The 72,089-nt window shown below is 46.3% G+C and overlaps 1 long non-coding RNA gene across 1 annotated transcript; it reads right to left on the reverse strand.

Annotated features, from left to right (window-relative positions):
• Positions 1-47: 47 nt before the first annotated feature.
• LOC149428678 (uncharacterized) lies at positions 48-44,998 on the reverse strand. The gene is made up of 3 exons (XR_016310696.1): positions 44,027-44,998; positions 41,687-41,841; positions 48-115 (listed from the first exon to the last, which is right to left on the reverse strand). It is a non-coding gene; the product is annotated as an uncharacterized LOC149428678 (long non-coding RNA).
• Between the last annotated feature and the right edge of the window lie 27,091 nt (positions 44,999-72,089).

Raw genomic sequence — 72,089 nt, forward strand, 5'->3', positions numbered from 1 at the left:
CACTGACGTTTGTTACATATTTAATAGTTTTTCAGAATGGAAATGACTTACTGTGGGCACCTCAGCAATGATTGGCAGGCTTTCCTCCATACAGGGATCTGAACAGGCTCCTCCCCTGGAAAACAAGAACGACGTCTGTGAAAGATGCCAACCACTGATGTAGGTGATAATAAAACCTGTTACACCACAAAAGGAATACATATCAATGGGGCAGCGATGGGTGGAAAGAAGAAAGGATGATTGGATGAAAGAAGAGAAAAAGGGGAGAAGAGATGGACTTAAGGTTAGGGATACTCTGAAAGTGATAAAATCCCTCCGACACAATAGATGGAGTGTGGGGGGTGTGACAGTAGAGGAGTGTGGGGGGTGTGACAGTAGAGGAGTGTGGGGGGTGTGACAGTAGAGGAGTGTGGGGGGTGTGACAGTGATCGGTATGTACAGGAGAGGAGTGTGGGGGGTGTGACAATGATTGGTATGTACAGGAGAGGAGTGTGGGGGGTGTGACAGTGATCAGTATGTACAGGAGAGGAGTGTGGGGGGTGTGACAGTGATCAGTATGTACAGGAGAGGAGTGTGGGGGGTGTGACAATGATTGGTATGTACAGGAGAGGAGTGTGGGGGTGTGACAGTGATCAGTATGTACAGGAGAGGAGTGTGGGGGGTGTGACAGTGATCGGTATGTACAGGAGAGGAGTGTGGGGGGTGTGACAGTGATCAGTATGTACAGGAGAGGAGTGTGGGGGGTGTGACAATGATTGGTATGTACAGGAGAGGAGTGTGGGGGTGTGACAGTGATCAGTATGTACAGGAGAGGAGTGTGGAGGTATGACAGTGATCGGTATGTACAGGAGAGGAGTGTGGAGGTATGACAGTGATCGGTATGTACAGGAGAGGAGTGTGGGGGGTATGACAGTGATCGGTATGTACAGGAGAGGAGTGTGGGGGGTGTGACAGTGATCGGTATGTACAGGAGAGGAGTGTGGGGGGGTGTGACAGTGATCGGTATGTACAGGAGAGGAGTGTGGAGGTATGACAGTGATCGGTATGTACAGCAGAGGAGTGTGGGGGGTGTGACAGTGACCGGGATGTACAGGAGAGGAGTGTGGGGGGTGTGACAGTGATCGGTATGTACAGGAGAGGAGTGTGGGGGGTGTGACAGTGATCGGTATGTACAGGAGAGGAGTGTGGAGGTATGACAGTGATCGGTATGTACAGCAGAGGAGTGTGGGGGGTGTGACAGTGACCGGGATGTACAGGAGAGGAGTGTGGGGGGTGTGACAGTGATCGGTATGTACAGGAGAGGAGTGTGGGGGGTGTGACAGTGATCGGTATGTACAGGAGAGGAGTGTGGAGGTATGACAGTGATCGGTATGTACAGGAGAGGAGTGTGGGGGGTGTGACAGTGATCAGTATGTACAGGAGAGGAGTGTGGGGGTGTGACAGTGATCGGTATGTACAGGAGAGGAGTGTGGGGGGTGTGACAGTGATCGGTATGTACAGGAGAGGAGTGTGGGGGGTGTGACAGTGATCGGTATGTACAGGAGAGGAGTGTGGGGGGTGTGACAGTGATCGGTATGTACAGGAGAGGAGTGTGGGGGGTGTGACAGTGATCGGTATGTACAGCAGAGGAGTGTGGGGGTATGACAGTGATCGGTATGTACAGGAGAGGAGTGTGGGGGGTGTGACAGTGATCGGTATGTACAGCAGAGGAGTATGGGGGGTATGACAGTGATCGGTATGTACAGGAGAGGAGTGTGGGGGGTGTGACAGTGACTGGTATGTACAGGAGAGGAGTGTGGGGGGTGTGACAGTGATCGGTATGTACAGGAGAGGAGTGTGGGGGGTGTGACAGTGATCGGTATGTACAGCAGAGGAGTGTGGGGGTATGACAGTGATCGGTATGTACAGGAGAGGAGTGTGGAGGTATGACAGTGATCGGTATGTACAGGAGAGGAGTGTGGAGGGTATGACAGTGATCGGTATGTACAGCAGAGGAGTGGGGGGTGTGACAGTGATCGGTATGTACAGCAGAGGAGTGTGGAGGTATGACAGTGATCGGTATGTACAGGAGAGGAGTGTGGGGGGTATGACAGTGATCGGTATGTACAGGAGAGGAGTGTGGAGGTATGACAGTGATCGGTATGTACAGCAGAGGAGTGGGGGGTATGACAGTGATCGGTACGTACAGGAGAGGAGTGTGGAGGGTATGACAGTGATCGGTATGTACAGGAGAGGAGTGTGGGGTGTGTGACACTGATCGGTATGTACAAGAGAGGAGTGTGGGAGGTGTGACAGTGATCGGTACGTACAGGAGAGGAGTGTGGAGGTGTGACAGTGATCGGTATGTACAGGAGAGGAGTGTGGAGGTGTGACAGTGATCGGTATGTACAGGAGAGGAGTGTGAAGGTATGACAGTGATCGGTATGTACAGGAGAGGAGTGTGAAGGTATGACAGTGATCGGTATGTACAGGAGAGGAGTGTGGAGGTGTGACAGTGATCGGTGTGTACAGGAGAGGAGTGTGGAGGGTGTGACAGTGATTGGTATGTACAGGAGAGGAGTGTGGAGGGTGTGACAGTGATCAGTATGTACAGGAGAGGAGTGTGGGGTGTGTGACATTAATCGGTATGTACAGGAGAGGAGTGTGGGAGGTGTGACAGTGATCGGTATGTACAGGAGAGGAGTGTGGAGGTGTGACAGTGATCGGTGTGTACAGGAGAGGAGTGTGGAGGGTGTGACAGTGATCGGTATGTACAGGAGAGGAGTGTGGGGTGTGTGACATTGATCGGTATGTACAGGAGAGGAGTGTGGGAGGTGTGACAGTGATCGGTATGTACAGGAGAGGAGTGTGGAGGTATGACAGTGATCGGTATGTACAGGAGAGGAGTGTGGAGGTATAACAGTGATCTGTATGTACAGGAGAGGAGTGTGGGGGGTGTGACAGTGATCGGTATGTACAGGAGAGGAGTGTGGAGGCATGACAGTGATCGGTATGTACAGGAGAGGAGTGTGGAGGTATAACAGTGATCGGTATGTACAGGAGAGGAGTGTGGGGGGTGTGACAGTGATCGGTATGTACAGGAGAGGAGTGTGGAGGTATGACAGTGATCGGTATGTACAGGAGAGGAGTGTGGAGGTATAACAGTGATCGGAATGTACAGGAGAGGAGTGTGGGGGGTAAGACAGTGATCGGTATGTACAGGAGAGGAGTGTGGAGGTATGACAGTGATCGGTATGTACAGGAGAGGAGTGTAGGGGGTGTGACAGTGATCGTTATGTACAGGAGAGGAGTGTGGGGGGTGTGACAGTGATTGGTATGTACAGGAGAGGAGTGTGGGGGGTGTGACAGTGATCGGTATGTACAAGAGAGGAGTGTGGTCGGTGTGACAGTGATCGGTATGTACAGGAGAGGAGTGTGGGGGGTATGACAGTGATCGGTATGTACAGGAGAGGAGTGTGGGGGGTGTGACAGTGATCAGTATGTACAGGAGAGGAGTGTGGGGGGTATGACAGTGATCAGTATGTACAGGAGAGGAGTGTGAGGGGTATGACAGTGATCAGTATGTACAGGAGAGGAGTGTGGGGGGTATGACAGTGATCAGTATGTACAGGAGAGGAGTGTGGGGGGTGTGACAGTGGTCATTAGTTACAGGAGAGGAGTGTGGAGGTATGACAGTGATCGGTATGTACAGGAGAGGAGTGTGGGGGGTGTGACAGTGATCGGTATGTACAGGAGAGGAGTGTGGGGGGTATGACAGTGATCGGTATGTACAGGAGAGGAGTGTGGGGGGTGTGACAGTGGTCAGTATGTACAGGAGAAGAGTGTGGGGGGTGTGACAGTGATCAGTATGTACAGGAGAGGAGTGTGGGGGGTATGACAGTGATCAATATGTACAGGAGAGGAGTGTGGGGGGTGTGACAGTGGTCAGTAGTTACAGGAGAGGAGTGTGGAGGTATGACAGTGATCGGTATGTACAGGAGAGGAGTGTGGGGTATGTGACAGTGATCGGTATGTACAGGAGAGGAGTGTGGGGGGTATGACAGTGATTGGTATGTACAGGAGAGGAGTGTGGGGGGTGTGACAGTGGTCAGTATGTACAGGAGAAGAGTGTGGGGGGTGTGACAGTGGTCAGTATGTACAGGAGAGGAGTGTGTGGGGGGTGACAGTGGTCAGTATGTACAGGAGAAGAGTGTGGGGGGTGTGACAGTGGTCAGTATGTACAGGAGAAGAGTGTGGGGGGTGTGACAGTGGTCAGTATGTACAGGAGAGGAGTGTGGGGGGTGTGACAGTGGTCAGTATGTACAGGAGAGGAGTGTGGGGGGGGGTGAAAGTGGTCAGTATGTACAGGAGAAGAGTGTGGGGGGTGTGACAGTGGTCAGTATGTACAGGAGAGGAGTGTGGGGGGTGTGACAGTGGTCAGTATGTACAGGAGAGGAGTGTGGGGGACATCCCAAGGAGCAAGATAACAGCTGGAGAGCACAATAATCTGTCAATCAGGAATTGCAGAGACATGGCTTAAATCAGGAAGTTCATAAGAGGAGTGAAGAGTTGAAGGGTCACCAGAAACAAGATCCATGTGGCACCATGCGAAGAGCCCCACTCAGACACCACAGAGCTCACAGGTTCAGGTCCTGACAGATCATGTGATCAATCTCAAGCGTATAATTCCCGTAAAGCGGTGGCAGTGTGGGGGTGAGGAGACGGATTAATTGAATTCACCTTTTCAGATACAGTCTAAAAATTTGAATTGAAATGAGAAAGCAGTTTATGAGCTTAAAGACACGATTGCGGCTCTGTGACAGTTATATGGACTCCCCTGAAGTACTACATAGAATCCTTTGGTAACGTCATTAATATTCCGATATTACTCAGCTTCCTCTAACGAGCTCCTTATTCACAGCCCCACCATTGCAGTCATTTGCAGCATTCTGGACATAAAACATCTCACAGTGGGAGGGGAGTGAATACTGAGGGGGAGGGCAGGCAGGGGGATGGGAGTATACACACTGAGGGTGTCATGGAGGGGGGGTGGGAGTATACCCACTGAGGGTGTCATGGAGAGGGATGGGAGTATACTCACTGAGGGTGTCATGGAGGGGGGGTGGGAGTATACCCACTGAGGGTGTCATGGAGAGGGATGGGAGTATACTCACTGAGGGTGTCATGGAGGGGGGGTGGGAGTATACCCACTGAGGGTGTCATGGAGAGGGATGGGAGTATACTCACTGTGGGTGTCATGGAGGGGGGGTGGGAGTATACCCACTGAGGGTGTCATGGAGAGGGATGGGAGTATACTCACTGAGGGTGTCATGGAGGGGGGGTGGGAGTATACCCACTGAGGGTGTCATGGAGAGGGATGGGAGTATACTCACTGAGGGTGTCATGGAGGGGGGGTGGGAGTATACCCACTGAGGGTGTCATGGAGAGGGATGGGAGTATACTCACTGAGGGTGTCATGGAGGGGGACGGGAGTATACTCACTGAGGGTGTCATGGAGGGGGGGGCAGGAGTATACACACTGAGGGTGTCATGGAGGGGGGGCGGGAGTATACTCACTGAGGGTGTCATGGAGAGGGATGGGAGTATACTCACTGAGGGTGTCATGGAGGGGGGGCGGGAGTATACTCACTGTGGGTGTCAAGGGTGGGGGGACGGGAATATACTCACTGAGGGTGTCATGGAGGGGGACGGGAGTATACTCACTGAGGGTGTCATGGAGGGGGATGGGAGTATACACACTGAGGGTGTCATGGAGGGGGGACGGGAGTATACTCACTGAGGGTGTCATGAAGGGGGACAAGAGTATTCTCACTGAGGGTGTCATGGAGGGGGACAAGAGTATTCTCACTGAGGGTGTCATGGAGGGGGGACGGGAGTATTCTCACTGAGGGTGTCATGGAGGGGGACAAGAGTATTCTCACTGAGGGTGTCATGGAGGGGGACGGGAGCACACTCACTGCGGGTGTCATGGAGGGGGATGGGAGTATACACACTGAGGGTGTCATGGAGGGGGACGGGAGTATACACACTGAGGGTGTCATGGAGAGGGACGGGAGTATACTCACTGAGGGTGTCATGGAGGGGGATGGGAGTATACACACTGAGGGTGTCATGGAGGGGGGACGGGAGTACTCTCACTGAGGGTGTCATGGAGGGGGACGGGTGTCACCCTCAGTAAGTCATATATATATATAAAGGCTCAGAGGCAGTACTATAATCTGTAGCCACACCCCCAGTGACAGACAACATCCAGGAACTTTCCCACGCTGTCAGACCCACTCTGGTGTTACTTTCTATGCTGCTGGTGGATTTGCACTGCATGACCCCGAATAGCTGCTCTATGACTTCCGGAGGTTCCGGAGACGCCTTCCTTTACTCCACTACATGTGAGCGCATTTCCTGCTGTTCTGTCAACAAATTCCTCAACTTGCTGCACTTAGATGCATCTTCTGCTGTTCACTGACATTCAAAGAATATTTCAGGAGCTTACATACACGATATTACCCCAAGTATTGCCCCCCCCCGTATATACACGATATTGCCCCAAGTATTGCCCCCCCCCCCCCGTATATACACGATATTGCCCCAAGTATTGCCCCCCCCCCCCCGTATATACACGATATTGCCCCAAGTATTGCCCCCCCCGTATATACACGATATTGCCCCAAGTATTGCCCCCCCCGTATATACACGATATTGCCCCAAGTATTGCCCCCCCCCCGTATATACACGATATTGCCCCAAGTATTGCCCCCCCCGTATATACACGATATTGCCCCAAGTATTGCCCCCCCCGTATATACACGATATTGCCCCAAGTATTGCCCCCCCGTATATACACGATATTGCCCCAAGTATTGTCCCCGCCCCCCGTATATACACGATATTGCCCCAAGTATTGCCCCCCCCCGTATATACACTATATTGCCCCAAGTATTGCCCCCCCCGTATATACACGATATTGCCCCAAGTATTGCCCCCCCCCCGTATATACACGATATTGCCCCAAGTATTGCCCCCCCCGTATATACACGATATTGCCCCAAGTATTGCCCCCCCCGTATATACACGATATTGCCCCAAGTATTGCCCCCCCGTATATACACGATATTGCCCCAAGTATTGTCCCCGCCCCCCGTATATACACGATATTGCCCCAAGTATTGCCCCCCCCCCGTATATACACGATATTGCCCCAAGTATTGCTCCCCCCCGTATATACATGATATTGCCCCAAGTATTGCCCCCCCCCGTATATACACGATATTGCCCCAAGTATTGCCCCCCCGTATATACACGATATTGCCCCAAGTATTGCCCCCCCGTATATACACGATATTGCCCCAAGTATTGTCCCCCCCGTATATACACGATAGTGCCCCAAGTATTGTCCCCCCCGTATATACACGATATTGCCCCAAGTATTGTCCCCCCCCCGTATATACACGATATTGCCCCAAGTATTGTCTTCCCCCGTATATACACTATATTGCCCCAAGTATTGTCCCCGCCCCGTATATACACAATATTGCCCCAAGTATTGTCCCCCCCGTATATACACGATATTGCCCCAAGTATTGTCCCCCCCGTATATACACGATATTGCCCCAAGTATTGCCCCCCCGTATATACACGATATTGCCCCAAGTATTGCCCCCCCGTATATACACGATATTGCCCCAAGTATCGGGCTGCAGGCCTTTCCACGCACATGACCTTTAATGGCCCCCCAGTCTTAGTCCGTGGGGTTCAATATTGAGTTGGCCCCGCCCTTTCCCCGCACATGACCTTTAATGGCCCCCCAGTCTTAGTCCGTAGGGTTCAGTATTGAGTTGGCCCCGCCCTTCCCACACACATGACCTTTAATGGCCCCCCAGTCTTAGTCCGTAGGGTTCAATATTGAGTTGGCCCCGCCCTTTGCCTCTTCTGGGAAGGCCGTCCACAAGGTTTAGGAGGGTGTCTATGGGAAGGTTGGACCATTCTTCCAGAAGCACATTTGTCAGGTCAGGCACTGATGTCGGGGGAGGGGCACTGATGTCGGGGGAGGAGGCACTGATGTCGGGGGAGGGGCCTGGCTCACAGTCTCCGCTCTAATTCATCCCAAAGGTGTTCTATGGGGTTGAGGTCAGGACTCTGTGCAGGACAGTCAAGTTCCTCCACCCCAAACTGGCTCCTCCATGTCTTTATGGACCTTGCTTTGTGCACTGGGGGGCAGTCATGTTGGAACAGGAAGGGGTCATCCCCAAACTCCTCCCACAAAGTTGGGGGCATGAAATTGTCCAAAATGGTGCCTTAAGAGTTCCCTTCACTGGAACTAGAGGGCCAAGCCCAACCCCTGAGGAACACCCCCACACCATAATCCCCCCTCCACCAAACTTTACACTTGGCACAATGCAGTCAGGCAAGTACCGTTCTCCTGGCCACCACCAAACCCAGACACGTCCATCGGATTGCCAGACAGAGAAGCGTGATTGGTCACTCCAGAGAACACTCCTCCACTGCTCTAGAGTCCAGTGGCGGCGTGCTTTACACCACGGCATCTGACGCTTTGCATTGCACTTGGTGATGGAAGGCTTGGATGCAGCTGCTCGGCCATGGAAACCCATTCCATGAAGCTCTCTACACACTGTTGTTGGGCTCATCTGAAGGCCACACCAAGTTTGGAGGTCTTTAGCTATTGACTCTGCAGACAGTTGGTGACTTCTGCGCACTGTGCGCTTCAGCATGCGCTGACCCCGCCCTGTCATGTGACGTGGCCTACCACTTGGTGGCTGAGTGGCTGTTGTTCCCAGTTGCTTCCACTTTGTTATAATCCCACTAACAGTTGAGCGTGGAATATTTAGTAGCCAGGAAATGTCACGGATGGACTTATTGCCCAGGTGGCCACCTATCACGGGACCACGCTTGGAGTCACTGAGCTCCTGAGAGCGACCCATTCTTTCACCAATGTTTGTAGAAGCCGTCTGCATGCCTAGGGGCTTGATTGTATACACCTGTGTCCATGGAGGGGATTGGAGCACCTGAATCACATGATATGGAGGGGATTGGAGCACCTGAATCACATGATATGGAGGGGATTGGAACACCTGAATCACATGATATGGATGAGATTGGAACACCTGAATCACATGATATGGAGGGGATTGGAACACCTGAATCACATGATATGGAGGGGATTGGAACACCTGAATCACATGATATGGAGGGGATTGGAACACCTGAATCACATGATATGGAGGGGATTGGAACACCTGAATCACATGATATGGAGGGGATTGGAACACTGAATCACATGATTGGGAGGGGATTGGAACACCTGAATCACATGATATGGAGGGGATTGGAACACCTGAATCACATGATATGGAGGGGATTGGAACACCTGAAGCACATGATTGGGAGGGGATTGGAACACCTGAATCACATGATTGGGAGGGGATTGGAACACCTGAATCACATGATATGGAGGGGATTGGAACACCTGAATCACATGATATGGAGGGGATTGGAACACCTGAATCACATGATATGGAGGGGATTGGAACACCTGAATCACATGATATGGATGAGATTGGAACACCTGAATCACATGATATGGAGGGGATTGGAACACCTGAATCACATGATATGGAGGGGATTGGAACACCTGAATCACATGATATGGAGGGGATTGGAACACCTGAATCACATGATATGGAGGGGATTGGAACACTGAATCACATGATTGGGAGGGGATTGGAACACCTGAATCACATGATATGGAGGGGATTGGAACACCTGAATCACATGATATGGAGGGGATTGGAACACCTGAAGCACATGATTGGGAGGGGATTGGAACACCTGAATCACATGATATGGAGGGGATTGGAACACCTGAATCACATGATATGGAGGGGATTGGAGCACCTGAATCACATGATTTGGAAGGGCGTCCCAATACTTTTGGCAATATAGTGTATAAAGAACACCTGAGAAGCTGACATATGAAGAACACCAGAGAAGCTGACATATGAAGAACACCAGAGAAGCTGACATATGAAGAACACCAGAGAAGCTGACATATGAAGAACACCAGAGAAGCTGACATATGAAGAACACCAGAGAAGCTGACATATGAAGAACACCAGAGAACATGACGTATGAAGAACACCTGAGAAGCTGACATATGAAGAACACCAGAGAAGCTGACATATGAAGAACACCAGAGAAGCTGACATATGAAGAACACCTGAGAACATGACGTATGAAGAACACCTGAGAAGCTGACATATGAAGAACACCTGAGAAGCTGACATATGAAGAACACCTGAGAAGCTGACATATGAAGAACACCAGAGAAGCTGACATATGAAGAACACCTGAGAACATGACGTATGAAGAACACCTGAGAAGCTGACATATGAAGAACACCTGAGAAGCTGACATATGAAGAACACCTGAGAAGCTGACATATGAAGAACACCAGAGAAGCTGACATATGAAGAACACCAGAGAAGCTGACATATGAAGAACACCTGAGAACATGACGTATGAAGAACACCTGAGAACATGACGTATGAAGAACACCTGAGAAGCTGACGTATGAAGAACACTAGAGAAGCTGACATATGAAGAACACCAGAGAAGCTGACATATGAAGAACACCAGAGAAGCTGACATATGAAGAACACCAGAGAAGCTGACATATGAAGAACACCAGAGAAGCTGACATATGAAGAACACCTGAGAAGCTGACATATGAAGAACACCAGAGAAGCTGACATATGAAGAACACCTGAGAAGCTGACATATGAAGAACACCAGAGAAGCTGACATATGAAGAACACCAGAGAAGCTGACATATGAAGAACACCTGAGAAGCTGACATATGAAGAACACCTGAGAACATGACGTATGAAGAACACCAGAGAACATGACGTATGAAGAACACCAGAGAAGCTGACATATGAAGAACACCAGAGAAGCTGACATATGAAGAACACCAGAGAAGCTGACATATGAAGAACACCAGAGAAGCTGACATATGAAGAACACCAGAGAAGCTGACATATGAAGAACACCAGAGAACATGACGTATGAAGAACACCTGAGAAGCTGACATATGAAGAACACCAGAGAACATGACATATGAAGAACACCAGAAAAGCTGACATATGAAGAACACCAGAGAACATGACGTATGAAGAACACCAGAGAAGCTGACATATGAAGAACACCAGAGAAGCTGACATATGAAGAACACCAGAGAAGCTGACATATGAAGAACACCAGAGAAGCTGACATATGAAGAACACCAGAGAAGCTGACATATGAAGAACACCAGAGAAGCTGACATATGAAGAACACCAGAGAGCATACTTTTGTTTCATCCGAGTCGGAATCATTCATCAATGCTGAACCAGCAGATTTCACGTCAGGCAGACGTAGTAATGCAGCAATCAAGTGAAATGGTGCTGAAAAGATATTGCTGGGATGTGAACGGAGCCGAGATTCACGTGACATCACGGAGGAAGCAGAGAATGATGTTCTCAGTTGCCATGGCAATCTCCATAGATACAAGCATGTTCTGCATCCCTGCAGGATGTCTTTTCAATAGGATTCTGCTTAAAAATGCGTCTAGAAGGAGAGAGGAGGAGTGTGGGTGGCGAGCAAATATATCCAGAGAGGCGCTTGTCCTCGGCTCCGCCTTTCATGGAAGGAATTAAAGACAAATCTCTCTAATGTGGAGCAAAGTCAACCCATCGCCATCTTGGTCCATGAAAAGAATGTTTCAGCAGTTTGAGCTCCCTGGAGCCGGAGCTTCTACCGGTAATTCTTCATAAAGGCCGTGTGCAGAGCGTGGGACCCGGACAGAGGATGCATGTGACTCCCGTATGTCCAAGAGGTCCATTGTGGGTGGAACACCCGCCGTACACATATACACAGAGTAGCCAGAACATTATGACCACCCTCCATGACATTATGACCACCCACCATGACATTATGACCACCCACCATGACATTATGACCACCCACCATGACATTATGACCACCCTCCATGAAGTTATGACCACCCTCCATGACATTATGACCACCCTCCATGAAGTTATGACCACCCTCCATGACATTATGACCACCCTCCATGACATTATGACCACCCACCATGACATTATGACCACCCACCATGACATTATGACCACCCTCCATGACATTATGACCACCCACCATGACATTATGACCACCCTCCATGACATTATGACCACCCTCCATGACATTATGACCACCCTTCATGAAGTTATGACCACCCTCCATGACATTATGACCACCCTTCATGAAGTTATGACCACCCACCATGACATTATGACCACCCTCCATGACATTATGACCACCCTTCATGAAGTTATGACCACCCTCCATGACATTATGACCACCCTCCATGACATTATGACCACCCTCCATGACATTATGACCACCCTCCATGACATTATGACCACCCACCATGACATTATGACCACCCTCCATGAAGTTATGACCACCCTCCATGACATTATGACCACCCTCCATGACATTATGACCACCCTCCATGACATTATGACCACCCACCATGACATTATGACCACCCTCCATGACATTATGACCACCCTGCAGGACATTATGACCACCCTCCATGACATTATGACCACCCTCCATGACATTATGACCACCCTGCAGGACATTATGACCACCCTCCATGAAGTTATGACCACCCTCCATAACATTATGACCACCCTCCATGACATTATGACCACCCTTCATGAAGTTATGACCACCCACCATGACATTATGACCACCCACCATGACATTATGACCACCCTTCATGAAGTTATGACCACCCACCATGACATTATGACCACCCTCCATGAAGTTATGACCACCCTCCATGACATTATGACCACCCTCCATGACATTATGACCACCCTCCATGACATTATGACCACCCACCATGACATTATGACCACCCTCCATGACATTATGACCACCCACCATGACATTATGACCACCCTCCATGACATTATGACCACCCTCCATGAAGTTATGACCACCCTCCATGACATTATGACCACCCTCCATGAAGTTATGACCACCCACCATGAAGTTATGACCACCCTCCATGACATTATGACCACCCTCCATGAAGTTATGACCACCCACCATGAAGTTATGACCACCCTCCATGACATTATGACCACCCTCCATGACATTATGACCACCCACCATGACATTATGACCACCCACCTAATATTGAGTAGGTCCCCTTTTTACCACCAGAACAGCCCCGATCCATCCATGCACAGACTCCATTAGACAACAAGCTGCAATGCTCTGTGTTCTGACATCTTTCTATCACAACCAGCATTCGATTTTTCAGCCATTTGAGCTCCAGCAGCTCTTCTATTTGATTGGACTATACAGGCCAACCTGCCCTCCCCAGCTCTGTCAATGAGCCTTCCCTCCCCACCTCCATCAAAGAGCCTTCCCTCCCCACATCCATAAATGAGCCTCCCCCCCCACCTCAATCAATGAGCCTCCCCTCCACCACCATCAATGATCCTTCCCTCCCCATCTCCATCATTGATTTTTACCTCCCCACCTCCATCAATGAGCCTCCCCTCCCCCCACCTCCATCAATTAGCCTCCCCTCCCCCCACCTCCATCAATGAGCCTCCCCTCCCCCCACCTCCATCAATTAGCCTCCCCTCCCCCCACCTCCATCAATGAGCCTTCCCTTCACCTCCATTAATGAGCCTTCCCCCACTTCCATCAATAAGCCTTCCCTCATCCACCTCCATCAATGAGCCTCCCCCCCACCTCCATCAATGAGCCTTCCCCCACCTCCATCAATGAGCCTCCCCCCCACCTCCATCAATGAGCCTTCCCCCACCTCCATCAATGAGCCTTCCCTACACCACCTCCATCAATAAGCCTTCCCCCCACCTCCATCAATAAGCCTTCCCCCCCACCTCCATCAATGAGCCTCCCCCCCACCTCCATCAATGAGCCTTCCCCCACCTCCATCAATGAGCCTTCCCTACACCACCTCCATCAATAAGCCTTCCCTCCCCACCTCCATCAATAAGCCTTCCCCCCCAACTCCATCAATGAGCCTTCCCTCCCCACCTCCATCAATAAGCCTTCCCCCCCAACTCCATCAATGAGCCTTCCCTACACCACCTCCATCAATAAGCCTTCCCTCCCCACCTCCATCAATAAGCCTTCCCTCCCCACCTCCATCAATAAGCCTTCCCCCCACTTCCATCAATGAGTCTCCCCCCCCCTCCATCAATGAGTCTCCCCTACACCACCTCCATCAATAAGCCTTCCCTCCCCACCTCCATCAATAAGCCTTCCCCCCCAACTCCATCAATGAGCCTTCCCTACACCACCTCCATCAATAAGCCTTCCCTCCCCACCTCCATCAATAAGCCTTCCCTCCCCACCTCCATCAATAAGCCTTCCCCCCACTTCCATCAATGAGTCTCCCCCCCCCTCCATCAATGAGTCTCCCCTACACCACCTCCATCAATGAGCCTTCCCTTCCCACCTCCATCAATAAGCCTCCCCCCCCACCTCCATCAATGAGCCCCCCCCCCCTCCATCAATGAGCTCCCCCTCTCCATCAATGAGCTCCCCCCACCTCCATCAATGAGCCTCCCCCCCACTTACATCAATAAGCCTTCCCCCCACTTCCATCAATGAGCCTCCCCCCCACTTACATCAATGAGCCTTGTACGACCAGGACCCTGTCTTCAGTTCACCAGTTTTCCTTCCCTGAACCACTTTTGGTGGGTCCTGACCACTGCAGACTGGGAACATTCCACAAGAGCTGCAGTTTTGGAGTTGCTCTGAACCAGTCATCTAGACATTACAATTTGGCCCTTGTTAAAACCACCAGAGTACAGGGGCAGACTGACAACTCATGGGGCCCCCAGGCAATAGGGGATCATGGGGCCCATGTGTCCTTGCCCAAACTCAAAAAAGCCTATGAAAAAGATACCAGGGGCATCTCATGGGGCCCCCTACTGACCCTGGGCCCTCGGGTAGTGCCCGAGTTTCCAAATGGTCAGTCCGCCCCTGCCAGAGTATGAATATAATCACAAGATCACTAGATTATAGACAGGATCACAGGGCCACAAGACTATAGACATAATCATATGCCCAACAGAGTGTGAATATAATCACAGAGTCAAAAGGGTGCAGGTACCAGAGTATCATAGGTCCACCAGACTAGGAACATGATCACATTGCCACCAGAGTATAGACATGATCATAGGTCCACCAGACTAGGAACATAATCACATTGCCACCAGAGTCTGAACATGATCATAGGTCCACCAGACTAGGAACATAATCACATTGCCACCAGAGTATAGACATGATCATAGGTCCACCAGACTAGGAACATGATCACATTGCCACCAGAGTATAGACATGATCATAGGTCCACCAGACTAGGAACATAATCACATTGCCACCAGAGTCTGAACATGATCATAGGTCCACCAGACTAGGAACATAATCACATTGCCACCAGAGTCTGAACATGATCATAGGTCCACCAGACTAGGAACATAATCACATTGCCACCAGAGTATAGACATGATCATAGGTCCACCAGACTAGGAACATAATCACATTGCCACCAGAGTATAGACATGATCATAGGTCCACCAGACTAGGAACATGATCACATTGCCACCAGAGTATAGACATGATCATAGGTCCACCAGACTAGGAACATAATCACATTGCCACCAGAGTATAGACATGATCATACTGTAGGTCCACCAGACTAGGAACATAATCACATTGCCACCAGAGTATAGACATGATCATAGGTCCACCAGACTAGGAACATAATCACATTGCCACCAGAGTATAGACATGATCATAGGTCAACCAGACTAGGAACATAATCACATTGCCACCAGAGTATAGACATGATCATAGGTCCACCAGACTAGGAACATAATCACATTGCCACCAGAGTCTGAACATGATCATAGGTCCACCAGACTAGGAACATAATCACATTGCCACCAGAGTATAGACATGATCATAGGTCCACCAGACTAGGAACATAATCACATTGCCACCAGAGTATAGACATGATCATACTGTAGGTCCACCAGACTAGGAACATAATCACATTGCCACCAGAGTATAGACATGATCATAGGTCCACCAGACTAGGAACATGATCACATTGCCACCAGAGTCTGAACATGATCATAGGTCCACCAGACTAGGAACATAATCACATTGCCACCAGAGTATAGACATGATCATACTGTAGGTCCACCAGACTAAAAACATAATCACATTGCCACCAGAGTATAGACATGATCATAGGTCCACCAGACTAGGAACATAATCACATTGCCACCAGAGTATAGACATGATCACAGGACAACCTGAGTTTACACTTAATTGTGGGAGCACCAGAGTATGAATATGATCACCAGGCCATTATAGTAACAACATAATCCATAATCCAGACCATGGACTTAACCTCGGGTTTACCATAGTTGTTGGCTTTGCTGTAGTCAGTTAAGCAACAATTTATTTTTCAGGTCTGGTCAGGTCTCCCTAAGCTCAGTGGTTGATTGCTCCTGCCTGCCTCTGGAAGAAGCTTTCAGAGAGAATAGGAGGGCCTAGAGGTAACTGAATGGAAAGACGATTTCTAGAGAACACTACCTTAGACAGCTGCCCTGAAGAAGGACCCCTTATACCTTGTTCGCATGGAAGCTGGTTTGGTCGTTGGAGAGTCCTTGGTCGTTGAGAGAAGGACCTTTTTGCTTAGGACTCAACGTGCGCCTCTTTGGGGGTTAGATGCCAGAAGTTGCTACAAGGACTGTGACTGCTTTTACAGAGTCTCAGATGAACTAACTGTCCCCTCTACCTCCAGCAATATTTAAGGCTGCTGCTAAATGTTTTTTTGCTGGAGAATTTGTCCTCCTGTATCTGCCCCTGTTTTTGGAGTATTCTGCACCCTCATCCCTATCTCCTGTTCATTTACTGCAATTTAAATCAACAAAAGGCATCCCCTAGTCTGAGCCTGTGTTTGTTGGTGTGCTCTGGAATTGTGACCTGGGCCTCGCAGCCCCTGAACAGCCAAGGGAGACCTGGGTCATTTCCAGGGGACCCTTCATGAGTAAGAGGTACAAATATAATTACAGGACAGCCCAGTATAGATATAATCACGGAGCCAACAGACTGGACATGATCACAGGGCCACCAGATCATGAACGTATAACAGGGCCACCAGTGTATAGACACAATTACGGGGCCGTCAGAGCATAAACATAATCACAGGGCCATGAGAGTAAAAAAACATCAAAGGGCCATAAGAATATGGACATCGCAGGGCCACCAAAGTATGGAAATAATCACATTGCCATGAGACTATGGACATAATCAAAGGGCCAGCAAAGTATGGATATAATAACAGGGTCACCACACTGTAGCCGTAATCACAGCATCACCAGAGTATAAAGATAATCATAGGACCACCAGAGTATGAACATAATTACTGAGTCAACAGAGTATGGACAAAATAACAGGGCCACTGGAGAATGGACATAATAAAATGACCATCAGAGTACAAATCTATTACCAGGGCAATCAAACTATGGACATAATAACAGGGCCAAAAGACTGTAGACATGATCAGAGGGCCACCAGAGTATGCTCATCATCATGGAACCATCAGATTACTAACATAATCACAAGGCCACCAAAGTATGGACATAATCCAGGGCTACTAAAGTGTGATCATAATTATAGGACCAGCAGAGTATAGACATTATCACAGGCCAGCAGGGTATGGACATAATCCAGGGCCACCAGAGTATGGTCACAATCTAGGGCCACCAGAGTATGGTCATAATCCAGGGCCACCAGAGTATGGTCACAATCTAGGGCCACCAGAGTATGGTCATAATCCAGGGCCACCAGAGTATGGTCACAATCCAGGGCCACCAGAGTATGGTCACAATCTAGGGCCATCAGAGTATGGTCACAATCCAGGGCCACCAGAGTATGGTCACAATCCAGGGCCACCAGAGTATGGCCACAATCCAGGGCCACCAGAGTATGGTCACAATCCAGGGCCACCAGAGTATGGTCTCAATCCAGGGCCACCAAAATATGGTCACAATCTAGGGCCACCAGAGTATGGTCACAATCCAGGGCCACCAGAGTATGGTCACAATCTAGGGCCACCAGAGTATGGCCACAATCCAGGGCCACCAGAGTATGGTCACAATCCAGGGCCACCAGAGTATGGTCTCAATCCAGGGCCACCAGAATATGATCACAATCTAGGGCCACCAGAGTATGGTCATAATCCAGGGCCACCAGAGTATGGTCACAATCTAGGGCCACCAGAGTATGGCCACAATCCAGGGCCACCAGAGTATGGTCACAATCTAGGGCCACCAGAGTATGGTCACAATCCAGGGCCACCAGAGTATGGTCACAATCTAGGGCCACCAGAGTATGGTCACAATCTAGGGCCACCAGAGTATGGTCACAATCTAGGGCCACCAGAATATGGTCACAATCTAGGGCCACCAGAGTATGGTCACAATCTAGGGCCCCAGAGTATGGTCACAATCCAGGGCCACCAGAGTATGGTCACAATCTATGGCCACCAGAGTATGGTCACAATCCAGGGACACCAGAGTATGGTCACAATCTAGGGCCACCAGAGTATGGTCACAATCTAGGGCCACCAGAGTATGGTCACAATCCAGGGCCACCAGAGTATGGTCACAATCTAGGGCCACCAGAGTATGGTCACAATCCAGGGCCACCAGAGTATGGTCACAATCCAGGGCCACCAGAGTATGGCCACAATCCAGGGCCACCAGAGTATGGCCACAATCCAGGGCCACCAGAGTATGGCCACAATCCAGGGCCACCAGAGTATGGTCACAATCCAGGGCCACCAGAGTATGGTCTCAATCCAGGGCCACCAGAATATGGTCACAATCTAGGGCCACCAGAGTATGGTCACAATCCAGGGCCACCAGAGTATGGTCACAATCTAGGGCCACCAGAGTATGGCCACAATCCAGGGCCACCAGAGTATGGTCTCAATCCAGGGCCACCAGAATATGATCACAATCTAGGGCCACCAGAGTATGGTCACAACCCAGGGCCACCAGAGTATGGTCACAATCTAGGGTCACCAGAGTATGGTCACAATCCAGGGCCACCAGAATATGGTCACAATCCAGGGACAGCAGGTTATGGACACAATCCAGGGACAGCAGGTTATGGACACAATCCAGGGACAGCATGTTATGGTCACAATCCAGGGCCACCAGAGTATGGTCACAATCTAGGGCCACCAGAGTATGGTCACAATCCAGGGCCACCAGAGTATGGTCACAATCCAGGGCCACCAGAGTATGTTCACAATCCAGGGCCACCAGAATATGGTCACAATCTAGGGCCACCAGAGTATGGTCACAATCCAGGGCCACCAGAGTATGGTCACAATCTAGGGCCACCAGAGTATGGTCACAATCCAGGGCCACCAGAGTATGGTCATAATCCAGGGCCACCAGAGTATGGTCACAATCCAGGGACAGCAGGTTATGGACACAATCCAGGGACAGCAGGTTATGGACACAATCCAGGGACAGCAGGGTATGGACACAATCCAGGGACAGCAGGTTATGGACACAATCCAGGGACAGCAGGTTATGGACACAATCCAGGGACAGCAGGTTATGGACACAATCCAGGGACAGCAGGGTATGGACACAATCCAGGGACAGCAGGTTATGGACACAATCCAGGGACAGCAGGGTATGGACACAATCCAGGGACAGCAGGGTATGGACATCATCACGGGGTCAGGGCAGCAGGAAATTTCTAAGTAGGACAATTAGGTAGCATGCAGCAGTGCAAGGCTGCAGACACACATTTGTATTAATGTGCATTATGTGTCTAGCATTGCAATTAAATAATGAACCCTAAAGCTTCTGTGACAGTAAAGTGTGAATCTGAATGTTGCAGGTATTTGGATAGGGAGGGGGGATAGATCTTATGTTAAAAGAGAAGTAGGGCTTTTTTTCTGCCATTATACCTACCTAGGTGGATGCAGCATTGGTCCCCCACTGGCTCTAAGTTTGAGAACTCAGCGTTCACACGACCGAGTTCTCACAGCTTCTCTGAGCAGAGAGCGGGACTGTCAGTCCCCACTGTCCGCTCTGTCCCCCACCAGCACTCACTGGAGCACTGGGCTGTGGAGGGGGAAGGAGGGACTGGCTCAGGCTTTCAGCGCTTTGCCACTCCAGACTCTGGGATGGAACCTGGACCGGCTAAGTGAAATCAGCCGACAGCGAACTTCTGCCCGCTGTCAGCTGAGAATGGGTCACAAGTAGAGGCGGACTGACAACTCATGGGGTCCCCGGGCAATAGGGGATCATGGGGCCCCTGTGTCCTTGCCCAAAATCAAAAAAGTCTATGAAAAAGGTACCAGGGACATTTCATTGGGCCCCTACGTACCCCGGGCCCTCGGGCAGTGCCTGAGTTTCCAAATTGTCAGTCCGCCCCTGGTCACAGGAGAAATACAGCCAAAAGCCTTTGAATAGCTGTCTGGGTTCCTGTTGGGGAGACTCACCCACTTTATCTGCCCTGGTGACCACTATCAGTGAAACTTTTCCATTTATTTCTCTTGCACAGGAAGTGAAGGGAAATCTCCCCAGCAGGACAACGGCAGCAACTAATGAGCTTATACGATTTGTATCCCTTTCTTGCTCCATCCAGAAAATGTTTGGCTTTACATACACTGTAAGTTTGCTATTTTCTCTATCTTTCTCTACAATGCATTTTTGACACCCATTGATGGAAAACCAATGACCTCAATATAAATAAGAGTCAGGGAGGTGGCTCTCTCAGCTTTCTAACCATTCATTCATTTGTTTGGGTCGATAGACTTCTGGTAGCTGAGTTTTCATGTTGGTAGCATGAAGCTTCGATAAAAGCACCTGGAAGCTGATTGGTTTCTATGGAGAGCTGCACCAGATTTTGCACTCTCCAGTTTCAGTAAAGCAATCCCTATGTGTCAAGGATAGGTAGGTACACTGGTCTGTCCAGCTCTGGTTGATGTATATGTCAGCCTCTTTCTCTGACTGGTCATGTAGGACAATCTTGTGAGCTTGGTAATGACAATGCCACTCACTGCACTAAACATTTTCTTTAGAATGATACCAAAAGGTGGCCATATGAGCCAATTGAACTAACTATTGGTCCAATGTGCAGACCCAGTAATCCATGGCACCATTGTATAGTCAGACCAGGAGCAATCTACCTGCAGATCAGCCATCACAACCATTTCCAGTTGTTTCTGCCATGCAAACAATACTGCAATTTCAGTAAGCCTGTCCCTGCCCCTGTCCCTGCCCCTGTCCGTGTCCCTGCCCCTGTCCCTGCCCCTGTCCCTGCCCCTGTCCACTCCCTGTAGACTCACCAATCAAATATTGTGAACTTCTCACTGCTTTCATCAACATGTAGATTGCAGATATATTCTTCACACCCATTGGATCATTTTGATAAACTAAAGCGATGACCAGTGTATGTGGTGGCGGTGAATGGACGACTCTCTTCACTTCTTCCTGATCAAAAGGCTACTCATCATCCCCAAACCACAGAGTACCGACTTTCGTCTTAATAGAATAAATAGAAAGCGAAGAGCAGCTTTTCATGTTGCATCTGCTGATATGGGACGAGGAAGGCAATATGGTGGGAGAGCCGTGGACACGTTTCCACCAGTATATCAGTCACCGAGTTCCCTCTTTTATTTTGTATGTGATAATGTTGCTGTCTTGCACTTGTGGATCTTCAGGCGCACCTTCTGCTTTGTTCACATGCCAAATATTTGTCATGCAGAAACTCCTGAAAAAGTATCCAGGTCTATAAAAATTTTTGGGCAAGGCCAGCAAAGTTTGCTCCTACTTTCACAGATTCTACATCGAAACAAACATGAGAGAAGAATTACAACAGGGAAAGTCCACTCAGTCATTGGTTTATCTGTGAGCTTCCTACCTAAAGAAAGTCTTGGCTCACTTTTAGGTCCAGTCTGGATTATTATTATTACATGGAGTTTATATCGTGCCAAAGGGTTTACTCAGCGCTGGAACTCATTTAAGCCACTCAGTAGAATGTTGGTCTCTGCCTTAGCACCCTACCAGTTTTCGGTGGACAGTGCCAGAGAGGAAAGTGTCCCCCACTGTAAAAGAGCGGTGGCCATTCTAGGGAGACCAAGGCTGGAAAAGGACTGCCATTGGCCGCAATAATAGCTGGACTGTGAGCCTGCCCTCGGTAACAGGGAAAGCAGAACCACCGTTGGGCTGCAACCACAGCCAGGAAAGGAAACTGTCCACAAGACCTGAGAGAAGAGCAGCCTGCATACTGTGTAGAGAGTGAAGGTAGTCACATGGAGGCTAGTACTGGGAGAAGTTGGACTGCTGGGCTGCCACATAGGGCCAGCACCCTGGATGATCCTGCTACCCCAGATGCCCAATGCTGTTGTATGGCACTGAGGGAAACCTACGGGGATGTGGGACCTGTGGGCAGAGACTTCTATCTATGATTAGTGCTGCTGTCCTGTTCCCACCACAGACTGGGTTGCTGTTCTTGTACTGCTGTAAGGAGAGTTACCATACCGTGCTGGCATGAGAAGGACCTACTGCAAGTCCTGTGCGGTGCAGCCACTGAGAGGACAGCCGCTGAGAACACATCTGGACCATAATAAACAGAATAAATGAATAAAAGGAAAACTCTCCAATCCACAGTTGGTCCAGAGGAAGGCATTGTCTCCTCTTACTGCTGTTTGTTGCTAGTGGTGAGTTGGCTTTGGACTGTCTAGAAGAGCGCTTGAAACATGCAATAGCCACTTGTTTACCACCAACGTTTCTAAAAGGCAACTGGTAGCAAAAGCTTTGAAACACAAAGGGGTTCATTTGCTAAAAGAGAGAAAACTGCCTTTTGCAAAGTACAATTGTTGACGAGCTTAGTAAATGAGCAGAAGCTAAGCTATCATCCAGTCATGAGCAAGAAAAATGCTGCATTTTTAAATGATTCCTTGCATGTGATTGGGAATTCTGTGCACAGTGAACATTTACCTCATTTACTAAGCTCTAGAGCAACTAAACTTGCAGCGCTCCGTCTATTTGCCTTTAGTAAATCAACTCCACAGTGTTTATAATTGTCAAGTCCATTGCATATTATCTGAGAGAAATGATCTGGGTGGTGGAAAGTACATGACCCCCTGCCCCCCACCCTCAGTATCACCGACCACTTGGCACCAACATAATAAAATTCTAACACACTCTATACATAGACCACTAGACCGCCAAGATGACCAACCACTGGACACCATCATAATACACTCTATACATAGACCACTACACCCCCAACATGGCCGACCACTGGACACCATCATAATACACTCTATACATAGAACACTACACCCCCAACATGGCCGACCACTGGACACCATCATAATACACTCCATACATAGACCACTACACCCCAACATGGCCGACCACTGGACACCATCATAATACACTCTATACATAGAACACTACACCCCCAACATGGCCGACCACTGGACACCATCATAATACACTCTATACATAGACCACTACACCCCCAACATGGCCGACCACTGGACACCATCATAATACACTCTATACATAGACCACTACACCCCCAACATGGCCGACCACTGGACACCATCATAATACACTCCATACATAGACCACTACAACCCCAACATGGCCGACCACTGGACACCATCATAATACACTCTATACATAGAACACTACACCCCCAACATGGCCGACCACTGGACACCATCATAATACAATTCTACTACACTCTATACATAGAACACTACACCCCCAACATGGCCGACCACTGGACACCATCATAATACACTCTATACATAGAACACTACACCCCCAACATGGCCGACCACTGGACACCATCATAACACAATTCTACTACACTCTATACATAGAACACTACACCCCCAACATGGCCGACCACTGGACACCATCATAATACACTCTATACATAGAACACTACACCCCCAACATGGCCGACCACTGGACACCATCATAATACAATTCTATTACACTCTATACATAGACCACTACACCCCCAACATGGCTGACCACTGGACACCATCATAATACACTCTATACATAGACCACTACACCCCCAACATGGCCGACCACTGGACACCATCATAATACACTCTATACATAGAACACTACACCCCCAACATGGCTGACTACTGGACACCATCATAATACACTCTATACATAGACCACTACACCCCCAAGATGACCGACCACTGGACACCATCATAATACACTCTATACATAGAACACTATACCCCCAACATGGCCGACCACTGGACACCATCATAATACACTCTATACATAGACCACTACACCCCCAACATGGCCAACCACTGGACACCATCATAATACACTCTATACATAGACCACTACACCCCCAACATGGCCGACCACTGGACACCATCATAATACACTCTATACATAGAACACTACACCCCCAACATGGCCGACCACTGGACACCATCATAATACACTCTATACATAGACCACTACACCCCCAACATGGCCGACCACTGGACACCATCATAATACAATTCTACTACACTCTATACATAGAACACTACACCCCCAACATGGCCGACCACTGGACACCATCATAATACACTCTATACATAGAACACTACACCCCCAACATGGCTGACCACTGGACACCATCATAATACACTCTATACATAGAACACTACACCGCCAAGATGACCGACCACTGGACACCATCATAATACACTCTATACATAGAACACTACACCCCCAACATGGCTGACCACTGGACACCATCATAATACAATTCTACTACACTCTATACATAGAACACTACACCCCCAACATGGCCGACCACTGGACACCATCATAATACACTCTATACATAGAACACTATACCTCCAACATGGCCGACCACTGGACACCATCATAATACAATTCTATTACACTCTATACATAGAACACTACACCCCCCAACATGGCCAACCACTGGATACCATCATAATACACTCTATACATAGAACACTATACCTCCAACATGGCCGACCACTGGACACCATCATAATACACTCTATACATAGAACACTACACCCCCAACATGGCCGACCACTGGACACAATCATAATACAATTCTACTACACTCTATACATAGAACACTACACCCCCAACATGGCCGACCACTGGACACCATCATAATACAATTCTACTACACTCTATACATAGAACACTACACCCCCAACATGGCCAACCACTGAGCACCATCATAATACAATTCTATTACACTCTATACGTAGAACACTACACCCCCAACATGGCCGACCACTGGACACCATCATAATACAACTCTATTACACTCTATACATAGAACACTACACCCCCAACATGGCCGACCACTGGACACCATCATAATACAATTCTATTACACTCTATACATAGAACACTACACCCCCAACATGGCTGATCACTGGACACCATCATAATACACTCTATACATAGAACACTACACCCCCCAACATGGCCGACCACTGGACACCATCATAATACACTCTATACATAGAACACTACACCCCCCAACATGGCCGACCACTGGACACCATCATAATACAATTCTATTACACTCTATACATAGAACACTACACCCCCAACATGACCGACCACTGAGCACCATCATAATACACTCTATACATAGAACACTACACCCCCCAACATGGCCAACCACTGGACACCATCATAATACAATTCTGTTACACTCTATACATAGACCACTACATTCCCCAACATGGCCGACCACTGGACACCATCATAATACACTCTATACATAGAACACTACACCCCCCAACATGGCCGACCACTGGACACCATCATAATACAATTCTATTACACTCTATACATAGAACACTACACCCCCAACATGGCTGACCACTGGACACCATCATAATACAATTCTATTACACTCTATACATAGAACACTACACCCCCAACATGGCTGATCACTGGACACCATCATAATACACTCTATACATAGAACACTACACCCCCCAACATGGCCAACCACTGGACACCATCATAATACAATTCTGTTACACTCTATACATAGACCACTACATTCCCCAACATGGCCGACCACTGGACACCATCATAATACAATTCTATTACACTCTATACATAGAACACTACACCCCCAACATGGCCGACCACTGGACACCATCATAATACATTTCTATTACACTCTATACATAGAACACTACACCCCCCAACATGGCCGACCACTGGACACCATCATAATACAATTCTATTACATTCTATATATAGAACACTACACCCCCCAACATGGCCGACCACTGGACACCATCATAATACAATTCTATTACATTCTATATATAGAACACTACACCCCCCAACATGGCCGACCACTGAGCACCATCATAATATAATTCTACTACACTCTATACATAGAACACTACACCCCCCAACATGGCCGACCACTGGACACCATCATAATACAATTCTACTACACTCTATACATAGAACACTACACCCCCAACATGGCCGACCACTGGACACCATCATAATACAATTCTATTACTCTCTATACATAGAACACTACACCCCCAACATGGCCGACCACTGGACACCATCATAATACAATTCTAGTACACTCTATACATAGAACACTACATCCCCAACATGGCTGATTACTGGACACCATCATAATACACTCTATACATAGAACACTACACCCCCAACAGGCCCGACCACTGGACACCATCATAATACAATTCTACTACACTCTATACATAGAACACTACACCCCCAACATGGCTGACCACTGGACATTATCATAATACACTCTATACACGGAACACTACACCCCCAACATGGCCGACCACTGGACACCATCATAATACAATTCTATTACACTCTATACATAGAACACTACACCCCCAACATGGCTGACCACTGGACACCATCATAATACACTCTATACATAGAACACTACACCCCCAACATGGCCGACCACTGGACACCATCATAATACACTCTATACATAGAACACTACACCCCCAACATGGCCGACCACTGGACACCATCATAATACACTCTATACATAGAACACTACACCCCCAACATGGCCGACCACTGGACACCATCATAATACACTCTATACATAGAACACTACACCCCCAACATGGCCGACCACTGGACACCATCATAATACACTCTATACATAGAACACTAAACCCCCAACATGGCCGACCACTGGACACCAACATAATACACTCTATACATAGAACACTACACCCCCAACATGGCTGACCACTGGACACCATCATAATACACTCTATACACGGAACACTACACCCCCAACATGGCCGACCACTGGACACCATCATAATACACTCTATACATAGAACACTACACCCCCAACATGGCCGACCACTGGACACCATCATAATACACTCTATACATAGAACACTACACCCCCAACATGGCCGACCACTGGACACCATCATAATACACTCTATACATAGAACACTACACCCCCAACATGGCTGACCACTGAGCACCATCATAATACACTCTATACATAGAACACTATACCCCCAACATGGCCGACCACTGGACACCATGATAATACACTCTATACATAGAACACTACACCCCCAACATGGCCGACCACTGGACACCATCATAATACACTCTATACATAGAACACTACACCCCCAACATGGCCGACCACTGGACACCATCATAATACACTCTATACATAGAACACTACACCCCCAACATGGCCGACCACTGGACACCAACATAATACACTCTATACATAGAACACTACACCCCCAACATGGCCGACCACTGGACACCATCATAATACACTCTATACATAGAACACTACACCACCAACATGGCCGACCACTGGACACCATCATAATACACTCTATACATAGAACACTACACCCCCAACATGGCTGACCACTGGACACCATCATAATACACTCTATACATAGAACACTACACCCCCAACATGGCCGACCACTGGACACCATGATAATACACTTTATACATAGAACACTACACCCCCAACATGGCCGACCACTGGACACCATCATAATACACTCTATACATAGAACACTACACCCCCAACATGGCTGACCACTGGACACCATCATAATACACTCTATACATAGAACACTACACCGCCAAGATGACCGACCACTGAGCACCATCATAATACACTCTATACATAGAACACTACACCCCCAACATGGCCGACCACTGGACACCATCATAATACACTCTATACATAGAACACTACACCCCCAACATGGCCGACCACTGGACACCATCATAATACACTCTATACATAGAACACTACACCCCCAACATGGCCGACCACTGAGCACCATCATAATACACTCTATACATAGAACACTACACCCCCCAACATGGCCGACCACTGGACACCATCATAATACACTCTATACATAGAACACTACACCCCTAACATGGCCGACCACTGGACACCATCATAATACACTCTATACATAGAACACTACACCCCCAACATGGCCGACCACTGGACACCATCATAATACACTCTATACATAGAACACTACACCCCCAACATGGCCGACCACTGAGCACCATCATAATACACTCTATACATAGAACACTACACCCCCAACATGGCCGACCACTGGACACCATCATAATACACTCTATACATAGAACACTACACCCCCAACATGGCCGACCACTGGACACCATCATAATACACTCTATACATAGAACACTACACCCCCAACATGGCCGACCACTGAGCACCATCATAATACACTCTATACATAGAACACTACACCCCCCAACATGGCCGACCACTGGACACCATCATAATACACTCTATACATAGAACACTACACCCCTAACATGGCCGACCACTGGACACCATCATAATACACTCTATACATAGAACACTACACCCCCAACATGGCCGACCACTGGACACCATCATAATACACTCTATACATAGAACACTACACCCCCAACATGGCCGACCACTGGATACCATCATAATACACTCTATACATAGAACACTAAACCCCCAACATGGCCGACCACTGGACACCATCATAATACACTCTATACATAGAACACTACACCGCCAACATGGCTGACCACTGGACACCATCATAATACACTCTATACATAGAACACTACACCCCCAACATGGCCGACCACTGAGCACCATCATAATACACTCTATACATAGAACACTACACCACCCCAATGTATTCACCAGGTCATCCTATCTTACCCTAGAGTATGGACCCCTCACAACATGGATCAATGATATTAGGACCATCACACAAGGTAGGCATATATTTTATAATCATTATTTTTCAGCAGTCAGTTTATTATCCTCATTATTCCTTTTGTAACCTGTGATGTTTTTCTGCATGGGTTACGCATTGTTCTCATACAAAGCAGTGATATTTTATAGATTGTACATTAAGAAAGACATCTTTCTATCCAACATCTCCATCACTCTCCTTATCAACCTTCCCCAAACAAGACTGGACTCAATAAGGCCAATCATAATGGACTTCCATTGACAAATGCAGCGTGATGACGTCCTTCACAATTCAATACAGGTGAAGCTGACCTGCATGTTACCTACTTTGCTGCTTTCGCATTCCTATAGACTTGTATAGGGGAGGAAGTAGTTCTGCAGGAAACAAAAAGTTGGTAAAGTCTCCAAAATTCTTAAGAAGACCTGCAAATTTCTTTGACTTAATTTCATTTTTTAATTAATATGAATAGTACTGAAAGTCTACATTCAGCTGGACATTTCCTTTATACAAACCCCATATACACACTTCCTCTATACAAACTCCATATACACACTTCCTCTATACAAACTCCATATACACACTTCCTCTATACAAACTCCATATACACACTTCCTCTATACAAACCCCATATACACACTTCCTCTATACAAACCCCATATACACACGTCCTCTATACAAACCCCATATACACACTTCCTCTATACAAACCCCATATACACACTTCCTTTATACAAACCCCATATACACACGTCCTCTATACAAACTCCATATACACACTTCCTCTATACAAACTCCATATACACACTTCCTCTATACAAACCCCATATACACACTTCCTCTATACAAACCCCTTATACACACTTCCTCTATACAAACCCCATATACACACTTCCTCTATACAAACCCCATATACACACTTCCTGTATACAAACCCCATATACACACTTCCTCTATACAAACCCCATATACACACTTCCTCTATATAAACCCCATATACACACTTCCTCTATACAAATCCCATATACACACTTCCTCTATACAAACTCCATATACACACTTCCTCTATACAAATCCCATATACACACTTCCTCTATACAAACCCCATATACACACTTCCTCTATACAAACCCCATATACACACTTCCTCTATACAAACCCCATATACACACTTCTTCTATACAAACCCCATATACACACTTCCTCTATACAAACCCCATATACACACTTCCTCTGTACAAACCCCATATACACACTTCCTTTGTACAAACCCCATATACACACTTCCTCTGTACAAACCCCATATACACACTTCCTCTATACAAACCCCATATACACACTTCCTCTGTACAAACCCCATATACACACTTCCTTTGTACAAACCCCATATACACACTTCCTCTGTACAAACCCCATATACACACTTCCTCTGTACAAACCCCATATACACACTTCCTCTATACAAACCCCATATACACACTTCCTCTATACCAGCGGTTCTCAACCTGGGGGTCGCGACCCCTTTGGGGGTCGAACGACCATTTCCCAGGGGTCGCCTAAGACCATCGGAAAACACATATTTCCGATGGTCTTAGGAACCGAGACACCGCTGCAGTCTCCGGCGATGTGTGGGCGGGATGATACGCTGCTGTCACCCGGCCACACCTCCAGGATCGCTCAGCAGCTCCGCCTCCTCGCCGCTGATTGGCCACCGGAACTGTAGCTCAGGAGAGGCACACAGGCGGCCAATCACCGGCGAGGAGGTGGAGCTTGGAGAGGAGGAGCCAAGCGGCAGCGCGCGTACATCAAAGAAGACCGAGGGAGCGAGTGAAGAGGAGAGCGGCCAGAGAAGGAAGACAGCTGACAGGTAAGTGAGAGAGCGAGCCCAGGCTGGAGCAGGGGTCAGCAAGGTAAGTATCATTGGTGTCAGTGGGAGGAATAGTGCCCCATCATTTGTGTCACTAATACCAACAATGGGGCACTATTCCTCCCCCCACTGACACCAACGATGGGGCAGTATTCCTCCCCCCACTGACACCAACGATGGGGCAGTATTCCTCCCCCCACTGACACCAACGATGGGGCAGTATTCCTCCCCCCACTGACACCAACGATGGGGCAGTATTCCTCCCCCCACTGACACCAACGATGGGGCAGTATTCCTCCCCCCACTGACACCAACGATGGGGCAGTATTCCTCCCCCCACTGACTCCAACGATGGGGCACTATTCCTCCCCCCACTGACACCAACGATGGGGCACTATTTCCCCCCCCCCTGACCCCAATGATGGGGCACTATTCTCCCCTCCACCACACTGACATCAATGATGGGGCACTATTCCTCCCACTGACACCAATGATGGGGCACTATTCCTCCCCCCACTGACACCAACGATGGGACACTATTCCCCCCCCCCCCTGACCCCAATGATGGGGCACTATTCCTCCCACTGACACCAATGATGTGGCACTATTCCTCCCACTGACACCAATGATGTGGCACTATTCCTCCCACTGACACCAGTGATGTGGCACTATTCCTCCCACTGACACCAGTGATGTGGCACTATTCCTCCCACTGACACCAGTGATGGGGCACTACTCCCCCCACTGACACCAGTGATGGGGCACTACTCCCCCCACTGACACCAGTGATGGGGCACTACTCCCCCCACTGACACCAATGATGGGGCACTACTCCCCCCACTGACACCAATGATGGGACACTACTCCCCCCACTGACACCAACGATGGGGCACTACTCCTCCCACTGACACCAGTGATGTGGCACTACTCCTCCCACTGACACCAGTGATGTGGCACTACTCCTCCCACTGACACCAGTGATGGAGCACTACCCCCCCCCACTGACACCAGTGATGGGGCACTACTCCCCCCACTGACACCAACGATGGGGCACTACTCCCCCCACTGACACCAACGATGGGGCACTACTCCCCCCACTGACACCAACGATGGGGCACTACTCCCCCCACTGACACCAACGATGGGGCACTACTCCCCCCACTGACACCAACGATGGGGCACTACTCCCCCCACTGACACCAACGATGGGGCACTACTCCCCCCACTGACACCAACGATGGGGCACTACTCCCCCCACTGACACCAACGATGGGGCACTACTCCCCCCACTGACACCAACGATGGGGCACTACTCCCCCCACTGACACCAACGATGGGGCACTACTCCCCCCACTGACACCAACGATGGGGCACTACTCCCCCCACTGACACCAACGATGGGGCACTACTCCCCCCACTGACACCAACGATGGGGCACTACTCCCCCCACTGACACCAACGATGGGGCACTACTCCCCCCACTGACACCAACGATGGGGCACTACTCCCCCCACTGACACCAACGATGGGGCACTACTCCTCCCACTGACACCAACGATGGGGCACTACTCCTCCCACTGACACCAACGATGGGGCACTACTCCTCCCACTGACACCAACGATGGGGCACTACTCCTCCCACTGACACCAACGATGGGGCACTACTCCTCCCACTGACACCAACGATGGGGCACTACTCCTCCCACTGACACCAACGATGGGGCACTACTCCTCCCACTGACACCAACGATGGGGCACTACTCCTCCCACTGACACCAACGATGGGGCACTACTCCTCCCACTGACACCAACGATGGGGCACTACTCCTCCCACTGACACCAACGATGGGGCACTACTCCTCCCACTGCAAAATTACAGTTATGAAGTAGCAATGAAAATAATTTTATGGTTGGGGGTCACCACAACATGAGGAACTGTATTAAGGGGTCGCGGCATTAGAAAGGTTGAGAACCACTGCTCTATACAAACTCCATATACACACTTCCTCTATACAAACTCCATATACACACTTCCTCTATACAAACCCCATATACACACTTCCTCTATACAAACCCCATATACACACTTCCTCTATACAAACCCCATATACACACTTCCTCTATACAAACCCCATATACACACTTCCTCTATACAAACCCCATATACACACTTCCTCTATACAAACCCCATATACACACTTCCTCTATACAAACCCCATATACACACTTCCTCTATACAAACCCCATATACACATTTCCTCTATACAAACCCCATATACACACTTCCTCTATACAAACCCCATATACACACTTCCTCTATACAAACCCCATATACACACTTCCTCTATACAAACCCCATATACACACTTCCTCTATACAAACCCCATATACACACTTCCTCTATACAAACCCCATATACACACTTCCTCTATATAAACCCCATATACACACTTCCTCTATACAAACCCCATATACACACTTCCTCTATACAAACCCCATATACACACTTCCTCTATACAAACCCCATATACACACTTCCTCTGTACAAACCCCATATACACACTTCCTCTATACAAACCCCATATACACACTTCCATTGTAGCATACATTATATACACACTTCCACTATAGAACATTTAAACATGAACACACTTTTGTTTATAAATGGTAAGGAAATAATTCTGAAGCTAAATCAGCCAAATCAGGTCTGATGGAGAAGTGTGGAACACCACCCTGGAATAGGTTTTACGGTGGTAATTGGTGGCCATGGCTTGCTATAAGAGGTTTGGCTGAATGCAGATGGTGAAAAGCTGCACGTAGATTTAGAGTTATTAAAGCTGTCTTTTTGGCCAGTTGGTGATTCTCATGTCCACTAAAAGCCTATATAGTCCTACGATAGGAAATTCTGTAAAATTCTCCAAATCTGCCCAATATTACAAACGGATGACGGTTGTGTGAATACTGTAGATGGAGAAGAGAAGGGTCACCAATAAAGATGGGAATGAGCTGTGAAGCAGAGGGATGGAAACCATGAAATCTTATAGAGTGGATGAGGGTTGTGTGTATAGATGGAGAAGAGAAGGGTTCACCAATAAAGAGGTAATGAGCTGGGGAGCAGAGGGATGGAAAACCATGAAATCCTATAGAGTGGATGAGGGTTGTGTGTATAGATGGAGAAGAGAAGGGTTCACCAATAAAGAGGTAATGAGCAGTGGAGCAGGGGGATGGAAAACCATGAAATCCTATAGAGTGGATGAGGGTTGTATGTATAGATGAAGAGGAGAAGGGTTCACCAATAAAGAGGTAATGAGCTGGGGAGCAGGGGGATGGAAAACCACAAAATCCTAAAAAGTGGATGAAGTTGGTGTGTATAGATGGAGAAGAGAAGGGTTCACCAATAAAGATGGGAATGAGGTGCAGAGCGGAGGGATGGAAAACCATGACATCCTATAGAGTGGATGAGGGTTGTGTGTATAGATGGAGAAGAGAAGGGTTCACCAATAAAGATGGGAATGAGGTGCAGAGCGGAGGGATGGAAAACCATGACATCCTATAGAGTGGATGAGGGTTGTATGTATAGATGGAGAAGAGAAGGGTTCACCAATAAAGATGGGAATGAGGTGCAGAGCGGAGGGATGGAAAACCATGACATCCTATAGAGTGGGATGAGGGTTGTGTGTATAGATGGAGAAGAGAAGGGTTCACCAATAAAGCGGGAATGAGGTGCAGAGCGGAGGGATGGAAAACCATGAAATCCTATAGAGTGGATGAGGGTTGTGTGTATAGATGAAGAGGAGAAGGGTTCACCAATAAAGCGGGAATGAGGTGCAGAGCGGAGGGATGGAAAACCATGAAATCCTAAAAAGTGGATGAGGGTTGTGTGTATAGATGGAGAAGAGAAGGGTCACCAATAAAGATGGGAATGAGCTGTGAAGCAGACGGATGGAAACCATGACATCCTATAGAGTGGATGAAGTTTGTGTGTATAGATGGAGAAGAGAAGGGTTCACCAATAAAGAGGTAATGAGGTGCAGAGCGGAGGGATGGAAAACCATGAAATCTTATAAAGTGGATGAAGGTTGCATGTACAGTATAGATGGAGAGGAGAAGGGTTCACCGACAGAGGAGAAGGAGTTCACCGATAGAGGAGATGAGATCAACAGTTTGAGTAAAAACCTAGAAAGTTGGCCACACACAATACAATCTAAATGTACACTAGGGACATCCAGAAAAATATTATCTTTGTGGTATAATCTAAAGCATGGATAAGGGCTCAATAAGAATATGATTTGACAGTTTGGTGCAGTGACAGTACATAGCCATCAGGGTATCCGCTACAAAACGCACCAACATTGAGCCGGCTTTGTTTCCAAGCATGCGCAGATTGATAGCGTATGCAATTTTCAGGAATATGACAGCTGGACTATTTGAAATCTGGTGACAGTAAAGATGTAGGTTCTGGAGAGTTGTGTGCAGAAAGCATGGACATGTTGCAATGAGCAAGATCCTTTGCGTGACATAAACAGCTGATTTGGAAATATAGGCCAGCAGTCATCTCGCTGGTTGCTGTGAGGAACATTATCCCCATTCTTTGGCATTAGCCATGGATGAAGCCTTCATGGGTCTGGATCACCTCTATGCTGCTCAGTCACAAATGTCACTTAGTCCTCAGTCTGGCCTACTTAATAAGCTCATACCAAGTGTGTTAGAAGAGCAACAACCCAATGGAACCAATCTGAACTCACATTTCATTGATGTAACTGCACTGAAATCTGTCATTTGGCTGTACTGGACAATGGTGTCATGTTTATGGGAGGCCCTTATTCTGCATTCAATTTGGAAAGTTAGAACACCTGACCAGTATTTCCCCAGATTCTCCAGAAGCATCTGCTAGTGACATTGTTTCATTCCTCCATCCTCCAGACTGACAAAAACGTGAGCATTTAGACAGTTCAAATAGTCCCACATATGGACCTGCCAGGAGTTATCAGTACATGAGGATGATGGACTATTGGAAATCTGGGACAGCAAGGCCACATCACTATGCCAACTCTTCCTTCATCCACCATTCCCCCTCAGGGTGATGGTATGGAGATGGTAAGAAAGAGTCATGCCTGGCCTTTTTCTGTGTCCTCCATTGGCCACAAGGGAAGGAATTGACCTGTGCTGTATATTGTAATGGCAGTGTGCTCCATATTAGAGGGTTCCGTAGATCATCATGTATAATATATATATATATACTCTGGGAATCTATCTGCCTGGAGCATCTGCACCCTTTGGTGTACCGGGCTCTTCTCTATGACTGGGAAGCAAAAGTTGTGAGGAAGGACATAGATGAAAATAATAGAGTACAGAGCTTAGAAATGAAATGTTCCCAGTATGAGGTGTAGATCCCAGTTGTAACCCTTTGATTGTTTCCAGTTGTTGGGCTTTGTACATAGGTCATACCTTAAATGGCTACGTACTTTTACTCCACCTCTGCTACAATACAAGGTATATACCGTATACCTAAAAGCTACGTAAATGGCTGATTTTCACAGCATGCCCCCTCCCCCCAGCACAGCATATACTCTATAAGAGCCACGTTTGCACATAATGGAAGTCCTCTGGCACCTGCACCAAGACAAAGACAGATGATGCTATTATTCCCTATGGGAGCTCCTCATCCTGAGCCTGCCAGATGTTTGAGGCAAAGTCAGAATTCATACAGTGCGGGTCCCGGGCTCTGCAAATCTGCCCCTTACAAAGATCTATTGTATCATCTTACATTCCACTTATTATTGAAGAAGCTGGGGAAACGGATGATTTTTATATAAAAGTGCACTTATGTGTGCGGAAGGGCCACATCTCTTCCTGATGATTATCTACATTACTGGATGAATCTGGGTTTTCGGAATTGTAGAAGAATTTGATGGCTGGATTACGCAAACACAAGTACTGAGTCTGTCATTTCCAGCAACTTTCACATATCCAGGACAAGTTTTCGGCTTTGCTCCCTTCAGAATGCAATACTTAACATCCCAAAAGCTGCTACTGAAAATGTAAATGTTTATGAAAATAAAAAAGTACCACAGACAGTACAGTTTACGAATACAACTCCAATCATCACAAACACTAAATATGGACACTCTGGCCCTTGTATGGCGGCTGGCAGCAAGACGTCAACCTGCTATTTCTAATAACACTTTAGGATGCTATAAGAAAGCGGGACAAGAGCTCTTCCAGAGGACTGATATCTGACAGAACTGAAGAAGAATCCATAGCAGAACCTTGAAGTTTTTCTAAGTTTCTGTCTGAAGTGTTTGTTGGGAGCCTTCCTAGTCATTCCAGATGGGTGGAAGATGTCATATTTTCAGACCCGAAATGCTTTGGGACCTTCTAGCTCATTCACATGTCATATGCTCAAAATCCCGAGGTTTACAAAAAGTCCATATGCATTCTATGAGTGTTTCTGTTGTGTTTTAGGAGATTGGCTACAAGGTCTTGGCATGTTTTACATTTCATTTAACAGTCATTTCCTTTTTTCCCGTTTTCTGTTTCAAATATTTGAGTGTACCGAAAGCCAGAACCTTTCTTAGTTTTGGATGGACTAGGAAAGGGTCATAAACCCGGGGAGGGGATTACCCCTTCTCTCTGGCCATTGTCACCTGGACCAACATTTAGGAATACATTTGAGTTGTCACTGAGACAAGATTAGATTTATGGTGTGAACAATTATAACAAGCACCACGTCTCTGACAATATCAATACATTACCATAAAGAAGAAAATGTGGGACTTTTAAGGCGCTCACACAGTCAGAAGGCTAAAATGTGCATTAAAACCACATGAGATGATTATATTGTGAGACCGACTGCCTTGAGCATCCCCAACTCTAACCCACTATAATAATGACAACATGAATCATAGTTACAGAATCATATGATAGATGGTATATGAAATGACATACAACTCAGATCTTGCCAAAAAGTGGATAAAAGGGAAAAACGGATAATTTGTCTCAACACATTTCACGTATTGCACTTCTTCAAGGTGAAAGCCCATACATAACCAGTGATAGGTGGCACTGCACAATCACGGGGCAGAGGAGGAGTGAAAGCCAGGCCTGTATCCACCCAGGGAGGCCAGGTGGGTGTCAAGGGACTCCGACAGGATTAGAGTGGATGTTGTGCCTATGGACCAGGACAAGGAATCTCCCAAACCCACCTCAGATACAAATATCTGGCAGGTGTTATCCCTCCTCTACTCTGTTCAAAATAAAAAAAACCTCATTTTTGGCTTTACATAGTCTTATAAAAACACAAACAAAATGAAGAAAACATGCAAACCTCAGGTACATACCTTTCCATAGTTTACAAGCATTGAACCCATTCCTGTGAAGGCCTCAAATGCTTGTAAGATACAATGGCGGTTCCCGGGGTGCAGTGTACTGGTCAGGGTGGGACTAATGGGGGACAATGTATTTCTGATTATTCATGTATTAAGACTGCATTGTAAAATGTATGAAGATGGAGGAAGTGTCAGCTGAACTATCAGTGGTCACTGAGAAGGACACATACTGTATGTCCCACCTGCTGGGATCCCGTGGAGTCTGAATCAACCACATTTCTGGATTCCACATCTCAGCAGGTCCAGTGTATGCCAGACAACGGGAAAGAATTCCTCATCATGGACGTGAAAATATAAAATAGATTTCCATTTACTAGAAAATATATCTTTTAGTAAATGGATGATAAAAAATACAAAACATTGAAGACGCTGAAGATAAACAAGATCAGGGCTTCGTCTCCCGAAAGCTCTGGCAATAATCTGTAAAATACAAAGGAGTCAATGGGGAGGAAGAAATGAAGGGTGCAATGGGCTTTATAAGTTTGGGGTATTTTGTAAAGTTTTAGACTTTTTTAGATCAGCTATTTTTTTTTAATCAAAGCCATTGACTGCCATGTCAGCACCAAGATGTTTAGCTGCTGTCTTTGTTAGGAAAAAGGATTAACATTAAGCTTGGGTTAGTATTAGGTTTAGGATTAGTTCTAGGGTTAGGGTTAGAAATGGGGTGTGGTTAGGGTTAGAAATGGGGTGTGGTTAGGGTTAGAAATGGGGTGTGGTTAGCATTAAAGTTAGGGTTGGTTAAGCTTTAGAGTTAGTGTTGGGGTAACAATTCAAATGATTGTACAGCTTCAGTGTATTTTAATCAGCATAATAAATATGTTATACTTACCTGCTCTAGTGGCCCCAAACCTCTCTTCTGAGGTAACTCATTTGGATCTGTCTATCCCCCCTTTTTGTGAATGCCAGTTACTATGGAGGCCTGTGTGCTGGCGAGCTCCCGAGCCAGGCTGTGTGTGTCCACAGACACACACAGCAAGGCTCGGCTCCGCCCCCTGCTCTCTCATCACAAAATGTGATTAACATCAGCCATAGGTGTGCACACCAAGGCTCAAACACACTTCCGTGTGTGTGTGTGTGTATGTGTATATATATATATATATATATATATATACACACATGGCACTCAGCCCCACTGGCAGATTGTCTTCCTGCCTACAGATTCAGAATGAGAGAAAATGCTTCCATGCTTCCCTTATAAGCAGAGCCGGTCAGTGTGAGATTGTTCTCATCTCCCTACCGGTGCACAAAGCAATGATGCTAATGTACATTGAGTTATTAGGGTGTGCCTAGGCACATCCAGCACACCCTGTGCGCATGCTTGTGACAGCAGCAGTGAAACCCGTGAATGCAGGAAGACAGGGGTTGCCGGCAGGGACAGCGCTGGATCAAGAGTGGTGTCAGGTAAGTCTTTATTATCTTCATGGGAGGGTCTCATTATTACTCGTCTATCTTCATCTATAAGCCCATCCATTGGCTCTCTCCAACCTTTTTACTATAACATCTCTATGTATGAGTGCATTGTTAGGGATTCTCATTTGGTTTGGATTTATTTATTATTATTTATTTATTTTTAATTTTACTTTATTTTTTACTTTAACTTTACTTTCCTAAATACAGTTTTGATTCTAAATATGGGTTAGTTTTATCTCGAGTACAGTAGTAGACAGATATATTTTCTGATTTTGTTATTATATTTTTGGACATTATGTTTAATCTTTTAGTCGGTCATTGCGGATTCTGTAGCCTGGACACTGATGGGGCATACTTTTGTTGCATTTTTGTTTGCCCTATTTTTGCACACAAGGTCTATTGGGCTTCAGTTTCTGTGACCAGACTACTACTCACCTGACACCCATTCCTTTTAATTATGTAGCAGTCAATGATCCACTTAACCTCCTCCCATATAACCTCCCCTTTGCTTGGAATTCCCATCCCCATGATTAAGCTCTGGGGGATGGAGCGAAACGCGTTGGGGGTGTGCTCTGGCTGGAGCCCAGACTGAGGCTGCAACATACTTTTTCACAGTGGATTTGCAGCAATATGCAGTCTAAGGGACACTTTCTCTGCCACATCATATTTCTTCTTGCTGTCCATTTTGCTGAAACCCAGAGCCCCTGAGCAGAAGTAAATTTTGAGGCTGTCAGCAGATTGGTCTCTACATTACCGGCACAGTGCCGAAAAAGAGAGATCCACTGAGCATGTGCAGAGCAGGGCGAGACAGTGAATTATTGGACTTTACACAGTATAGACACTTATTTGTAATGTTGTACATAGCTTTACCTGCAGAAGGGGCCAGCCTAACGTGATCTAGGAGGGCTTCATTTTCTAAATAAAGTTCAGGCAACAAGGCCACCAAACAAGCTATTGGTAGCCTTTGTAGGTCAGTGAGGTGAGCACATTTAGAGGGACCTGCCAAAGCTGATACTGGAGCTGAAGTCCATATCCACGTGATCACGAGGCTGATAGAAGCACCTGCTTAGAGCTTTAGAGACCCATAAAAACAGCTGCAAATACAAGCAGATGCAGCCAAAGGTGGCATGCAACTTGTTTCTTGCAGAAAGGAACATCACTTTTTTATTTCTCAAGAGCATTATCACACTATAACATTATGTACAGAATGAAAAGGGAAAAAGAAGACATTCTCCCCATACATCTCCTCAGCCAATATAAAAGTCTAACCATTAACCACTTCCATTTGTATGCTCAGCACTCACTGGTCCAGCTCCCTGGACTATAAAGACATTCTAGATATCTGAGTGATGGCCATTGAAGAAAGCACTTCAGGGTGATATACTCCTTGTAGCAGAACCAATAAGTCCTGAAGTTCTACATTGAAAATGAAGATGGGATCTCATCTTAGCTGTGACCTTACACATGTTTGTGGCCCCAGAAGCATACACTCTGCCAATGACTTACTTGTGTCAGTGGACAGAATTGTCCCTCCAACTGTCGGCGGATCTGGAGCGCTAAAGAAACCTTATACAACTCATCAAGACATCCAAGAAGGGTGGGAATGGTCATATGTTGTCCTGAAATGTCCTGGGATATTGAATAGTAGAAACCTCCACAATCTGTCAAGAAAACAGACCAAGCAAACATGAACCTTCGTTGTCACATGGAGGGTTAGGGTTAGGCATTGACTTTAACAATTTCTGATATCTTTGTGGGATGTTCGAACTATCACAGTAATCAAGCCTAGCCATCCGACATAACAAAATGAAGGTCGGTATGTTCAGGTTCGATAAGTCTTCGGACAATATACCTTTCCATTTCCGTACGAGTGAAATATGTGATTTTGCATCTCAAAGAAAAGTTCAACTAGTCCACTCTATGGCTAGATCCCAGGAATCCAACAGACAGTCAGAGAGAATGACAAAGAGAGACTTTACAACATCCACATTTAGTGCCACTCCGTCCACAGAGTATCCAGATCTCAGACACATATATTGTACCTACCCATAGGAAGAATTCTGACAAGTGCTTGTAAAACACCTGACAATACACACAAAACAGAGCAATATCGGAAACATTAAAGCTAAATCCATATATTGGTGTCACTCCTGGATCATGCTTGTGGAAAAACAGACATCCTTTGTGATATGACAGAACTACTTCCACCAATGAAACTGAGGACTACATAGCAGAACATTCAAACCATGCATACATTTGTAACTGAGGATGGCCTGAAGACTCTCCCGAGTCCACTGAGTCCACGTCACCAGTTCACTGACTAGATTGCAGTAATTGTGAGGGATCTACGAAACCTCAGGGCCAGGTTGTGGCACAAATGGTTGTGGTGTAGCATTGTGTACTTTTGCCAAAAACGTTGAAAGTATGATATGCCGGTGCCAATGGGCAGCGTTAGGTGACTTGTTCTGAAGCTGTAAAATTATCATTGTTAGTCTATTTATTTTGTGTGTCTCTAAAATGCATTTAGGTGATAGCTATGTTCCTTCAGAGATCCCCTGTCCCCTTTTGCCCTATGTACCAGAAATCCAACGATTTCCAACGAGTGTTTATAATGGGAGGGGCTATAGGGTACTTTGGGTTAGATTCTGGAGCAGAAGAGATGGTATCTATACAAGAAGAAGATATATGTAAGATGAGGGGAGGGGGATGTTTCCTGTTGTGTTATGGGTGGGATGACCATGCTGTACTGAAGAGTGATGTAGTAAAGGAAAATCTGGGCCCTTCTACTTAGGAATTTCTACCTTGTGGGTTAAATAAGGGGTTAATTCACAACCTTTGATCTGGAAGGATTCCTGGGCTAGAAGCTCTGCGGGGGTGGGCCCAAATTCTCATGTGTTTATTGGCTAGATTATTACTCTCTGACAGATTATTGCTGTCTGCAAAGTCTCATTCAAAATCTTTTGGACAGTTCTGATTTAGTATCACAATGAAGAGGTAGGAAAGGTTACTGTCCCCTTTGGAACTATCCCTCCAAGCATGGAGTTCCACCTGTGAAGGATCTCCCATATTTCAGCTCTTGGCAGTGATGGGCAGAGAATGGTTAGAGTCACTGACGCCATTTGTCAGCAGTGTGGTTGATGCAGCAGAGAAGAAATAGAGAGCAATAAAGAATTGAAGAATTGTTCTGGCCACTGGACGTCTGAGAACAGAACACAATGGGGCCAATGATACAGTCCACAGAGGAGAATGGGACCCCTGACAGTAAGGCATAAAATAGATCCCACCATACACTGCTATCAAGGCCTATGGTACCCTGGGAATGAGGAGGTTAATACAGGAAGGGGCCTGCAATACCCGAGCCATAAATGTAACCAATACGACATGGCAGTGAAGAGGTTAATGGCCTGTGGTCCCCTGGCAGTGAACAGGTTAATGGCCTGTGGTCCCCTGGCAGTGAACAGGTTAATGGCTTGTGGTCCCCTGGCAGTGAACAGGTTAATGGCCTGTGGCCCCCTGGCAGTGAAGAGGTTAATGGCCTGTGGCCCCCTGGCAGTGAAGAGGTTAATGGCCTGTGGCCCCCTGGCAGTGAAGAGGTTAATGGCCTGTGGTCCCCTGGCAGTGAACAGGTTAATGGCCTGTGGTCCCCTGGCAGTGAAGAGGTTAATACAAGATGGCTGCAATCTTGCGTTTTGATTTTGGAGGTGTCACATGTGACCCCCGGCCATCCTCCATGTTACATACGTGTCCCAGAGGTCACAACCTCCGCCTCTCTGCAGAACACAACTTGTCCCTATGGCCTCCTTGTCTGTTCTCTCCACTGGAACTATTTCTATGGTTACCACTCACCCGTCTCCGGCTCTCGCCTCCTCCCTCCTGCATCTCTGAGGGGATTTAATCACGACTCCCCCCTTTTCTCCTCCATGGAAAAGAAGAGAGCTTTCTCTATAGAACGCACTTCTGCCCGCTAATTTGCGTCTTGTCTTTAATTCCAGACAACAAGCAGGAGGCAAATTGCAGCAAATCTGCCATCAGCAGCACCTGCAGGGCCCGCGGCACCCAGCTGCAGATCTCCTGCGTTGCTGCACAGAGGTGAAGAGACGCAGGGCGAAAAGGTGTGCCATGGATTTCTCCGCCGAAAGGGGAAGAAAATGTCCGTTGTCTTGCTGCCCTGCAAGCTGCAGGCGATTCTCCCCCTCCCTCCCCGCTGTGTGGATCTGTCTTTCCAGCAGCCCACCCCCCAGCAGCTCTGTTTTCCGAGTGAAATAATTTCTCCTTTGTGATGTAATTATGGTTTCTAGTCACACAGCAGTGCAGGGAACCTCTCGCAGCTTCCCCTCCATCCTTCCCTCTGCCACTGTCCTCTTGTTGTTTTTCTGTCTGTGCAGCTGCACTAGGATTCCATCTTGTTGAAGCAGCACATCAATTTCCCAGCCCACAAGATGAATAGAAGAAGCTTTTCTGTCCTCGCTGCTGCTGACGATGGATCCTTCTCGGTGCCTGACGCTTCTTCAGTCCTGATGGGGGGCTTTCTGTCTATTTATCCGCAGGATGCTCTGATATCTTCCAGAAAAAGGCCCTGGGGACCCAGGAATTCCATCCTTCCAATTTTTCAAGGATTGGGTCCGTTCGCTTTTCTTCTTCTCACAGCCCTTCTTCCGTCGCTTTCTGTCCACTTCATTGAACAAATAAAATCCAATTATCTAATTAGCAGTCTCCTATCGCCACCGTTGTGATTGGTTGTGGCGTTGTGAAGATGAGGTGCAGGACTGAGCTGCAAGAGAAAGGATTGAGCTCCCTCTCCGTGAACAGAGCTCCTCTCCTCCTACCGGAGAGGCGGGGGCTACAGAGGATGGAAAGAAAGCCACAAGACTACAGCAAATCCACTGATTGTGGTATGAAGTCACAAGAAGGGCCCCTGAGAGACAATCAATGAGCTAATGGTCTCCATCACTTCAACCATCTCACAACTCCACTTGTGTCCTCTGAATTCCAGATCATTGAAAGAAATGCAACATCATCATCATTGTCATTTGTGGTCATCTCAAAAGTGGCAGCCAAGCCTAACTTTAGGTATTGGGCAAGATCACCCTTTTCGTTTGGTTCCTCTGGCTCAGGATGGCCATTAACAGGAGAAGATGTGATTACAGCATTGGCTTCTGGTCTAATTCAACCATTAGAATAAAGTAATGGAGCCAGCATTGTACTTCAGAACCCTGAGGTCCCTTATGTGATTGAAGACATCAATAAAAAGGGGGGGGGGAACTCCTAGTGCTGTCCACACACTTTGCAATTGCCTTTACGTTTATCAATCAATTTCTAGTGTAAGAGCATAATTAATCAATTCATCCATTGTATATATAATCAGGGAGATAAAGGGCGGTTGGATTGTAGCATGTCAGGCCAGATTTTGTAAAGCAAATGATCCAGGGGAATATAAAAATATTATAATCGTAATATTGGCTTACCATAGATGCACCTTTCCAATGTCTGAGTGAAAATAATCTGTCTTTACGCACAAAAACCCCACATGTTCTACACAGAAGCTCCAAAGTTTATTTGAGTAGATGCTCCATGGGAGCACATGGTACTGAGAATGGTACACAATCCATCACTATGTTCTGTAGACTTCGAAGGTTCAAATGTTATGTACATCTTATACAAAGTGCCAGGCTTGCCTTCATCCTCCAATGCTGGAAAGACTCTTATCACCATCTGTACCTGGAATTCTAAACCCAATAATCATGTTGAGACAGGAAAACATATCTTGACAGTGACCAGATCCCAGACCTACAGTAGTAGACCTACAGTAGACCTGCAGTCTACAGGGACATGAAGACCCTGCCATAGGTTCTTGTGAATGTCCTCAGCCATGTGTTTCAGTAGCAGAGGATGAGAAGAAGCACCTAGAGAGCTGTGGAGAGTTCTGAGTTCAGAGAACCTCATGGGATGACTACATCCATTATCCCAGGCAGCAGTCACATGGGGTATCCAAGGGGAAATCAAGAGCGCAACACAGAATTCTGTGCTAGAGATGGCCAACACCAGATTTACCACTGGCAGGAACTACAAGAGTTAGAGAAGGCGCAGGCTTGGTTGGTCCACGTCCAGGTTCAGGTCCTTTCTACACTACTTAGCAAGTCCTCGACCAGGAAAAATGATGCAGAACATGAGTTTGGACCTCACTGTCTCTATCCTGCTCTGAATCCTAGACTCATTAGGTCCTGACTTAACATGGAGAGGACCAGCCCAGAGCCATCACCTGTACAAGCAAGTTATCTCCCATATCGTCATCTTATATTAATCTCACCCTCATGTCACCAGACCTACCGCTGAACGGAAATCTGAATACAGATGAAGGGTTAAAGCTCAATTAAAGGTTACCTAAAGGCCAGGACATTCCCTTACTATGTATATGTTGTGAGAATGAATACTATAAACTGCAAATGAACAACCCAATACTACCTGCACATCAAGAGAACCAGTCACAGCTGGGCCTATCCAAGACCCTGAATATTGAAGTGTAAGGCCCAAACATCCTTGTAACTTTTGGATAAAATTAAAATTATGGAGACACCAGAGATACCAGTCAAGTTTTTTTGTAACCATTCTGTGTTCTGTTGGGGAGATTTGGCTCAGAAACACAACAGGAAGTGAGAGGAAATCTCTCCAGGAGCAATCCTCCCTTAGATGATTGCCATTGCAGCAAGTGTCCCCATTGGAAGATTCTTCCTCTACTCCTGTTCTGGTGACAACACAGAAATGTTGACTTACACCACCAAATCAAATCCTTAATAACACTAAAACGGCTTCTATCATATTAAAATGAAAAACAGAGAAATAATGACATCTATATAGCATACGCACACTGTGATCCCAGAGAGGCACTATAAATATATATTCTGGAGGTATATCCGCAGGGACAGGAGCTGGATGGACGTGTTGGTGGTGAGAAGTTACATAACCACACAACGACACTTAAGTGGTATTAGTGGATGATTGGTCACCATCTACCCGGCAGCATCAATGCTAAATAATATATATGGGGAATTAATATTCATAATATAGCAATCTGTTTAATACTTTACATCACAACTGCTGGAATGCAGAATACAAATAAGTAAGTCAGGAAGATAAATCACTCCAGCCAGCCATTAAGTCACTCCAAGGATGAAATTCTTGGTATGAACTGTAGAGAGATTTGGTTTCTAGGCAAGAATCTCCTTCTGTTCCAATGAGCAGAGTAGACCCTTGGGTGCAACCTTATCACTTCCCATCTCCTCGTTATTTGAAGATGTATCAGCTAAAATAAGTGTATCATCGGCCTTGTCCTCTGTAATCACCAAATCACAATCTTTATTTTATGAGACTTTTAAAAAGCTCTTCTTCTCTCACACTTCCAACCCATCAGTCCGTTCACCAGCAATAACTGGACTTCAGTTTGGATGATACAATGTACCTCTTCGTATTAATAGAACGGAGATGTAACCACAACACATATAAAGTCACAGCTCCAGAAAATGCCATCAGTCTGGGGAAACGTCTGCGTTCCATCAAAGTAGAACTCCGGGAGATGTGTTTGGAAGACCCAAACTGACAAACTGAGGCCAGACAGGAGGTTCTTCAAGATGGTCACCTAATCAAGAAATCTGGTCTTTGAAATCAGAATTCACTCTCCTGCAGTCCACTTTCAAGTAGCAAAAGAAAGGAAACCAATGTCCATTTAAAGCCTCATATATGTTTATGAAAATACAGAGCCTACCAATGATCTAAGTATGGAGTGAAATGCGTCAGTTCTCATGGGATTGGTGGATCATGCTACATATCAATAAACACATTGGAGAGCAGCTTCCTTTTCTCTTGTGACTTGAAAGGGGACTTTATGCAGCAGCCATTGAGTGCTGGAGGCCGGAGGCCAATGTCCGGGGAGTGAAGGGGAGGCATGCCTGTAGTGGGACTGAATACATTTTACTAATTCATCTTTTAGTGGTGTGTAAATAATGAATTTCAAAATCCTAATATACCCAACAACTGTGTCCACACTTCCTCGGCTATGGTTTGCAATCAGAACACAGCATCCACCTATCTGTGGCTCTCACTGATGACTTATTGTATATCTCCAACATAGGCGGGGGTGGGGCATGTCTAACAGAAGTCAAATGCAGAGACTGCACTTCAATAAAACTGCTATTCAAGTCACATAAAAAACTGAACCATAATATTGCATTCACATTGCAGAATAAATCATTATACAAGAAAAGTAGATTTCTTTACCATACATCATAGGACTCAGAACATCCTAATATCCATGGTAACCAAGTTCTGGGGCCATCTTCAGGTGATGGGACACTGGCAATAAAGACAGAACATCCTTTCCCTGGAATAACTCGGCCCTGTTAGGCAAGGCTTCAATTTGTTATCTAGTGTCTCAGGCCATGTATGTGAAGTCTCTAGTTTCTCAAGGGTTCCACCTGGGATTAGGAGACAAGCTTGTTCCAGATCCACATCTCTACAATTTTTCCGTGGCATGGACTGGGGAGTGCCCTGGGGTAGTCTCAGCTGGTACACCTCTACTCTCTGGTTACCCCCTTCTCTTGGGAGAGAACAGGACAGTGGGCATCTGGTGTATTATGTACAGTATTTATTTTGTTGACTTGGTGCTTCACTGTACTGTAGCTTCCTGGGCCACCACGAGCACTACACAGAGGTGGATAGGGATGTGCCAAATACAGAAGGCAGGGAAATTTCTCTACACTTTGCATTCACTTGACTACGATCTGGGCCACATACGCACGTGCAGTACAGGCAAGATGTCAAAAGCGTCTCTATATACATATATGTCAGCAGGCCATGACTCATTGACAATAGAGAAGTGGGGATGTAGGGGTTCAGGGGTCCCAAATACCTTCCTAAGGTATGGAGGAACCTGGACACAGTCCCCCATGCAATGTATTCTCTGAGGATCAGTTTGTTTCATGCGGATCTACTGTAACTACCTCAACCTATCTGGTATATCTGCTATTTCTGGATCTTCTGGCCTCTAGGTTCAATGTGAAGCTGGACAGGTTCATCTCCAGGACCAGGGATCTTCAAGCTTTTGCAGTGGATGCCCTGTTGACTCCCTGGGACCAATTATTTCAAATGTATGCCTTCTCTCCATTACAGCTTCTGCCTCATCTGGATTGCAGGGTTCAAGTGGAAAGAATTCTGTTGATTCTGATTGCCCTGGCCTGACCCAGAAGAACTTGGTATTTTGACATTGTGAATACATTGGGGGGCGACCCCTGGATCCACCGAACCTTCTGTTGCAAGGTCCAATCTTCCTTCTTTATGGTCACAGGCTTTACTGGCATGACTGCTGAAGCCAGAGTTTTCAGAACAGGGGAGTCTCTAATTTGGTCATTCCTACCTTACTAAAGGCTAAGAAGGTGATTTCAAGGAAGATTTACCAGAAAACTTGTAAATCTTATTTTTCTTGGTGTGAAGCTTGGGAAAACCATCCTCACAGGTAAGTTGTGGGACACATCCTGGCTTTTCTCCAGTCTGGAGTTGATCTGGGACTGGTTTTGAGTACAATCAAGGGTCAGATTTTGGCCTTGGTGGTCCTTTTTCAGAGACTGATTTCTCACTCCTTGGTGCTTTTGTGCTCAGTAGGATCTCAGCTTGGTTCTTCTCTTATTGCAGAAATCTCTGTTTGAGCCCATTTAGGTTATTCCTTTAGTCCTTCTGACAGAGAAGTTATTTTTCTTGTTGTCATTACTTAAGCTCACAGAGTTCCTGAATTGGCTGCTCTTTTCTGTAAGGAACTGTTCCTGGTGGTCCACCGAATAAGGTGGTTCTACGGCCTCAGCCTTCCTTTTTGCCTAATGTTTTTCCTACGTTCCATCACAACCAGGACATTGTTTTACCCTCTTTCTGTCCAAAGCCACAGAAGCCAGGTACAAGGCTTATCACACTTTGGATGTGGTTCCAATTCAGGTGTTATTCCTGAAGGCCCAAGGAAAGATCACACAGCTTCCAGGTTAACTATTACTCGGTGGAGCTATCAGCTTATTTCTCTAGTTTACGGTCCAACTTCCATTGTTTTCACCTCATTCTTCTAGGAGTGTGGTGGCTTCCTGGGCTATTTGACATTAGGGTTTAGTAGCTCAGCTTTGTAAAGCTGCTACTTAGCCTTCTGTTCATACTGATCCAAGACTTGAATGGACTAGTTCCAGAATTCTAAACTCTAATGTACTAGAATCACCAATCCAAAACATCAACCACAATATGCTAATGTAACCGATCCAAAACTCAAACCTCACTGATTCCATTCCTTAGATCTGTAATCCCAGTCCTAACGTATGGGGGTCAACAATCCAAAACCCTTAGAAAGCAGTGTCACTGTTTACTAACTAGCTAACTTGATTCCGGAAGAAGGGGGCTATTTCCTTTGTTTCTATCAATAATAACATTTAGCATTAAGAAATATGTAAACCCAACATCTCCTATTCCTGATATGTGCCTGTTGTACCATGTACTTGTATGGGAAAGTCTCCTGTTCCTGTGCTGGGAACTCAGCCTGCTCTCCTCCAATCATCAGACTTGTCCTGACATCCCCCCCCCCTGCGCAGCCATTCACTGGGAAGACCAGTGAACAGAAGACAAGTGTCCTGCTGTTTCTCCTCCCTTATGCACATGAGAACCGGAGGAATGTAATCACTTATAAAAAAAAGGTATTTATGATGATTTTTATATCTATACACAAATGTTTTACCTTTTATTTCTATTTTACACTGAATATCTTGTTTTAAAAGGTGAGGGTCACATAGACTTTCATTAAAACACACCTGTCCTTTTTCTGCGGTGTAGCGAGTATATGAAGAAATAATGAAAAATAATGTTATCATGTTTAAAAGGGACACAGTGCAGCCAAATATTGTGAGAACAAAGGTTGAAATGCAGTCAAATTGGTGATAAATATTGCAGACAAAGACATGTAAATCGGGTTGGTGGAATCGTTGGAGGTGACCTTGTAAAAAGTGACGCTGACCATCCTTCTACCTCTTTAATTACAACTTTGCCAGCTGAACAGGTCTTATCGATCCTGTGTCTCCTTGGGAGACATTCCGAACATCTGAAATAAGCCTGTGCACCTCCGTCTTCACCAAAGAATCATTTAATGTCACCAACGCCAATGCAGATCTTCTACAATACCCACCAATGAGATGGTCCTATCACCGGTGGTCGGTCCACCCTTAACAAGAACACCCTGACACACAGCCTGCACACCTTCTCTTCCCCCAATGTGTCCATCTCTGGTGGGCGGCTCTCTGAGCCACTGATGCAACCACCCATTTCCTTCCTCCCTCCCTTCCTTCCTCCCTCCCTCCCTCCCTCCCTCCCTTCCTTCCTTCCTTCCTTCCTTCCTCCCTCCCTTCCTTCCTTCCTCCCTCCCTCCCTTCCTCCCTCCCTTCCTTCCTCCCTCCCTCCCTCCCTCCCTCCCTCCCTCCCTTCCTTCCTCCCTCCCTCCCTCCCTCCCTCCCTCCCTCCCTTCCTTCCTTCCTCCCTCCCTCCCTTCCTTCCTTCCTTCCTTCCTTCCTTCCTTCCTTCCTTCCTTCCTTCCTCCCTCTATTAGCATTCCTTCTACTGGCTCGCAGAGTATCGCAGAGGTTTTACACTGAGTCGCAGCGGTCGATGGTGATTTGTGTTATTGTTTTTTTACAGGAAGCACAGGATACATGTACACTATATTGCCAAAAGTATGGTCCCGCCCTCCAAATCATGTGATTCAGGTGTTCCGATCCCCTGCATATCATGTGATTCAGGTGTTTCAATCCCCTCCATATCATGTGATTCAGGTGTTTCAATCCCCTCCATATCATGTGATTCAGGTGCTCCAATCCCCTCCATGGACACAGTTGTATACAATCCATCCCCTAGGCATGCAGACGGCTTCTACAAACATTGGTGAAAGAATGGGTCGCTCTCAGGAGCTCAGTGACTCCAAGCGTGGTCCCGTGATAGGTGGCCACCTGGGCAATAAGTCCATCCGTGACATTTCCTGGCTACTAAATATTCCACGCTCAACTGTTAGTGGGATTATAACAAAGTGGAAGCAACTGGGAACAACAGCCACTCAGCCACCAAGTGGTAGGCCACGTCACATGACAGGGCGGGGTCAGCGCATGCTGAAGCGCACAGTGCGCAGAAGTCACCAACTGTCTGCAGAGTCAATAGCTAAAGACCTCCAAATTTGGTGTGGCCTTCAGATGAGCCCAACAACAGTGCGTAGAGAGCTTCATGGAATGGGTTTCCATGGCCGAGCAGCTGCATCCAAGCCTTCCATCACCAAGTGCAATGCAAAGCGTCAGATGCCGTGGTGTAAAGCACGCCGCCACTGGACTCTAGAGCAGGGGAGACGTGTTCTCTGGAGTGACCAATCACACTTCTCTGTCTGGCAATCCGATGGCCCTGTCTGGGTTTGGCGGTGGCCAGGAGAATGGTACTTGCCTGACTGCATTGTGCCAAGTGTAAAGTTTGGTGGAGGGGGATTATGGTGTGGGGTTGTTTTTCAGGGGTTGGGCTTGGCCCCCTAGTTCCAGTGAAGGGAACTCTTAAGGCAACATTCTGGACAATTTCATGCATTGTAGGAAGAGTTTGGGGATGACCCCTTCCTGTTCCAACATGACTGCCCACAAGCACACAAAGCAAGGTCCATAAAGACATGGAGGAGCCAGTTTGGGGTGGAGGAACTTGACTGTCCTGCACAGAGTCCTGACCTCAACCCCATAGAACACCTTTGGGATGAATTATAGTGGAGACTGCGAGCCAGGCCTCCTCCCCCGACATCAGTGCCTCCTCCCCCGACATCAGTGCCTGACCTGACAAATGTGCTTCTGGAAGAATGGTCCAACCTTCCCATAGACACCCTCCTAAACCTTGTGGACGGCCTTCCCAGAAGAGTTGAAGCTGTTATAGCTGCAAAGGGCGGGGCCAACTCAATATTGAACCCTACGGACTAAGACTAGGGGCCATTAAAGGTCATGTGTGTGGAAAGGGCGGGGCCAACTCAATATTGAACCCCACGGACTAAGACTGGGGGGCCATTAAAGGTCATGTGTGTGGAAAGGGCGGGGCCAACTCAATATTGAACCCTACAGACTAAGACTGGGGGGCCATTAAAGGTCATGTGTGTGGAAAGGGCGGGCCAACTCAATATTGAACCCTACGGACTAAGACTGGGGGGCCATTAAAGGTCATGTGTGTGGAAAGGGCAGGGCCAACTCAATATTGAACCCTACGGACTAAGACTGAGGGGCCATTAAAGGTCATGTGTGTGGAAAGGGCGGGCCAACTCAATATTGAACCCTACGGACTAAGACTGGGGGGCCATTAAAGGTCATGTGTGTGGAAAGGGCAGGGCCAACTCAATATTGAACCCTACGGACTAAGACTGAGGGGCCATTAAAGGTCATGTGTGTGGAAAGGGTGGGGCCAACTCAATATTGAACCCTACGGACTAAGACTGGGGGGGTCATTAAAGGTCATGTGTGTGGAAAAGCAGGTGGCCCAATAACTGCCCTGGGTTCAGTTTGTGCAGGATCTGGTGAATTTCAGAGAAGTTTGGATACCAAACCCCATTAAAACCAATGGGATCTAAATCTGTCAGAGAAAACATGTCAATTTTCTGGGCTAATAGGTAAGGGGGTGTCAAAAAATACCGGGGGGGTGAGCACTGCCCTGGGGAATGTATACTGATGGAAAAGATATAAATTCCGTCCAGCCAGGAGCGGTGATTTTTCTAAATGTTTAACATGAAGTAATAAAACTGTCTAATTCCTTTAAATAACATGTCTGGGGGTCCTAATCCTGAATGGGGGGCATCTGTACAGAAAGCGCTGCAGCAGCGTTGACATTCACAAGGGTAAACGTTTTCAAGTTGCAGAGTTTTTTCTGTCAAATGACTCCAAGGGTCTGCTGTGTGATTTGGGGGACCTTTTGAGGGGTCCGTGAGCTGTTGGGAATGAAATGTCATTTGCCAGCAATTCCAACTGAATCCTTTTTTCTTTTAAATGTCACCTTTTCTGTAGTACTTCCTAGAGGCCCCCCCCCCCCCCCGCAAAGCACCCGGTTCCTATGCTGATGAAGACAAGGGCCTGTTCCCCACAACCCTTGCCCAGTGGTTATGGGATCTCCTGGTAGGGGGCTTCTCATAATCTGCCTAACTCCAGCCCCCCTAAACAATAGTGGGACCCCCTGATACTGGCCCCCTCCCTTTGTGAGTGAGTAGGGGGTACATAGTACCACTGCTCATTCACCTAAAAATAAAGACACCCAAACAGTTGATAAGACATTTATTAAAAAAAAAAATCCCCCAAAAATGTCCCGAGATGTAAATCCATCATCAATCATGCCATCCACGTCCAGATCCACGTCAATCACGATGTCCAATGACTGCCACAAAATATGCTGCCGAGACACTTCCACGTTCCCACATGTTGGCTTGGAAGCCGCCAAATGACAAGTCAGGTGGATAGTAGCTGTTATATACAAGGGGGCAGGGCCTCCCGGGTGACATCATTGACCATATATGGACATAACCGTAGGTGACGGACTTGTCAAACATTTGGGTATCTTTATTTCCAGGTTACATCTTTTTTTGTGAACAAGTAAGGATAATATGGAGCCACTTACCTATCCACTGTATTGTTAAAGGGGGCTTCCAGATTCTGATAAGCCCTCCAATCACAGACCTCCACAACCACCAGGTCAGGGTTATGGGGAAAGCTCTTATCCTCATCAACATGGAGACAAGGCACTTTGCCAGATGGGCCCATTGGAAAGGTACCCCCTTCCTTCATGTTGGGGGTGTGGGGTCTGGTATGGTTCAGAGAGAGGTGCACCCCGCTATCCCTTCCTGGCCAATCAGGCTGTACTCTCGGATTAAGGATGCACCCCCTATCCCTTCCTGGCCAATCAGGCTGTACTCTCGGATTAAGGATGCACCCCCTATCCCTTCCTGGCCAATCAGGCTGTACTCTCGGATTAAGGATGCACCCCCTATCCCTTCCTGGCCAATCAGGCTGTGCTCTCGGATGAAGGATGCACCCCCTATCCCTTCCTGGCCAATCAGGCTGTGCTCTCGGATGAAGGATGCACCCCGCTATCCCTTCCTGGCCAATCAGGCTGTGCTCTCGGATGAAGGATGCACCCCCTATCCCTTCCTGGCCAATCAGGCTGTGCTCTCTGATTAAGGATGCACTCCCCTATCCCTTCCTGGCCAATCAGGCTGTGCTCTCTGATTAAGGATGCACCCCCCTATCCCTTCCTGGCCAATCAGGCTGTACTCTCGGATTAAGGATGCACCCCACTATCCCTTCCTGGCCAATCAGGCTGTGCTCTCGGATTAAGGATGCACCCCCTATCCCTTCCTGGCCAATCAGGCTGTGCTCTCGGATTAAGGATGCACCCCCTATCCCTTCCTGGCCAATCAGGCTGTACTCTCGGATTAAGGATGCACCCCCTATCCCTTCCTGGCCAATCAGGCTGTGCTCTCGGATTAAGGATGCACCCCCCTATCCCTTCCTGGCCAATCAGGCTGTGCTCTTGGATGAAGGATGCACCCCCCTATCCCTTCCTGGCCAATCAGGCTGTGCTCTCGGATGAAGGATGCACCCCCTATCCCTTCCTGGCCAATCAGGCTGTGCTCTCGGATGAAGGATGTGGTATGGATTCTAGGGGGACCCCCATGCATATTTTATAGTAATTAGCCATTTAAACTCAATGCAGATAAACACACAAAATAAAAGCTGCTCTAGCAGGCAATCTATGGAGTCATTGAACACGGAGGGTTAGAGGTCCCTCCTAAAATCTGTATCAGACCCAAAGGTTCTAGTATACATTTCCTGGGGGACCTCACACATTTCTGAATGTTTTTTTGTATGGGGTACTCCTTAAAATCCATACCAGACTCAAAGAGTTTGGTATGAAAACAGGCATGGAACCCCAATCCCCTCCCCAGGGATTCCCAACCATGTCAGTGAATGGAAGAGATGGGTGGGGGTCAATGGTCTGGTGTTCGTCTGAATGCCCAAATAACCAACGTTTGGCCTGAACTTGTGATTGGACCAAACTTTGAGCTCATCCCTAATCCTCATCATCAAAATCCAAAGATTCTGCTGGGACACTAAATGCCGGAATTGTTCCAGATTAGCTCCATGTTGGAACCCTGTTTAGGAGTCGTAGCCCAAGGTTGGCCAGCTGCAGCAAAGTGAGCGATCCTCCTAAAGAAATGAGACGGCAACCTGAACCTCATTGTGGCCACTGACCACCCGGAAGTGCGGAGACTGGCTTCTCCTCCCGATCATTGCCAGCAGTTGTGATGGCGGCACAGACTGACAGCAGTCATCAGACGTGGCGGAATGACTAGATCTTCACGTCTTCAGGGATTTGGAAGCTTCAGCTGCGGCTTTAGATGGGAATCTGTGAAGTCACTGAAAGGTTTGCAGCAATTCCGAGGTCTTCTAATACAGAAATATTTGCCTCTCGTGTCTGGGCTGCTATTACCATCATTACCTTTCCTGGGATGTGACTACAAAGTGCGCTGACATGAGAGCGGCACATTCACTCAAACCTTCACTTAGGCTCCGAATTCATTATTCACATTCATTTCATGGAATTTACAGCATTAGTGACTTGCTTAGCTCAGGGCCCTGAAATCAGCTGTCATCTGTTCAGTATGGGGGGGGCACTGCCTGCAGATATTATGAACAATACATTACATGGGGGGGCACTGCCTGCACTCAGTATGAACAATACATTACATGGAGGGGGGCACTGCCTGCAGATATTATGAACAATACATTACACGGGGGGGGGGGGGGAACTGCCTGCACTCAGTATGAACAATACATTACATGGGGGGGGCACTGCCTGCAGATATTATGAACAATACATTACACGGGGGGGGGGGGGGGAACTGCCTGCACTCAGTATGAACAATACATTACATGGGGGGGGGTCAGTCCACTGCCTGCAGTTATTATGAACAATACATTACATGGGGGGGGGGGCACTGCCTGCACTCAGTATGAACAATACATTACATGGGGGGGGGCACTGCCTGCAGTTATTATGAACAATACATTACACGGGGGGGGACGGGGGGGGGACTGCCTGCACTCAGTATGAACAATACATTACATGGGGGGGGGGCACTGCCTGCAGATATTATGAACAATACATTACATGGGGGGGGGCACTGCCTGCACTCAGTATGACCAATACATTACATGGGGGGGGTCAGTCCACTGCCTGCACTCAGTATGACCAATACATTACATGGTGGGGGGGGGGGGGGTCAGTCCACTGCCTGCACTCAGTATGACCAATACATTACATGGTGGGGGGGGGGGGTCAGTCCACTGCCTGCACTCAGTATGACCAATACATTACATGGTGGGGGGGGGGTCAGTCCACTGCCTGCACTCAGTATGACCAATACATTACATGGTGGGGGGGGGGGTCAGTCCACTGCCTGCACTCAGTATGACCAATACATTACAATGGGGGGGGGGAGGCAGTCCACTGTCTGCACTCAGTTTGAACAAATCATTACGTGAGCGGAGGGGGGGAAGCAGTTCCCTGGACTCAGTTTACTGAATTGATTGTGTGGATGTGTCTTCTAAGAGGGTCCCTACAAATGTACTAATGGTGGATGTGTCTTCTAAGAGGGTCTCTACAAATGTACTAATGGTGGATGTGTCTTCTAAGAGGGTCTCTACAAATGTACTAATGGTGGATGTGTCTTCTAAGAGGGTCTCTACAAATGTAGTAATGGTGGATGTGTCTTCTAAGAGGGTCTCTACAAATGTACTAATGGTGGATGTGTCTTCTAAGAGGGTCCCTACAAATGTACTAATGGTGGATGTGTCTTCTAAGAGGGTCTCTACAAATGTACTAATGGTGGATGTGTCTTCTAAGAGGGTCTCTACAAATGTACTAATGGTGGATGTGTCTTCTAAGAGGGTCTCTACAAATGTACTAATGGTGGATGTGTCTTCTAAGAGGGTCCCTACAAATGTACTAATGGTGGATGTGTCTTCTAAGAGGGTCTCTACAAATGTACTAATGGTGGATGTGTCTTCCACGAGGGTCCCTACAAATGTACTAATGGTGGATGTGTCTTCTAAGAGGGTCTCTACAAATGTACTAATGGTGGATGTGTCTTCTAAGAGGGTCCCTACAAATGTACTAATGGTAGATATGTCTTCTAAGAGGGTCTCTACAAATGTACTAATGGTGGATGTGTCTTCTAAGAGGGTCTCTACAAATGTACTAATGGTGGATGTGTCTTCTAAGAGGGTCTCTACAAATGTACTAATGGTGGATGTGTCTTCTAAGAGGGTCTCTACAAATGTACTAATGGTGGATGTGTCTTCTAAGAGGGTCCCTACAAATGTACTAATGGTGGATGTGTCTTCTAAGAGGGTCCCTACAAATGTAGTAATGGTGGATGTGTCTTCTAAGAGGGTCCCTACAAATGTACTAATGGTGGATGTGTCTTCTAAGAGGGTCTCTACAAATGTACTAATGGTGGATGTGTCTTCCACGAGGGTCTCTACAAATGTACTAATGGTGGATGTGTCTTCTAAGAGGGTCTCTACAAATGTACTAATGGTGGATGTGTCTTCTAAGAGGGTCTCTACAAATGTACTAATGGTGGATGTGTCTTCTAAGAGGGTCTCTACAAATGTACTAATGGTGGATGTGTCTTCTGAGAGGGTCTCTACAAATGTACTAATGGTGGATGTGTCTTCCACGAGGGTCCCTACAAATGTACTAATGGTGGATGTGTCTTCTAAGAGGGTCTCTACAAATGTACTAATGGTGGATGTGTCTTCTAAGAGGGTCTCTACAAATGTACTAATGGTAGATATGTCTTCCACGAGGGTCTCTACAAATGTACTAAAGGTGGATGTGTCTTCCACGAGGGTCTCTACAAATGTAGTAATGGTGGATGTGTCTTCCACGAGGGTCTCTACAAATGTACTAATGGTGGATGTGTCTTCCACAAGGGTCCCTACAAATGTACTAATGGTGGATGTGTCTTCTAAGAGGGTCTCTACAAATGTACTAATGGTGGATATGTCTTCCACGAGGGTCTCTACAAATGTACTAATGGTGGATGTGTCTTCCACAAGGGTCCCTACAAATGTACTAATGGTGGATGTGTCTTCTAAGAGGGTCTCTACAAATGTACTAATGGTGGATATGTCTTCCACGAGGGTCTCTACAAATGTAGTAATGGTGGATGTGTCTTCCACAAGGGTCCCTACAAATGTACTAATGGTGGATGTGTCTTCTAAGAGGGTCTCTACAAATGTACTAATGGTGGATGTGTCTTCTAAGAGGGTCTCTACAAATGTACTAATGGTGGATGTGTCTTCTAAGAGGGTCTCTACAAATGTACTAATGGTGGATGTGTCTTCTGAGAGGGTCCCTACAAATGTACTAATGGTAGATATGTCTTCTAAGAGGGTCTCTACAAATGTACTAAAGGTGGATGTGTCTTCCACGAGGGTCCCTACAAATGTACTAATGGTGGATCTGTCTTCCACGAGGGACCCTACAAATGTACTAATGGTGGATGTGTCTTCTAAGAGGGTCTCTACAAATGTACTAAAGGTGGATGTGTCTTCCACGAGGGTCCCTACAAATGTACTAATGGTGGATCTGTCTTCCACGAGGGTCCCTACAAATGTACTAATGGTGGATGTGTCTTCTAAGAGGGTCTCTACAAATGTACTAAAGGTGGATGTGTCTTCTAAGAGGGTCTCTACAAATGTACTAAAGGTGGATGTGTCTTCCACGAGGGTCTCTACAAATGTACTAATGGTGGATGTGTCTTCTAAGAGAGTCTCTACAAATGTACTAATGGTGGATGTGTCTTCTAAGAGGGTCTCTACAAATGTACTAATGGTGGATGTGTCTTCTAAGAGGGTCCCTACAAATGTACTAATGGTGGATGTGTCTTCTGAGAGGGTCTCTACAAATGTACTAATGGTGGATGTGTCTTCCACGAGGGTCCCTACAAATGTACTAATGGTGGATGTGTCTTCTAAGAGGGTCTCTACAAATGTACTAATGGTGGATGTGTCTTCTAAGAGGGTCCCTACAAATGTACTAATGGTAGATATGTCTTCTAAGAGGGTCTCTACAAATGTACTAATGGTGGATGTGTCTTCTAAGAGGGTCTCTACAAATGTACTAATGGTGGATGTGTCTTCTAAGAGGGTCTCTACAAATGTACTAATGGTGGATGTGTCTTCCACGAGGGTCCCTACAAATGTACTAATGGTGGATGTGTCTTCTAAGAGGGTCTCTACAAATGTACTAATGGTGGATGTGTCTTCTAAGAGGGTCTCTACAAATGTACTAATGGTGGATGTGTCTTCTAAGAGGGTCTCTACAAAAGTACTAATGGTGGATGTGTCTTCTAAGAGGGTCCCTACAAATGTACTAATGGTGGATGTGTCTTCTAAGAGGGTCCCTACAAATGTACTAATGGTGGATGTGTCTTCTAAGAGGGTCTCTACAAATGTACTAATGGTGGATGTGTCTTCCACGAGGGTCTCTACAAATGTACTAATGGTGGATGTGTCTTCTAAGAGGGTCTCTACAAATGTACTAATGGTGGATGTGTCTTCTAAGAGGGTCTCTACAAATGTACTAATGGTGGATGTGTCTTCTAAGAGGGTCTCTACAAATGTACTAATGGTGGATGTGTCTTCTAAGAGGGTCCCTACAAATGTACTAATGGTAGATATGTCTTCCACGAGGGTCTCTACAAATGTACTAAAGGTGGATGTGTCTTCCACGAGGGTCTCTTTCAAATGTACTAATGGTGGATGTGTCTTCTAAGAGGGTCTCTACAAATGTACTAATGGTGGATATGTCTTCCACGAGGGTCTCTACAAATGTAGTAATGGTGGATGTGTCTTCCACAAGGGTCCCTACAAATGTACTAATGGTGGATGTGTCTTCTAAGAGGGTCTCTACAAATGTACTAATGGTGGATGTGTCTTCTAAGAGGGTCTCTACAAATGTACTAATGGTGGATGTGTCTTCTAAGAGGATCTCTACAAATGTACTAATGGTGGATGTGTCTTCTAAGAGGGTCCATACAAATGTACTAATGGTGGATGTGTCTTCTAAGAGGGTCTCTACAAATGTACTAATGGTGGATGTGTCTTCTAAGAGGGTCTCTACAAATGTACTAATGGTGGATGTGTCTTCTAAGAGGGTCCCTACAAATGTACTAATGGTGGATGTGTCTTCTAAGAGGGTCCCTACAAATGTACTAATGGTGGATGTGTCTTCTAAGAGGGTCCCTACAAATGTACTAATGGTGGATGTGTCTTCTAAGAGGGTCTCTACAAATGTACTAATGGTGGATGTGTCTTCTAAGAGGGTCTCTACAAATGTAGTAATGGTGGATGTGTCTTCTAAGAGGGTCTCTACAAATGTACTAATGGTGGATGTGTCTTCTAAGAGGGTCTCTACAAATGTACTAATGGTGGATGTGTCTTCTAAGAGGGTCTCTACAAATGTACTAATGGTGGATGTGTCTTCTAAGAGGGTCTCTACAAATGTACTAATGGTGGATGTGTCTTCTAAGAGGGTCTCTACAAATGTACTAATGGTGGATGTGTCTTTTGAGAGGGTCCCTACAAATGTACTAATGGTGGATGTGTCTTCTAAGAGGGTCCCTACAAATGTACTAATGGTGGATGTGTCTTCTAAGAGGGTCTCTACAAATGTACTAATGGTGGATGTGTCTTCTAAGAGGGTCTCTACAAATGTACTAATGGTGGATGTGTCTTCTAAGAGGGTCTCTACAAATGTACTAATGGTAGATATGTCTTCCACGAGGGTCTCTACAAATGTACTAAAGGTGGATGTGTCTTCCACGAGGGTCTCTTTCAAATGTACTAATGGTGGATGTGTCTTCTAAGAGGGTCTCTACAAATGTACTAATGGTGGATATGTCTTCCACGAGGGTCTCTACAAATGTAGTAATGGTGGATGTGTCTTCCACAAGGGTCCCTACAAATGTACTAATGGTGGATGTGTCTTCTAAGAGGGTCTCTACAAATGTACTAATGGTGGATGTGTCTTCTAAGAGGGTCTCTACAAATGTACTAATGGTGGATGTGTCTTCTAAGAGGGTCTCTACAAATGTACTAATGGTGGATGTGTCTTCTGAGAGGGTCCCTACAAATGTACTAATGGTAGATATGTCTTCTAAGAGGGTCTCTACAAATGTACTAAAGGTGGATGTGTCTTCCACGAGGGTCCCTACAAATGTACTAATGGTGGATCTGTCTTCCACGAGGGTCCCTACAAATGTACTAATGGTGGATGTGTCTTCTAAGAGGGTCTCTACAAATGTACTAATGGTGGATGTGTCTTCTAAGAGAGTCTCTACAAATGTACTAATGGTGGATCTGTCTTCCACGAGGGTCTCTACAAATGTACTAATGGTGGATGTGTCTTCTAAGAGAGTCTCTACAAATGTACTAATGGTGGATGTGTCTTTGAAGGGGGTCTCTACAAATGTACTAATGGTGGATGTGTCTTCCACGAGGGTCTCTACAAATGTACTAATGGTGGATGTGTCTTCTAAGAGGGTCTCTACAAATGTACTAATGGTGGATGTGTCTTCTAAGAGGGTCCCTACAAATGTACTAATGGTAGATATGTCTTCCACGAGGGTCTCTACAAATGTACTAAAGGTGGATGTGTCTTCCACGAGGGTCTCTTTCAAATGTACTAATGGTGGATGTGTCTTCTAAGAGGGTCTCTACAAATGTACTAATGGTGGATATGTCTTCCACGAGGGTCTCTACAAATGTAGTAATGGTGGATGTGTCTTCCACAAGGGTCCCTACAAATGTACTAATGGTGGATGTGTCTTCTAAGAGGGTCTCTACAAATGTACTAATGGTGGATGTGTCTTCTAAGAGGGTCTCTACAAATGTACTAATGGTGGATGTGTCTTCTAAGAGGGTCTCTACAAATGTACTAATGGTGGATGTGTCTTCTAAGAGGGTCCCTACAAATGTACTAATGGTGGATGTGTCTTCTAAGAGGGTCTCTACAAATGTACTAATGGTGGATGTGTCTTCTAAGAGGGTCTCTACAAATGTACTAATGGTGGATGTGTCTTCTAAGAGGGTCCCTACAAATGTACTAATGGTGGATGTGTCTTCTAAGAGGGTCCCTACAAATGTACTAATGGTGGATGTGTCTTCTAAGAGGGTCCCTACAAATGTACTAATGGTGGATGTGTCTTCTAAGAGGGTCTCTACAAATGTACTAATGGTGGATGTGTCTTCCACGAGGGTCTCTACAAATGTACTAATGGTGGATGTGTCTTCTAAGAGGGTCCCTACAAATGTACTAATGGTGGATGTGTCTTCTAAGAGGGTCCCTACAAATGTAGTAATGGTGGATGTGTCTTCTAAGAGGGTCTCTACAAATGTACTAATGGTGGATGTGTCTTCTAAGAGGGTCTCTACAAATGTACTAATGGTGGATGTGTCTTCTAAGAGGGTCCCTACAAATGTACTAATGGTAGATATGTCTTCTAAGAGGGTCTCTACAAATGTACTAATGGTGGATGTGTCTTCTAAGAGGGTCTCTACAAATGTACTAATGGTGGATGTGTCTTCTAAGAGGGTCTCTACAAATGTACTAATGGTAGATATGTCTTCCACGAGGGTCTCTACAAATGTACTAAAGGTGGATGTGTCTTCCACGAGGGTCTCTTTCAAATGTACTAATGGTGGATGTGTCTTCTAAGAGGGTCTCTACAAATGTACTAATGGTGGATATGTCTTCCACGAGGGTCTCTACAAATGTAGTAATGGTGGATGTGTCTTCCACAAGGGTCCCTACAAATGTACTAATGGTGGATGTGTCTTCTAAGAGGGTCTCTACAAATGTACTAATGGTGGATGTGTCTTCTAAGAGGGTCTCTACAAATGTACTAATGGTGGATGTGTCTTCTAAGAGGGTCTCTACAAATGTACTAATGGTGGATGTGTCTTCTGAGAGGGTCCCTACAAATGTACTAATGGTAGATATGTCTTCTAAGAGGGTCTCTACAAATGTACTAAAGGTGGATGTGTCTTCCACGAGGGTCCCTACAAATGTACTAATGGTGGATCTGTCTTCCACGAGGGTCCCTACAAATGTACTAATGGTGGATGTGTCTTCTAAGAGGGTCTCTACAAATGTACTAAAGGTGGATGTGTCTTCTAAGAGAGTCTCTACAAATGTACTAATGGTGGATCTGTCTTCCACGAGGGTCTCTACAAATGTACTAATGGTGGATGTGTCTTCTAAGAGGGTCTCTACAAATGTACAAATGGTGGATGTGTCTTTGAAGGGGGTCTCTACAAATGTACTAATGGTGGATGTGTCTTCCACGAGGGTCTCTACAAATGTACTAATGGTGGATGTGTCTTCCACGAGGGTCTCTACAAATGTACTAATGGTGGATGTGTCTTCTGAGAGGGTCCCTAGAAATGTACTAATGGTGGATGTGTCTTCTAAGAGGGTCCCTACAAATGTACTAATGGTGGATGTGTCTTCTAAGAGGGTCCCTACAAATGTACTAATGGTGGATGTGTCTTCCACGAGGGTCTCTTTCAAATGTACTAATGGTGGATGTGTCTTCCACGAGGGTCTATACAAATGTACTAATGGTGGATGTGTCTTCTAAGAGGGTCTCTACAAATGTAGTAATGGTGGATGTGTCTTCTAAGAGGGTCTCTACAAATGTACTAATGGTGGATGTGTCTTTTGAGAGGGTCCCTACAAATGTACTAATGGTGGATGTGTCTTCTAAGAGGGTCCCTACAAATGTACTAATGGTGGATGTGTCTTCTAAGAGGGTCTCTACAAATGTACTAATGGTGGATGTGTCTTCTAAGAGGGTCTCTACAAATGTACTAATGGTGGATGTGTCTTCTAAGAGGGTCCCTACAAATGTACTAATGGTGGATGTGTCTTCTAAGAGGGTCTCTACAAATGTACTAATGGTGGATGTGTCTTCTAAGAGGGTCCCTACAAATGTACTAATGGTGGATGTGTCTTCTAAGAGGGTCCCTACAAATGTACTAATGGTGGATGTGTCTTCTAAGAGGGTCCCTACAAATGTACTAATGGTGGATGTGTCTTCCACGAGGGTCTCTACAAATGTACTAATGGTGGATGTGTCTTCCACGAGGGTCTCTACAAATGTACTAATGGTGGATGTGTCTTCTAAGAGGGTCTCTACAAATGTACTAATGGTGGATGTGTCTTCTAAGAGGGTCTCTACAAATGTACTAATGGTGGATGTTTCTTCTGAGAGGGTCCCTACAAATGTACTAATGGTAGATATGTCTTCCACGAGGGTCTCTACAAATGTACTAAAGGTGGATGTGTCTTCCACGAGGGTCCCTACAAATGTACTAATGGTGGATCTGTCTTCCACGAGGGTCCCTACAAATGTACTAATGGTGGATGTGTCTTCTAAGAGGGTCTCTACAAATGTACTAATGGTGGATGTGTCTTCTAAGAGAGTCTCTACAAATGTACTAATGGTGGATGTGTCTTCTAAGAGGGTCTCTACAAATGTACTAATGGTAGATATGTCTTCCACGAGGGTCTCTACAAATGTACTAAAGGTGGATGTGTCTTCCACGAGGGTCCCTACAAATGTACTAATGGTGGATCTGTCTTCCACGAGGGTCCCTACAAATGTACTAATGGTGGATGTGTCTTCTAAGAGGGTCTCTACAAATGTACTAATGGTGGATGTGTCTTCTAAGAGGGTCTCTACAAATGTACTAATGGTGGATGTGTCTTCTAAGAGGGTCCCTACAAATGTACTAATGGTAGATATGTCTTCCACGAGGGTCTCTACAAATGTACTAATGGTGGATGTGTCTTCTAAGAGGGTCTCTACAAATGTACTAATGGTGGATGTGTCTTCTAAGAGGGTCTCTACAAATGTACTAAAGGTGGATGTGTCTTAAGAGGGTCTCTACAAATGTACTAATGGTGGATGTGTCTTCTGAGAGGGTCCCTACAAATGTACTAATGGTAGATATGTCTTCTAAGAGGGTCCCTACAAATGTACTAATGGTGGATCTGTCTTCCACGAGGGTCACTACAAATGTACTAATGGTGGATGTGTCTTCTAAGAGGGTCTCTACAAATGTACTAATGGTGGATGTGTCTTCTAAGAGAGTCTCTACAAATGTACTAATGGTGGATCTGTCTTCCACGAGGGTCTCTACAAATGTACTAATGGTGGATGTGTCTTCTAAGAGGGTCTCTACAAATGTACTAATGGTGGATGTGTCTTTGAAGGGGGTCTCTACAAATGTACTAATGGTGGATGTGTCTTCCACGAGGGTCTCTACAAATGTACTAATGGTGGATGTGTCTTCTAAGAGGGTCTCTACAAATGTACTAATGGTGGATGTGTCTTCTAAGAGGGTCCCTACAAATGTACTAATGGTAGATATGTCTTCCACGAGGGTCTCTACAAATGTACTAAAGGTGGATGTGTCTTCCACGAGGGTCTCTTTCAAATGTACTAATGGTGGATGTGTCTTCTAAGAGGGTCTCTACAAATGTACTAATGGTGGATATGTCTTCCACGAGGGTCTCTACAAATGTAGTAATGGTGGATGTGTCTTCCACAAGGGTCCCTACAAATGTACTAATGGTGGATGTGTCTTCTAAGAGGGTCTCTACAAATGTACTAATGGTGGATGTGTCTTCTAAGAGGGTCTCTACAAATGTACTAATGGTGGATGTGTCTTCTAAGAGGGTCTCTACAAATGTACTAATGGTGGATGTGTCTTCTAAGAGGGTCCCTACAAATGTACTAATGGTGGATGTGTCTTCTAAGAGGGTCTCTACAAATGTACTAATGGTGGATGTGTCTTCTAAGAGGGTCTCTACAAATGTACTAATGGTGGATGTGTCTTCTAAGAGGGTCCCTACAAATGTACTAATGGTGGATGTGTCTTCTAAGAGGGTCCCTACAAATGTACTAATGGTGGATGTGTCTTCTAAGAGGGTCCCTACAAATGTACTAATGGTGGATGTGTCTTCTAAGAGGGTCTCTACAAATGTACTAATGGTGGATGTGTCTTCCACGAGGGTCTCTACAAATGTACTAATGGTGGATGTGTCTTCTAAGAGGGTCCCTACAAATGTACTAATGGTGGATGTGTCTTCTAAGAGGGTCCCTACAAATGTAGTAATGGTGGATGTGTCTTCTAAGAGGGTCTCTACAAATGTACTAATGGTGGATGTGTCTTCTAAGAGGGTCTCTACAAATGTACTAATGGTGGATGTGTCTTCTAAGAGGGTCCCTACAAATGTACTAATGGTAGATATGTCTTCTAAGAGGGTCTCTACAAATGTACTAATGGTGGATGTGTCTTCTAAGAGGGTCTCTACAAATGTACTAATGGTGGATGTGTCTTCTAAGAGGGTCTCTACAAATGTACTAATGGTAGATATGTCTTCCACGAGGGTCTCTACAAATGTACTAAAGGTGGATGTGTCTTCCACGAGGGTCTCTTTCAAATGTACTAATGGTGGATGTGTCTTCTAAGAGGGTCTCTACAAATGTACTAATGGTGGATATGTCTTCCACGAGGGTCTCTACAAATGTAGTAATGGTGGATGTGTCTTCCACAAGGGTCCCTACAAATGTACTAATGGTGGATGTGTCTTCTAAGAGGGTCTCTACAAATGTACTAATGGTGGATGTGTCTTCTAAGAGGGTCTCTACAAATGTACTAATGGTGGATGTGTCTTCTAAGAGGGTCTCTACAAATGTACTAATGGTGGATGTGTCTTCTGAGAGGGTCCCTACAAATGTACTAATGGTAGATATGTCTTCTAAGAGGGTCTCTACAAATGTACTAAAGGTGGATGTGTCTTCCACGAGGGTCCCTACAAATGTACTAATGGTGGATCTGTCTTCCACGAGGGTCCCTACAAATGTACTAATGGTGGATGTGTCTTCTAAGAGGGTCTCTACAAATGTACTAAAGGTGGATGTGTCTTCTAAGAGAGTCTCTACAAATGTACTAATGGTGGATCTGTCTTCCACGAGGGTCTCTACAAATGTACTAATGGTGGATGTGTCTTCTAAGAGGGTCTCTACAAATGTACAAATGGTGGATGTGTCTTTGAAGGGGGTCTCTACAAATGTACTAATGGTGGATGTGTCTTCCACGAGGGTCTCTACAAATGTACTAATGGTGGATGTGTCTTCCACGAGGGTCTCTACAAATGTACTAATGGTGGATGTGTCTTCTGAGAGGGTCCCTAGAAATGTACTAATGGTGGATGTGTCTTCTAAGAGGGTCCCTACAAATGTACTAATGGTGGATGTGTCTTCTAAGAGGGTCCCTACAAATGTACTAATGGTGGATGTGTCTTCCACGAGGGTCTCTTTCAAATGTACTAATGGTGGATGTGTCTTCCACGAGGGTCTATACAAATGTACTAATGGTGGATGTGTCTTCTAAGAGGGTCTCTACAAATGTAGTAATGGTGGATGTGTCTTCTAAGAGGGTCTCTACAAATGTACTAATGGTGGATGTGTCTTTTGAGAGGGTCCCTACAAATGTACTAATGGTGGATGTGTCTTCTAAGAGGGTCCCTACAAATGTACTAATGGTGGATGTGTCTTCTAAGAGGGTCTCTACAAATGTACTAATGGTGGATGTGTCTTCTAAGAGGGTCTCTACAAATGTACTAATGGTGGATGTGTCTTCTAAGAGGGTCCCTACAAATGTACTAATGGTGGATGTGTCTTCTAAGAGGGTCTCTACAAATGTACTAATGGTGGATGTGTCTTCTAAGAGGGTCCCTACAAATGTACTAATGGTGGATGTGTCTTCTAAGAGGGTCCCTACAAATGTACTAATGGTGGATGTGTCTTCTAAGAGGGTCCCTACAAATGTACTAATGGTGGATGTGTCTTCCACGAGGGTCTCTACAAATGTACTAATGGTGGATGTGTCTTCCACGAGGGTCTCTACAAATGTACTAATGGTGGATGTGTCTTCTAAGAGGGTCTCTACAAATGTACTAATGGTGGATGTGTCTTCTAAGAGGGTCTCTACAAATGTACTAATGGTGGATGTTTCTTCTGAGAGGGTCCCTACAAATGTACTAATGGTAGATATGTCTTCCACGAGGGTCTCTACAAATGTACTAAAGGTGGATGTGTCTTCCACGAGGGTCCCTACAAATGTACTAATGGTGGATCTGTCTTCCACGAGGGTCCCTACAAATGTACTAATGGTGGATGTGTCTTCTAAGAGGGTCTCTACAAATGTACTAATGGTGGATGTGTCTTCTAAGAGAGTCTCTACAAATGTACTAATGGTGGATGTGTCTTCTAAGAGGGTCTCTACAAATGTACTAATGGTAGATATGTCTTCCACGAGGGTCTCTACAAATGTACTAAAGGTGGATGTGTCTTCCACGAGGGTCCCTACAAATGTACTAATGGTGGATCTGTCTTCCACGAGGGTCCCTACAAATGTACTAATGGTGGATGTGTCTTCTAAGAGGGTCTCTACAAATGTACTAATGGTGGATGTGTCTTCTAAGAGGGTCTCTACAAATGTACTAATGGTGGATGTGTCTTCTAAGAGGGTCCCTACAAATGTACTAATGGTAGATATGTCTTCCACGAGGGTCTCTACAAATGTACTAATGGTGGATGTGTCTTCTAAGAGGGTCTCTACAAATGTACTAATGGTGGATGTGTCTTCTAAGAGGGTCTCTACAAATGTACTAAAGGTGGATGTGTCTTAAGAGGGTCTCTACAAATGTACTAATGGTGGATGTGTCTTCTGAGAGGGTCCCTACAAATGTACTAATGGTAGATATGTCTTCTAAGAGGGTCCCTACAAATGTACTAATGGTGGATCTGTCTTCCACGAGGGTCACTACAAATGTACTAATGGTGGATGTGTCTTCTAAGAGGGTCTCTACAAATGTACTAATGGTGGATGTGTCTTCTAAGAGGGTCTCTACAAATGTACTAATGGTGGATGTGTCTTCTAAGAGGGTCCCTACAAATGTACTAATGGTGGATGTGTCTTCTAAGAGGGTCCCTACAAATGTACTAATGGTGGATGTGTCTTCTAAGAGGGTCCCTACAAATGTACTAATGGTGGATGTGTCTTCTAAGAGGGTCTCTACAAATGTACTAATGGTGGATGTGTCTTCCACGAGGGTCTCTACAAATGTACTAATGGTGGATGTGTCTTCTAAGAGGGTCCCTACAAATGTACTAATGGTGGATGTGTCTTCTAAGAGGGTCCCTACAAATGTAGTAATGGTGGATGTGTCTTCTAAGAGGGTCTCTACAAATGTACTAATGGTGGATGTGTCTTCTAAGAGGGTCTCTACAAATGTACTAATGGTGGATGTGTCTTCTAAGAGGGTCCCTACAAATGTACTAATGGTAGATATGTCTTCTAAGAGGGTCTCTACAAATGTACTAATGGTGGATGTGTCTTCTAAGAGGGTCTCTACAAATGTACTAATGGTGGATGTGTCTTCTAAGAGGGTCTCTACAAATGTACTAATGGTAGATATGTCTTCCACGAGGGTCTCTACAAATGTACTAAAGGTGGATGTGTCTTCCACGAGGGTCTCTTTCAAATGTACTAATGGTGGATGTGTCTTCTAAGAGGGTCTCTACAAATGTACTAATGGTGGATATGTCTTCCACGAGGGTCTCTACAAATGTAGTAATGGTGGATGTGTCTTCCACAAGGGTCCCTACAAATGTACTAATGGTGGATGTGTCTTCTAAGAGGGTCTCTACAAATGTACTAATGGTGGATGTGTCTTCTAAGAGGGTCTCTACAAATGTACTAATGGTGGATGTGTCTTCTAAGAGGGTCTCTACAAATGTACTAATGGTGGATGTGTCTTCTGAGAGGGTCCCTACAAATGTACTAATGGTAGATATGTCTTCTAAGAGGGTCTCTACAAATGTACTAAAGGTGGATGTGTCTTCCACGAGGGTCCCTACAAATGTACTAATGGTGGATCTGTCTTCCACGAGGGTCCCTACAAATGTACTAATGGTGGATGTGTCTTCTAAGAGGGTCTCTACAAATGTACTAAAGGTGGATGTGTCTTCTAAGAGAGTCTCTACAAATGTACTAATGGTGGATCTGTCTTCCACGAGGGTCTCTACAAATGTACTAATGGTGGATGTGTCTTCTAAGAGGGTCTCTACAAATGTACAAATGGTGGATGTGTCTTTGAAGGGGGTCTCTACAAATGTACTAATGGTGGATGTGTCTTCCACGAGGGTCTCTACAAATGTACTAATGGTGGATGTGTCTTCCACGAGGGTCTCTACAAATGTACTAATGGTGGATGTGTCTTCTGAGAGGGTCCCTAGAAATGTACTAATGGTGGATGTGTCTTCTAAGAGGGTCCCTACAAATGTACTAATGGTGGATGTGTCTTCTAAGAGGGTCCCTACAAATGTACTAATGGTGGATGTGTCTTCCACGAGGGTCTCTTTCAAATGTACTAATGGTGGATGTGTCTTCCACGAGGGTCTATACAAATGTACTAATGGTGGATGTGTCTTCTAAGAGGGTCTCTACAAATGTAGTAATGGTGGATGTGTCTTCTAAGAGGGTCTCTACAAATGTACTAATGGTGGATGTGTCTTTTGAGAGGGTCCCTACAAATGTACTAATGGTGGATGTGTCTTCTAAGAGGGTCCCTACAAATGTACTAATGGTGGATGTGTCTTCTAAGAGGGTCTCTACAAATGTACTAATGGTGGATGTGTCTTCTA

This window comes from Staurois parvus, unplaced genomic scaffold (genome assembly GCF_062004578.1).
Source record: "Staurois parvus isolate SC_StPar_1 unplaced genomic scaffold, SC_StPar_1.0 ptg003044l, whole genome shotgun sequence".
Lineage (NCBI taxonomy): Eukaryota > Metazoa > Chordata > Amphibia > Anura > Ranidae > Staurois > Staurois parvus.